Here is a 72,089-nt window from a genome sequence, read left to right on the forward strand (position 1 = left end):
GTGCTCCCAGAGGCTTAACATTCATCAGATGAAGGGTTCCAAGATTGAGAAGTGTACAAGAGAACTACAGACCTGACAACCTGGACCCAAGCTTCAGAGATCAAATCTAGTGTTGCATCCGTAAGCAAGTCGAGAGACCTGCCTCTGGCGTCTTACACTGAGGAGATCTTCTGTCTGTCAGATGTAAAGACAGATATACCAGATACTTTGCACTCCATGAACACATCAGAAAAAGTCTGATATTTATCTTAACTTCTGCTGCTCTGCAGAGGGAAGACCAAAAGGGCAGCACACTCCCCGGGTGTGTGACCCGTGTCACAGTGCCTGCAGCCATTGTTTTCCACATTAGCCCACAGACCAGTTGTGTGTTGTTCTAACATCAACCCAAATCAGCTCTCCAGGAAAACAGCTTCTTTTTCACATCCGCTGCTGCCTGTAGATCTCCTCTGATATGTGCCATGGGCATCACATTTTGCAGCACAACATGACAAGGCCAATACAAAGAGCACTCTCTACTTGCGGAGGCTACATGCTTCGACAGTAAGTCGTTTTATAAAGGGTCTTTTCAAGCCAAGGTTTAAAGGGGTTAGGATAACACACATTTGATTCTGGCGATGCGTTAGATGATTTTCTTCATGTGCCACTGAAAGTTCAAATGTTGGTCAAATCAAACCTCCAGTTTTTTGTGGCTTGATTAAATTTGGATGCTAAAAGACAAACGCTAAAAAATGCTAAACACAAGACGCTATTTTCTGCAGATATGCTCTCTGTCTGGTTTTTCAGTCTGCACTTGGAAGAAATGATCAGACCTTGCGTCTTTTACAGATTTGAGGCAGTCTTACAAAGTGGGGAGTTTACTGGGGTCACTCGAATTGAAAGAATTATAGCTCTGCATCGTCAAGAACAGTGATAAGAAATGCCCTTAAATTGCTTGAATTTGTACAGTTCATATGAGCAGGGATGATGAGAAGAAGCAGAGTGGGAAAAAGATGAGGACTGATGAAGTTAAAAAGTGACCTCGTTGGCTGCTGATGCCGGAAGAGTCCTGTCATGGTCTGATTCCTGCTGTGGACCTGCACTGACGATGCCACACCGGTCCGGCCTCTGGCACAGATACTGATGAGACGTTTTTGCTTTAGGGTCTTTACCTGGTTTGGCAGAAACAACTAAACAAGAAGAGATGCTCTTTGGCCGGACTGACTTGCGTTACCAACTAATTGAAGTCATCGAGACACTTGACAAGCCTCACTCATTAATCACTAACAAAGAAAAGCAGCAAATCCACACATTTCAGAAGCCTGAAAGAGCAGTGGGAAAGTGGTGTGATAAATAAATCAGTTACTTAAGCCTTTTGTCTGCTCTATATTTCCCTCAGTATCTGATCATTACATTCAACAAAACCATGAACATGAACCGCTTAAAAGTTGACCTTTTTGAAAACGAACTTCTTTTATTCCACCCTGAAGTGCTTCAACCTGCCGACGGCTCAATAATCTCTGGAGTGACGAGTATTTCCAGTATCAGCGAGGCTCTCATCCCTGCTCTTCCTCAGTGCAGCCACAGTGTGTGTGTGAGAGTGAGCTCAGTAATCTATTATACATCATGAGGAAATGTTAATGTGACGACAGGGAGAACCATAAATGAAGGGAAGAATGGCGACTTACATCTGCTTTCTCTTTTCTTGCAAACAAAGTTGGCAATACGCAGTATTTTTTTCATGTAAGCAGTACATTGTTTGCCTTTATGTAATGTGAAAGGCTGCTGCTACTGCTCAGGTATAGGTGTGATGATAACATGGTGCAAAAGAAGGAATTGTTGACATCTCGAAAAGTGCTAAAAATTAAATCCAGATGATTCAGGTTACAAACAAAACGTTTGAGAGAGCAAACAGAGGCTCTCTCTGATGTGACTCACTGGTTTAATATATGTTGATTAGGGCTGTCAAAAAAAGTTAAGTTCTTAAGATTAATTAAAAATTAACGCAGATTAATCGCACTCTGTTTTAACCCCTGACCTCATATGTCACCGGTCATTGAACCGCATACGGCAGCACTACTCAACGTTACCTGGCTGGACATTCGATCAATAAATAAGTGGACAATCTGCCCTCACTCTCCGCCCCTCCCATAACTGTCCCGAGCAGGTTTTACACACGCATGTTCTGCAGAGAAACACACACACAGTACCTCTGGTAGGTCCCTGCTGTAACTGACTGAGCAGCGACCTTTGAAAATGAACCTGTGGCTGTTTTAAAGCTTGTAAAAGGTGCCGATGTCATTTGGTAATGAACGATCGTTTTGAAATGCTATGTCATTAATAACGAGAGAATTGCGAGAGAAAATACTTAACTTTAGTGACTTACAACAGACTGCTGATGAAGACAGTCAACATAGCAGGCAGAGAGACTGCAAGCAGCTGTGTGCAGAGGTGCAGGTGTGCTGGGGGGACTGAAGGGAAGCGAGGTGATCAGATTAAAGTCATTTGGGAATAAAGACTTAATAAGGTGAAGAAGAGAGCACAAGTTAAGCTATAACCATCTAGAAAAAGGGTATATGTATGTTGTATGTTCCTGCATTGACTCAATCTCAACACGCGCACGCTCACACACACCCGTATATTGTCAGTTGTGAATGTTTGTGAGTTTGTGTGTACAGCATTCAGACCTGTGCACTTACATAATCAGTTCAAAGCCCTCCACTTTCTCTCCCTCTATTTGTGCCAAGCAAGGAAACAGGCGTCTCGCACTGCCAAGTCTGCCTGCAGGAGGAACCTGTGGGAGAGAGAAGTTATTTGGCTTGGAAACGATGCTAAAATGAAGGAGTATTGATGCGTGGCGCTGCCAGGTATTGCTGGGAGGAAAGGGCACCTCAGGTTCTCTGATTTACCAGCTGTTTTCGGATATTTATTTACTCACAGCACATATCTGAGGAGGCAGCTTGCTGAGTGGGGGAAGTGGAGGCAGTATTTATATATAGACATGCTTTTAATCAAATGCAGACATTCACTGCCAATGCTGAAGGCAGTGTGATGGTCATCTACTGTGGGATAGTTATAGTCAGTGGGTACATGTGTGTGCGTAGAGATACTGAAATCTCCTGTAATGCACATTATCTGAGACGGTTTGAGAAAAGAAAAGAAGGGGCATCAGCAGGGGGTGTTATTTGAAGGTGTCCAGGTCATAGTCAAAGAACTACCTGATCAGTATTGAGACTCACACTTGTCTGGCTCACTCGGCCCTCGGCTCAGTCGCTGTGTGCTAACTGCTGAGCAGCCGCTCTCAGTGGTTCAGTAGCTGTGTGCCGCAACAGCACTAATAATATTCATTATATGATGTTGGCACACACTGAACTGAACTGTCTTTCCCTCTTCTCAGCTGCATTTCTTCCTTTTGCTCTCTTCTGTGCTACAATCAATCAGAAACCTTCAGACTCTCCCTCCTTTCCTTATCGACTCACCTGTTCCTCAGCCCTGCAGTGACCTGGAATCCAGATCCTTTGCTCCCTGTTATTCAACAATATTACTGACTGCTCTCTTGCTTTTGTCACTTACCTGGGCCTGTTTCCTGGAAGCACTTGCTTCATGAAGGTTTAAGCTTTAAACACTATTGTTGTTACTAAATCGATGATCAGAATGAGAATCAAGTTTATTGCCAGGTTTACACATACAAGGAATCTGACTTGATGTTTTTGTGCAGAACATTTAATACAGAAGTAGAAGTAATTAGTAAAAAAGCTTTGAAACAATACATTTTTCATGTCAGGGAACTTTAAGTTGTAATCTCAAAGATCTACGATTTGTTCTCTTTGGCGGCACCTATGGTGATAAACGGTAATTGCGGGAGCACACTTCCCAGATATCCAGACAGTGCTGCATGTGTGACGTCCACGGTTGGCTCCGGTTGTAACTCTTGATTTTCCTCTCTGACGGTTGCTTTCCTTTTTAGACTGTTTGCTTCATCTGAGCGTCGAGTTTGTTTCTTTTTCTTTGTATTTTCACTTATTGTTGAAGTTGTATCTGTAGTCATCCATCTTTTCTTTGTTTGTTCAGCCATAGTAGATTACTGTTTACTCGCAACACTTGCAGAGACCGGAAAAGCAGCCGCTTAGCTCCGCCTACCCTCTCTGGCAGACCAACCCCTGCTGGGTGATGGAAAACGCGTCACTAACTGGGCGCTGCTTGTGAGTTTTTCCTGCGGAGGTCGCCACAGACACCCAGTCTGTAATAATACTATATACTGCAAATGCACAGGCTTTCATCGGTGGGCCACAGGCTCAATCACCATCATGTTACCTCACATAGTGACTTAACAGATTTATCTGAATGAAAATATTATTATTACTTTAAATAGAATTGTATAAAAAATAGAGAATGAGGAAAAAAATACAAAAAAGTATACAGTACATACAAAATATGTACACCAGGTGTAATTAAAGAGCTGTACAGGTGTGCAGGTTTGTGCAAGATGATGCAAGTTTAACAGTATAAAAATAAAAACAGTGCAATGTAAGCAGATAGCATACAGTCCAGTGTGCGTAAATGTAACACATGGTGATTTAGAGACTGAACATTACTGTAATGTTATTATACCAGGGCACTGTTAGGCTGGCAGCAGAGGGGAAGAAATTGTGGCGGGAGGTTTTGGTCCTGATGGACTGCAGCCTCTTGCCGCTCTCTGTGGAGCGGATGATACGCTGCAGCCTGCCCTTGTCCTGCAGTGGCAGCAGCGTACCAGACGGTGATGCAGCAGAAATAATGCGCACCACACCGAGGCAGCCATCTGCGGCGCCATCTTGGAAATTACCTGATCTGTTCATGCACCATCTTTTCTGTTGTCCTGCTTTCATCAGTTTACACAGTTTAATATCAGCGATGGCCCATAGACTTGGCTACTTGCAAGGTGATGGAAGAGTTGTAATGGAACTCGCTAAAGGTCTAACTAAAATGATACTACATTTTTAAAATCTAAGATAATTCTTTTCCTGAGCTGATAATTATTTAAAATCAATTAAAGTGTTCACAGAGGTGTTGGCAACACAGCTTATTAAATTTGAGGTGACAAACTTGTACTCCTTAAATGCTAACCTGTGTGTCATTCATGAGTGTTAAATAAGAAGAAGATATACTTTATTATTCCCTGAGGGGAAATCTTTTCACTCTGTTATTACACACACATAGGCCTGAAATACACACATGCACAAACAGGAACCAGTGGACATGCATTAATGGAGAGATGTCAGAGTGAGGGGGCTGCACATGGACATGCACCCCGAGCAGTGGGGGATTCGGTGCCTTGCTCAAGAATACCTCGACTACACCTCCCTACAGACTGAACTACTGTCTCCCCCAATGATAAAATATGACTGCAGTTAAAATGCAGAGCATCATGATTTCGACACTTGTACTGCAGCCTACCATATCTTGAAATATGTGAGCTTTTCTAAAGTTCTACAATAAATCAATAAAAGCACAAAGTAAACATTGTAATCATGAGAAACTATTAAGCTGTTCAAAAGTGTCATTACAGGATTTATGTGTTGCCCCTAATCTAACCGCGAGTCTCTTAATTACTACACGATCCTTTAATATATTGAGGGTTCAGGTCAACACACAAGCAAGTGAAAAACAAATACATTGATGCAGGGAAGAGAGGCAGGATGCTGTGAGAGCCTCGGGCGAGAGTTTTATGGCAGCTTGTCATCTTCAAATGACTTCCAATGTTTTTCTTCCACCACAGCTGCTTTCAAGGACCCGCCAAGACGGACCTTCACAAATGTTCTTTTGTCTCAGGCGATTTCCTGTGATGCTGCATTGTTTGAAGTGACTACAAACAAACAAAAGTGGGACTCTTGACTGGCAGCTGGTTTATTCTTCCAGACCTTTTGAGGAACATTTCCACAGACAGGCAATTTGTAACAGTACGACACGTGCGACTTTTACATCATAACCGTTGCATAAGGCAAAGTTTTCAAGGTTCAAGTCAATCCGAAACTGTCTTTCAAATGAGACGCAGTTTGAAGAAGTTGCACTTGTTCCTGAGGACTCTCATCTTTTCTTTCTACACGTATTCATCCCCAACTTTCAGTGCAGGAAGTTTCAGGTCAGTTTAAATAAAGCATGTAGACTGCAGGTTTGGACCAGTGCAAAAGTCTGCAGTTGTATTTTTTTTACGAGAAACTTAAAAAAACAAAACATTGCTGAACTTTTTTTTACTTCTCAACTTGCTGCAGTGAGGTGGAGGTGCACTCCAGGGTTCATCTATACAACACAACCAAGTGAAACTTGAAAGGCCAGTTAAACTCTCTTAGTGTTGTATTAAGTTTGGAAAGGGCAGTATTATATTAGTCATTGTCCTCTCAGCCCCACTTTAAGCCTGTGTAAGTCACAGCAGAGCATGAACAAAAATGCTCATAAAACAGGGAGAAGAGACGAAAAGGCAGAATATTACTGTTGTCTTGGATGTTCTGAGCTGCAGGATACAAACTCAAGCTGTTTTTGTATTCATGCCAGGTTCAGGTTAGTTTGTTACATTGATATGAGAATAATAAGTTGTTCATTTAAACTCACCCTGAGGTGTTTCTGGAGTGTTTTTACAACTAGTGCACTACTAGTACTTCAGCTGCTGTGTTTTGTGAGCGGGTTCCTTTGTACCTCTGAATGCTGGGTAACTTTAGACACACATGTACATGCACAAGACAAGACAGATGCTATTGCCAACCAACAGCCTTGCCAACTTGACCCCAGTTCAGTTTAATTAGAATATGTTCAAAGCTGCTCGAGTGTGCCCAGTTTCTATTTATGTGTCCATTACGCTGCCTTCCACATTCAACTCTTAACAATGTTTTATTTTATGGATTTTGTTAATGGGGTGCAGTGGTTAGCGCTGTTGCCTCACAGCTAGATGGTTCCTGGTTCGAGTCCCGGTTCGGACTTTGCATGTTCTCCCCGTGCATGTGTGGGTTCCCTTCCTCCCACAGGCCAAAGACATGCTCCTTATAGGTTTATTAGTGGCTCTAAATTGCCAGTAGGTGTGAGAGTGAGTATGAAATGTTATCTGTCTCTATGGCACTTTTTACACTGCGGTTCTGCCTCAGCGGCGTAACGAAGCGCCGCCGTCATGCAGCCTTTGCCATTTACATTGGACCAAGCAATGCCGACGTAAAGCCGCCCCAGTGTGTGTTTTTACATAGCGTTCCGGTGTCGCAGAAGCAAAACGTGCACGAGGTGTAAAGAAACAGCGCTTGCTTGGGGTAAATGGTAGCTCAGTCTGTAGGGACTTGGCTTGGGAACCGGAGGGTTTCTGGTTCAAGTCCCGGAGCAGGTTCCTATTATTGACTGGCTATCAGTCCAGGGTCTACCCTCCCTCCTGCCCAAAGACCGCTGGGGTAGGCTCCAGCCCCCCTGTGACTGAACAGGATAAGCAATATAAATAATGAATGTATGGATTTTGTAAATCTGAAGACAGCTTGCTCCTCAGTCTGAAATAACCAAATTAATCTGCTATAAAACATTTCATAAAACTTTTCTTTTGTTTAAAAAGCAGTTCTTAAACTTGGAAACTATCAGGAGAAAGAGCTGCATTTTAAGACACAGAGAGCTTCCCATCGTCTGGGTCTGTTTTCCAAGAATGTACTGTACCCACACATGAATAAATGATAGCTCTTTCCTCAGTGTTATACTTTGGTAGAATGTATGTGCATTTATTAACACACATACAGCACTGTAAACACACACATATATGCTGTAATTATGCTACAACAGTTCCACACTTAAAGCAGCAGCATGTTTTGATGATACACAGACGATATGGCTGTGTGAGAAATTGCTGTGTGTAAGTAGAAAACAGAATTGGCACAGCGTTTGTGAGCCTTTTGAGCGTCTGCTGAAGATGTTCTTTTCATTTTAAGTGAGATGTTTGTGTCTGTGTGAGAGAGAAAGAAAGAAAGCAGAGGGAACAAACAGATGAAAGAGAAGAAAACTAAATATGCATGTTTATGAGTTTGCCTTGTTGTGACTTTATTTTTCTGTCTGTGATTTCTAGATTTGAAAGTGAAATGTCTGGGAAGATCAAACTTTGGAGAATGCGTTATGGTTTGCGTGTTGGTGTGACCCCTGATTGCTCAGCAGGAGAAAGACATTTATATGGAAATGAATTGTTTACGGTATTCAGCCTGGAATTTATGTCATTGTGGCTCCACTGGCAAAACATGTTTTACTTCCACTTGATGTCACAGCTGTCGTCCATTCATGTATTAATTTTTTCAATGCCAATTTTCTGCCTATTTTGTAAATAGAAAGCTACATTTTTTTAGATTGAATTCTCCAGGTGCACCCCAAAAGTAGACCTCTGTAATTAAACCAACAGCCACGAGAGAATCTGTTGTTAGCTTATGTTAACTTTTGGTTTTCAGAAAAGGCGACTGTTTTGGGTCGGTTGTGCGAGCAGCTTATTGTGACATACACCGATCAGCCTTAACATTATGACCACCTGCCAAATATTGTGTAGGTCCCATTTTGCCACCATAACAGCCCTGACCCATCGAGGCATGGACTCCACTAGACCTCTGAAGGTGTGCTGAGGTATCTGACACCAAGACGTGAGCAGCAGATCCTTTAAGTCCTGTAAGTCTCGAGGTGGGGCCTCCATGGATCGGACTTGTTTGTCCAGCACATCCCACAGATGCTCGACTGGATCGAGATCTGGGGAATTTGGAGGCCAAGTCAACACCTTGAACTCATCGTGTTCCTCAAACCATTCCTGAACCATGTCTGCAGTGTGGCAGGGAGCATGATCCTGCTGAAAGAGGCCACTGCCATCAGGGAATACTGTTTCCATGAAGGGGTGTACTTGGTCTGCAACAATGTTAAGGTAGGTGGTGTGTGTCAAAGTAACATCCACATGAATAGCAGGACCCAAGGTTTCCCAGCAGAACATTGCCCAAAGCATCACACTGCCTCCACCGGCTCGTCTTCTTCCCATAATGCATCCTGGTGCCATGTCTTCCCCAGGTAAGCGACGCACATGAATCCAGTCATCTACCTTCTTGATCGCTCTGTGGTCCAGTTCTGATGCTCACGTAACCATTGTAGGCATTTCGGTGGTGGACAGGGGTCGTCATGGGCACCCTGACTGGTATATTGACGGTATATCATGACGTAGCTGCCATTTTGACCAAAGAGTGAAATTCAGTATACGGGAAACAGAACAGAAGCTACACTCAGTGCAGCTTTATTAATCATTATCATCATGTTCCCTCGCTCAGTGTTACCACATCCTTAGACAACGACCTTCTCTGATCACATGACTGAATGGGACATGACATGGACTTTTAACTACTTAGCTGTCAGAGAAAAATCCATGAAATGTCTTGATCTATTAAAGTGGTTGAGAGTGACATGAAAAGGATCAATGCACAACGGGTGTCTTCAGAATGGACCAGGACCACATTCCTAAAGTAGCCTTGAAATGGACTCAACCTGGACAGAGGAAACAAGGGAGGCAAAACATGCTACAGAAAATGATCGGATGGAAGCTGATAGTCGCGACCTTCTGTTCCACAGGAAAGGAAGAGGATTATTTAAGTCAATAAATTTGGACATTTGGGTTCTCACGTGAAGCTTGTGTAATGTCTGGAGAAGTCAAAGGCCTTCTGACACGGCACAATAATTATAATTAATACAATTATGTTCTGCATTAGTTTCACACATCAGCTCACAAAACAATGAAATGGAAATGACAAAGATGTTCTATGGTGGCGTGGTGGCCAAGTGGTAATGCGTTGCTCTCGTAAACCAAAGATCATGGGTTCAATCCCCATCCATGCCTTTATGAGAACCTGCCAACATCCACTCCTCCTGCAGCAATAGGAGAGAAATTAGAGATTAACATTATACAGGTCACAGGACCTTAACCTACAGACAGGTGTGAGAACAACCATAGAAGCAGAAAAGACAGGCATTTCCTTAAAGCTGTAGCAGGTAACATTATTAAAACTAACTTTTTGTCATATTTGTTCAAACTGTGACTTTAAACATGCAGTAGTACATGAGAGAGATAAATTATGTTCCTTTGGCTCCTCCTACTGCTCCTAATGGCATTTGCATAAAATCTACTGTGACGGACCACAGCAACCAATCAGAGCCACGCAGTCTCTCAGGCTGCTGTCAATCACACACTGATGCATGCCTACACGGTCAAACTCAATCTCTTCAGTGTGCGCAGCGTCAGCTGGTTTGTGTCCACAAAGGCTTAAAAACAACCACCAGGAATGAAAAAACTGCCCATCCCTCCATGACCAACTACAGCTTACACTACAAAGACCGTTAAAGCGAAGAAGAGAAATGAGGAAAAGGAGGCTAAAAAGAAAGAGTTGGACCGAGACAGAAACAAAACCAGAATAAACATCAGAGCGGCATTTCTGAGGTGGAGAGAGCTACGGGACCTGAGAGGATTAAAAAGCGATGCTAAGTTTCTGCTGTATTTGTTTCACATTGCTAAGATGTCTGTGTGATGCTGTGTTACATTGATGTTGCAGTCGGGCTAACGTTAGCTTGTTCTCAGTGTGGCTGCTGTTCAGCGTTGTTTCATGGCGGAGTGGCTGAAAATATCTTTGTGAAGTGTCCACGCAGTGTGACCGTTTCAGACTTCCTCCTGATAGTTCTGTGTGCCTGTGCTCTCACAGCTAAATGTTCACAACTTCAGTGTGTTACTGCTTAGTTGGCGCTGTTGTTTTTTTCTCTGTTAGCAAACTAAATGCTGCTGGTTTGGCCACTGGTTTGTATCTGCTATGATAGTGTTGGTGGTGTAATACAACAGCTGCGGTTGTTGTCATTTCATGTTTTTACACGTGTGTCCGCCATATTATCTGGCTCCTTCAGTTGCTGTGGTTACTAGCCTGCGCGCATGATAGCCTCCTCTGTGAGGAGGGCTTTGGAGGCAGGACTGAGCGCGGCGGAGAGAGAGACGGGGAGGGACCTGGAGGTGGTGATCTTTCACATTTTCTCTGCTCTCTTCTCAATCTTACCTAATGCAGCTTTAAGTGTCCTTAACCCTAACCCAGCCTACTGGGACGTGGGCGAGCTCCTGAGTTTGACCTTGTAGTTAAGATGCCTGAACCTAATCAAACTTTGAGCATTACAGAACATAAACCACTGCTTCATGAGCTGGCCTGTTATCCCTGCTGTTAGTAAGTCGATTGTTAGACTACACATAACCTGAGGAGAACAGTCATATGATGGTTTGGGAGTCGTTGACAGTAAGCCTTTCCTGTTGTTCAGGTGTGAGGACGCGTTGGTTGTTTTGATCTGACTTTTTCATTCCACAGATGACAGTTGAAGATGACTTCAAACTTGCCCTGATATGCAGTTCTGGTTATAAATGGAGCATCCTGGTGTCCTGAGGAAACTTTGAAATATATTAATATGCCCCTGGTTCATCTGTCTGTCTGTGCAAAATAAACACTTTTCAAGAGACAAAATATTTGTCATTATCCCCACACAGCCCAGACCACACTTGACGCACTGAAATTACCACAAATAGTGTTTTTTTGTAAATCTTGTCCCCTCTGCTTCAGACTCCTGCACTCTTTCCTTCATCCTTCTTTCTTTGCTGTCTTCTTCCCTCCATGTCACTCTTCAGCAAACACTGCAGCTTCATCTTTCACTCCTTTCTTTTATCTCAAAAAGAAAAATCTACAGTTCCACGTAGCATCAAACGTCATATGGCCCTCATCTTCATATCTGCCCCCTCTAAGGGTCCATTCCCCGCCAGGAGCCCTGAAAGCTGCAGGCACGCTGCTCATGTCTCCACCACATAATGTGGTTAAATCATTTTAACACTAGAACAGTATACCTAAAACTGCCAATGGGTAAAATAAGTTGTGTAATGAAATGTTAGATATGGTGTCTTTATGCAGCTTACAAAATGACAACATGACAATGAAATATATAACAATAAACTTTATTTGCAAAGCACTTTGTGAACAAGGTGCGTCACAGAGCAACATGCAATGTATCAATCTAGACGTGCTAAATGAATAGCATGAAAAAGACAATGTTCTATATCTGGGTAAATTTGGCCCGCTGGAGGTCATAGGTATAAATGGCCATTTTTAAAATCTGGCTTTACGTTGACATTTTTTAACAATAGGGGGCGCTACCAAACACACTTTTAGGAAAAGTCAAAGACTGGGGTCTTGAATATTTTCTGGTAAAAAGTTACGTACAATCAAAAGACAGCTGTGGGTACATTCTAGTGTTAAAAAGTTTCCTTGTACACGATTCTTTGTATTTTAATTATTTGTGTGCATTAACGTGTGGTGCCGGTTTTTGGTGAGTATCCATAGTTGAAACGCGATGTGTAAGAGGAGGCTGGGAGCACCTCAGCACAGCGCTCAAGCCGCCCTGCATGCAGCCTGTGTTCTCCCTCCTTATGGCGGTTATTACTTCTCTTTTTTCCCTCCCCAGTAAGGTGACTTTATGTGCGCTGCTTAATTCCTTCCCACACCTCCTCCTCCTCCCATCTCTCTCTGCTTCGACAACCTTCGTAAACAAACTAATGCATACAATTTGCATTTTTTTTACTGCTACGGCAATATTGTAATGCTGGCAGTAAAGTCAGTGAATAGAATTTAAAGACAGAGATTAAATGAACGAGCGGACTGCAGAGAGAAAAACACGGCTCCTCTGTTCAAACTGAAGTGTTTTTTCTTTGTTATTGAAAAGGCACGTAGGAGACGGAGAGAGAGAGAGAGAAATTGGAAAATTGACTGGAAAAACTTGCGTCATCTTGTACCTATGCCCTGCTTTTGTTTATAGTACTTAACATCAGTGTGGTGAGAGGCTGCGGATGTTGAGCACTCCCATCTGAATTCACAGCGGGGAGATAAACAAGGGAGGAAGCACAGAAGACAGGAAGAACACAACAAAAGGAAAGGAAGCAAGACAGAGTAGTATGAGAGGGATTAGATGCAGGAAATGTCCCAACTTTCCCTGAAGGATTTTAATCAAAGCTTTGCTCAGTTCAATGATTGTTTCGCTTCACTTTAAAATTCAGACACTTTGGAGTCAGAAAGTGTTTATCATTTCCTGCCATTAGCATAGCTTTTAATGCATCATCTTTGTTGTAAATATCTTTGATCCTATCTTGATTTTTATTGGCAAAGCAGGACAATGACAGGTAATATGACAAGGAGCTATTTGTGTGCACGTTGCAATCAACAGTGTCTGCACACTTGGACTTTAGCTGCTAAATCATTATCACACCGGAAAAGGTTTCAACTTTTTGGTCTCTACCAATGATGAAGACAGTATACTCCCACAGCGAGTAATTAATCTTAGCTAAATGTGAACATCAAACATGTATACATTATATTACGATGACAGACGAAATCTATGTGTGGCTGCTGTGTGATTCCTTTCAAGAAGAGATGGGCAATTTATGTGAGTGTGCAGACGAGGCTGACGGAGATTTTTCTCTTGAAAGAAAAGTAGAATTAAGATATAGTTCATGAAAAGATCTATTCTCTCAGTTACACATACACACACACACACACACACACTCACACACTCACAGGTGGCAGTGAGCTGACCTGAACATCTGGAGTAATTTGTGGTTCAGTGTTTTGCCCGAGGACACTGACATGTGGACGGCCCCGAGGTTGGAGCTTGTTCCTCTTGGGCTTAAACCTTTACTATTTAATTTGTCCTGTTTGTATGAACAAAAAACAACTAGCCATGGGATAAATGTTGCCCCTGCTGTTTTTTTCTGTTGTACTTCACTTTACCATCGGCTATCGTCTGAGGACCATATATACCTCTGGGAATGATGAATTTCAGGTGTAGACTAAGGGCCCGATCAGACAGGACGTGTTTTGCAGGCTGTAAAACGTGAGGTGCAGAGCACTGCCTTTTCTGTTGAAGCCTACGGTTAAAAAAAGGTGCAGCTCGCTTTTCTACTGTTGTTAAGGCAACCACCGAATCATAGCTGTCATTAACCTAACCGTTATATTGTCTACTGACAGAAGGCCCGCCTCTCCTTTCATCCGATGGGACAATCAGGAAAAAAATGGCCATGATGTCGGGCGCTTTTCTGCTCTGAGTTGAAGTTTTTTCAACTCGAGGTGCTCAGAGCCAGTAACAGTAAGTTACACAGAGGCTGCACTCTGGCTTACTTCAGCGGGATGAAGCCCAAACAGAAATTTTCTTGTGACTGACTTTAATTAACGTCTCTTCAGTTTGCTGAAATAACAACATCATGATGCAGATTAGGAACAAGTCAACATGAAGCTTTGTCAGGCATGTCCTCAAGAGGAGAAGAAAACTACTTTAACATGACAAGTTTGTTGAACGGAGGATCCATCAGTTATGATGCATTCGAGGAAGTCCGGAAATCTAAACGGTGAATGGTTTTCACGACACAGCGTCAAGCAGATTTGTCGCTCAAGTTGAAATTTTTGATCTTGAACAGATTGTTAGCAGAACTTACATGCAGATATCTGTTTATAGAGATTAATAGTCGATTAGTGTATTACGTTCAGTCTGCTTTGGCACGCCACACAGACTGTTTTTCCTGCATACACTGCAGCCTGTTGATACATGATTGGTCAATATTACTTGGACAACAAAGGTACTACAAACTTTTTTAATGAATTCCTGGCTTCTTTATGGCACTGGCATACTTATACAGTATCTAGTGTAGTTTAAAGTGCAATGAAATGACTCTTGAGTTTTGGCTATTCATCCAGTATTTCTCAGTACAAATGTGTTTTTGGTCCAAACACTGATGGTAGTTTGTGTTGACGAGGCATGAGTAGAATATATAAAAATAAGCTGTGAAGAGGTGCACGAAAATATGACGGAATAAATGAGCAACAAATGTCCGAGTGGCCGACATGCATTATCAATAAGGCAGAGCTCCATGTTTATGGAAGCTTGGTTCTTTCTGGACAGCAGCACTGTGTCACTCTCAGTTGTTTACCCATGAGTTTGTACAGGAAGACCTGCTACTGTTCTGACAGTAAACACAACTTGTCATTTCTCTTTAAGTGCTTTAGAGTGGGAATACTTACTGAAAGGACCAAACCATCTTGATGTCCATCTCTGAGCTGTTTTGTGCCGCAGACCAATTGATGAGGAGAAATTATGCACTGCAACTCATCATGTCATATAAAAAATGACAATGTGTTGGCAGCTACAGAAATCTGTCCACTCCATCAGCCCAGAGAAAGGCTGAGCACCCATCTTCTGTCAGTATAAAATGTGCATCCAGTGTTCATATTAAAACTTCAGGGTTTTTATTCATTTTTGTGAAGGGTTTTTAATGCATTTGACTTTTGACTTCCAATTACTGTTTTTTTAGGCCTCTAGGGGGCAGCAAAACAAGCTGAGAACACAACACTGACAAGAACTTCTCCGCAATCTCAAATTATAAAGTTAACAGGAATTAATCAACCAACGCCTGGGATTCTGCAACCCAAAACCAACTCCTCCCTTTTCACACTGGCAATATTAAGTATTTAGGTATTAACATCTCTCCCAAGCTATCGGACCTTTTTAACCTCAATTACACCCCACTAATAAAAAACAATACAAGAAGACCTCAAACGATGGACAAACCTACCACTCTCTCAAAGGAAGAATCGCAACAGTTACAATGAAAATCTTACCCCAAGTTAATTACCTGTTTTCTATGCTTCCAACCACCCCAACAGACAAACATGACTCGCTCACCAACCACTTCTAATGGAAAAATTTTAAAACAAAAATCGCACTTGCAACATTACAAAAAGAAAAAACTCATGGCAGTCTAGAGGCAACTGAAGAGAGACTCAGGTGCTGGTGGAGACCGAAAACAGAGAGTGAATATTAGAATATTGGAGGGAGGGTGTCGATTTGTAACAGCTGGATCTAAAATGAATAAAAAATACTGATAGAATAGTGAGAAAGAAAATAATAAAAAAGAACAAACCCACACACCACACAGACACACACACACACACACACACTGTTCTTTTATTCTCTACAATTTCCATGTCACTTGAATTACAATGACAGCAAATGGACTATTCCACAGACTAACAATAGTGATCGACCCAGGTGTGTGTATCTGTGTGTATTTTGCTGCAGATGTGTGTATTGACTCTTTTTATGACATTTGGAGCGTCAGCATGTGTTTTCTCTCTGAATGTACGCAGCCACGCTTCACTTGCTCTATGCGTGTGTGTCCTGTCAGTCACGATCATACTCCTGCAGAGTGATGTTGAAAAAGCTGTAACACCTGGAGGGAGAAGCAGAGCGGTGCTTTAGAGAGTCACGTATATCTCAAGGATGTATAGAAATATTTCTCATAACTTGGATAGAGATAAATACAGACGCAGTTTAAACACTTCTAATTTAAGAGCTGTTAGGAGAATGATTACCATTGTATTACTGCATACAGGCTAAGTTTAAATAGAGTCAGTATAGGGTTAAATATAATACACAATCACACAGCACTCAGAACTCATGGGGAGTCCGGGCTTCTTATCAGTCAAATGACTTGGGGGGAAAATAACAGATATGTTTATGTATGTGCAAGGCATGGTGGCCAAGTGGTAAGGCATTGGTCTCGTAAACCAAAGATCATGGGTTCAATTCCCATCCATGCCTTCATGCTGTCGTCCCTGCTGTGTATAAATTGTGCATGAGCCCTGAAGCTGAGTCAATCTCATTAAAAGACTTCCCCTGGTAACTGTTAACAAACTGACCTGCAACTTGAGAAACAGGTGTGGACTGACTTATATTGTGCTTTTCTAGTCTTCCGGCCACTCAAAGCTGCTTTTACGCTACATGTCAAATTCACCCATTCACACACTCATTCACACACTGATGGCTAAGCCTTAAGTGCCAAACTCCAATCAGATCTATGTACATTCATATGCCACAGGGAGCAATTCTGGGTTCAGTGTGTTGCCCAAGGACACTTTGATATGTGACCGTAGCAGTCAGGGATCCAACCACCAACCTTCCGATTGACAGACGACCAACTCTACTACTGAGTCACAGCTGTCCCCAACAACATGTTAATATTGTTTACTAAAAAGCTAAATTGTCGTATAACAGCCGATAATGTGATCCAGCGCTTAATTACAGCCCATTGCATTCTGCCTCTTGCTCTCCACATGGACGGTTCTCCTTCATACAACCAAAGCCCCTACAAGCACGAGTGTATGATAATACTCAGACTAAAAAACAGTAACCAGAGTGCTTCAGATAACAGAAATAATTTCCCCACCTTCAGATTCTGAATTCATGTGCAGACTGACAATATAATGTAACGTTATCAATGGCTCAAGTCTTTCAGAGTACTGATGTAGCTAATGGGACTTTTGAATCAAGTGACTGAATGGTGTCCCAACATCAACATCAAGTTTAATGATTAACTAAACACCAAATGTTCTTTTAACTGTAATCACTTTAATGCCTCTACGTGTAGGAGCACACTCCTGTCAGCACAGAGACAAGAGACAGAGACGGAGCAAAATGAACTTCAGAGTGGACCTCAGCGCCAAAGTGACGACACTGACCTCAAAGCTGCATCTGAGGCATGGTGGCCAAGTGGTAAGGCGTTGGTCTCGTAAACCAAAGGTCATGGGTTCGATCCCTATCCATGCCTTCAGTACGTTTATCTGTGAATCTGTGGTGAAGCAGGTTATATATATAGATATACCTATACCCTATAGAGATATATGGTGTGAGGGTAAACAAGGGCTCTCTGAGATGCTCCAATGAAATAAGAGTGACGAGGATGCTCTAACTGGAAGTAGTTCCGCAACTGCCACTTATCAAAGCTCTTATCGCTGCTCGGAGGAGCGAGGAGAGAGGAGTAGCGATAAGTGAGGATACACGAGAGCAGCCTCCACGGAAGTCTTTTACTGGCCGACACGCCCCCTTATTACAGTTACAATTATCAGTTAGTGATTGGACGCTGCAGCAGATCGGACTTATGTGAAACTTCACAACATCACCAGAGTTTCATATCGCAGAGAGGAAGAAGCGGACCTTAAAACAGACTTTAACCGACTATAAACAACGTCGGTATAATGAGTTGGTATTTGACAACCTGAGACCGTTTAGAACGAAATATTGACCATAACTTGTCGTAAAATATATAAAATGCAGTGAATAACTGCAGATTTGATTTGTTTTCTGAGTCAACATCTGAGTAAAAATCATCTAAAAATCAAAAGCAGCAAAAACAGATTCATTTCTATTAAATGTAATCTAAAAAAATACCTCTTGTCATGATCAGTTATTCCCCTGCTAACTTTTATTACGGATGAATGAATGAATTCAGAGGGAGCAGGAGAGTCTCTCTGTCAGCAGGTAACACTACGTGTGAGAGTGATCATCAGTGAGGTCGGGTTTGATCAGCGTGACGTGATTTCTATTTATCCTGAAACTTTTAGCCTAATCAATAATGTTCATAGTTCATGAACAGACAGTATTTGGGCTTATTAAATAATTAATTCAGATCAGATGATCAGTGATCAAAAATGTAAATAATGAACAAACAATATAAAGACATAGTGCTGTAGGAAATGTCCGTCTGGCTCTGCAGCAGGAACACAGACTGCAGCCTGTTCTTCATGTGCAGGTGTTTGTTACACAGGTAACAGGTTACAGAGAGGAAACACTGTTACTGTGTGTTTTATTAGAATTAATACAGTGCACATGTCTGCAGACACAAACAGCTGTTAAAATAGACTGACAGCTGATCCAGCGGTGATCAGCTGATGTGATCATCACAAACGGACATCGCAGCACGTGACGCTTCATCAGAAAGGATGTCTCTTAAAAAACATTCCCTTGTTTCCTCTCTCCTCTCTTGGTTTCCTCGCGTCTCTCCATGCATCTCTGGTGGGAGGGACTAAGACGCAAGTGAAGGGAACATGGATGCAATTAAGAGACTTGGGAAGCAGCCATAGTGGTAAAGAGAGTGCACCTGTATAAAAAGATGGCCGACATGACAGCTCCCTGTAAGTGAAGCCAAACCCTCTCTATCGCCCCCCCATCATAAAGCCCGCCTCCTCCATGTTAACAGATGGGACATGAGTCAAACTATAAAATCAAAATACATTTTTCTCAAACATGGTTTCTGTCATTATAGTTAGTTCTTATCACGCTGATTTATGTCCAAGTGTTCATTTTTCTGACAAGTTTACTTTAAATTACTTATTTGATGGTGTAAAAAGGGGGTGTGGCCTCATGATTGACAGCTCTGTTGACACATGGGGCTCCTGCAGCGTTCTGTTCCCGAGTAGCAGAGTAGAGGAGGAATGACGAGAGGAGCCGTAACTAACACTAACACTACAGTCATTGAACTTTCCAGAAGTGTGAATATCTGCTTCAGACCGACACAAGAAGCTGTTCTGCTGGTAAACACGCCGACATGCTGGATCTTTGCCGGTCACTACGTCACTACGGCGGCTCCACCTGCCGATATCTCCTGATCATGTACTTTCAATGTACTTTTTATTTAATTGAAGTGACAGTATATAAAACCCACATCTGTCAGATGTTTCTTTCATCAAATGATGGAGATAAATTCCTCAGGAAAAACGACAAAGGAAGGAGTGTGGGATCGAGAGAGAGAAGGGAAAGTAAAGGCTATTGTGGAGAAAGGAGGCCAAAGTGGCATGGAGCATCTCTACGTGGATTAAAACCCCGGGGTCCATCAAAACATGGGCAGAATCAGCAAAATGTGATGTGTGTGTGTGTGTGTCTGGCTAAAGGGGACATGTGTCCAATAAGCCTCTTTTCCACTCTTCACATTGATACAAATTCCTGTGCCATTTTTCACACAAACACACAAACACACACACACACACACACACACACACACACACACACACACACACACACACACACACACAGTCCGCAGTGTGCTGCTGTGCCCGGGGAAATCTCTTTTTTCTGAGGTATTAGAGGAATCCAGTGTGTCTCAGCAGAAACAAGGTGATGCCCGGACATGTTCAGTTATTAGATAATTAACCCCTGTTGAGACCCCGACAATGAGGGAGGCAGGAGGTCACTGCAGCCCGATAACAGTTACATAATCCACAGAGGTTAAGGGGACATAGTGTGTGTTTGTGTGTGTGTGTTTAACAGAGAGAGACAGATGGGCGGTAAGTATAAGAGAAAGTGCTGTGTTTAAAGTGTGGAAAGGTGCGTGTGTGTCTGCTGGTGTGTGTGTGTTAACAAGGGTCACTCAGTGTAACATGGACTCAGCCAGAGTGTGTGTGCTTCTTCTTATCTTTTACAATTAACCTCTGCTGAGACCCTAAAGTAATGCTGGCAGAGCAGCTGCTGAAGCCAAGTAAATAAAAAAATAACTTCTTACAGAAGCTTTTTCGTGTTTGCAGGTCTTTGAGTGTCCTTGTGTGTACGACAATACTTAGCTACAGGCTACAGGATGAATTGACATGTTATTTATTAAAATTAATTTTCAGCTTAATAGATAATAATATAATAACTTTTTTTATGGAGTTATTTATAGATTTAAAGTCAAAGAAGACAAAGAAATACTGCAAAAAAAACTGTAGAATACATTTAGTTTTGATCTCAAAACAGTTGAAAAATGCACTTTAAAGGTATAGTCTCAAAGATTTTCATGCACAAATGTCTGTCAAGTCACTATCTATCACTGAATCTGTGGCCATAATGGTGACTGAGCCTATGGCCCACTGATGAAAGCCTTTGCATTTGCAGTATTACAGACTGGGTGTCTGTGATGACATTCGAGAAAGAAATCCCAAGCAGCGCCCAGTTAGTGACGCGTTTCCCATCAGCCAGCAGTGGTTGGTCTGCCAGAGAGGGTAGGCGGAGCTAAGCGACTGCTTTTCTGGTCTCTGCACGTGTTGCGAGTAAACAGTAATCCACTATGGCTGAACAAACAAAGAAAAGATCAATGACTACAGATACAACTTCAACAATAAGTGAAAATCCAAAGAAAGAGAAACAAATTGGACGCTCAGATGAAGCAAACTAAAAAAGTCTAAAAAGGTAAGCGACCGTCAGCGAGGAAAATCAAGATTTACAACCATTTTGTTACTCTGTGCCACATTCTTGGTACTTCCTTAAAACATTTTAAAATGACCTCATTAAAGGAGAACCTGGGCCCTATTTGTACAAATTTGTGTGCCGAAATGACTCACAGGAACAACAACTTTTGGAATCGGTCCAGTAGATAGCCTCCGCCTCCGCCGTGAAAAAGATGTTACTCTTTAAAAAAAAAGGACGGATCTTTGTACGGATCATTTCTGTAATGTTGTCTGACACCTGGAGTAACAATCTGAGCCTGTCAGTGGCTAGGCAAGCTCTTTTAGTGGCCGTACTTTGATTGGAAAAGTTGCCCCTGGATTATGTTGCGGCCGTATCGTGGCTATGACGGAGGCCATATACTGGACTTATTCCAAAAGCTTTTGTTCCTATGAGTCATTTAGACACCCAAATTTGTAAAAATATGGCCCAGGTTTAAAGAATACCAAACTTCTCCTTTAATACTGCTAAGAAATGTAAAATTTAATATTTTAATATTGCTTTTATAATTTTAGTTTTTCTAATTGTATCTAAATGTGAGTGTGAAAGGCTGTCTGTCTCTTTTGTGCACTTTCATTGATTGGTTACCTTGATTGGTGACAGCTGACCCCCTCGACCCTGGACAGGATGGCCCAATCCTAATCTCCACCATAAAGCCTAAGTACTGAACCCTCATGGATGTTAATGATGTCAGGCACACACGTTGCCTGGAAACAGGATGTGCCATTAAATAATTAGGAAAAAAGCCGACCTCCAGCATGTAATTGTGTGTCTTACATTCCAGTTAATCCTTAATCCTTTTTGTTATTGTTAATCCTTTTCAAATATTTAACTGAAAAACACAAACTTCTCACTGTGTTTACATGTAGTTATTTTGTCCAAACTTTATTGAATACTGATTCAACATTTCGCCAATAAGCGGTGTAGATAATGGATGGATGGATAGTTTTAGCTGTTATTGTTTCTGTATTGCTGATTTCAGCTATGTCTGCTGCATTGTTGTCTGAACCTCTGCACCATTGTAAATGAGGATTCTGTGCAATGACTGTATCTATAGATGGACGGCGCATCTGCTCTCATTGTATGAAAGTGATGCCAAAACAGCCCCCATGATAGGCGCTGCCATCTTGCGATGATGACGTCATTTGGAGCCAGAGACTGCACAGTAGAGATCAGCGGATGAAGCAGCTGTAGCCACTTCCGCTAACCAAAACACACACTTAACTTACCGAAGAAACAACAAAGATCCCGCACGCCGGCGTGTTTAACAGCAGAACAGCTTCTTGTGTTGGTCTGAGGTTAACGTTCACAGGTATGGAAACTTCAATGACTGTAGTGATTGTTTTAGTTACGTCTCCTCTCGCGGATCGTCCTCCACTCTGCTAATCCCAAACAGATCGGCTGCAGGAGCCGAATTTGTCAACAGAGCTGTCAATCATCATTTTTACAGCATCAAATAACTAATTAAAAATAAACTTGTCATAAAAATGAACACTTGGACATAAATCAGCATGATAAGAACTAACTATAATGACAGAAACCATGCTTGAGAAAAATTTATTTGACGTGTATTTTGATTTTATAGTTTGACTCATGTCCCATCTGTTAACATGGAGGAGGCGGGCTTTATGACCTATACTGCAGCCAGTCAGCAGGGGGCGCTAGAGAGGGTTTGGCTTCACCATCTTTTTATACAGTCTGTGGTTCTGTATGATTATAAAGATTTAAATAAAAAAGTAATGAACAGGAGGAGGAACCCTTTTACGGAAATATCAAAGCATACCATGAAACTTGATCATTGTAAGGCGTGGTGGCCAAGTGGTAAGGCGTTGGTCTCGTAAACCAAAGATCATGGGTTCGATCCCCATCCATGCCTCAATAGTATGTAACTTATTGGAAAACATGGTACTCCCTTGAATGAGCTGTCTAATGAGCCTTGTTTCATGAAGCCTGCAATGTTTCTACGGCAACCCATAATAGACAAACCACCTAGTGTGTTTCATTGGTATGTGTAAAGGTCAACCAGCTGGAGTCGCTTTAATCCAAAGCAATGACTTTACAAGAGTTTTTCTTCCACTGTAGTTTGTCTCAGTTTTTCTGTGCTGCACGCTGGAAGCTTCTGTGGTACTGTAAAAAGTCCAGCTCAGTTCAACGAGCTGCTGCTGTGTCACATCAGATGTGTGTGTACAGTAGGATAAGCACACAGAGGGGCCGACCTGATGACCTGCTGTCAGGAATGTAAACAGCTTTCTGAGCAATTTTAATCTGCTTACTTCAGATAACCTGACGTGTGCTCCAACACACCCAGAGGACCTCACTCAGGCTGACACATGAAGCTGTTCATTTCAGAGGCTGACATTCAGTGACCCCCATTCACATTTCCACATGAGCACCATCACACACACTGGAACTATTCAACACACCTCTGCGCTCTCTAAGTTTGTACTTTATGTTATTCTTGTTTAATGGATACAAGGAAGGGCTGCACGGCGGTGCAGTGGTTAGCGTTGTCGCCTCACAGCTAGAAGGGTTCCTGGTTTGAATCCCAGTTTGGCCAGCAGGGGCCTTTCTGTGTGGAGCTTGCATGTTCTCCCCGTGCATGTGTGGGTTCCCTTCCTCCCTAAGACATGCTCGTTAGGTTCCTTGGTGACTCTAAAATTGCCAGTAGGTTTTATGTATAATAACAATCAAACAATTAAGTGAACTGTTCACGTAATTGCTTTACATAAGAAGTGCACTTTTATTAACCTAAACTATTATCTTTTATCTAAATGTCACCCTGGAAGATATCTCCTTAGCCCTTATTCAAAGTTATGTCCTATCCAGTCTCTACGTTGTGTAATTTTAATTTGTTGTTTGTTGATAGGAGTTGAAGTTCAGAAGTGTAGGAGTCGTTCTTTTCTTGCGGTAGCAGTGCAGTGTTTCTCCCTCTACATTTCAGCTCATCTCCTTCCAGAAAGCAAACAGAGTTGTGTTAAATAAAATATAATAACTGTCTACAGCATAAACTGTGGTTATTTCACAGGTAAGTAAATAAAACTTCCCCAAATTAAATAAAAATGCATTAAATAAATATGTGTAACATAAATATGGTGGTAAACTAACTTTCTGCACTTATGTTAACAGTGGTTTCTATGTGGACAAGCTAGCTGACAAATCTGCACAATGTTGTTGATAAACTCGAACAAATTAACTCATTCTTAAACAAAACTGTAGTCGTACAATATTACACTTCTTACCATTCTTATTTCACTAATAAAATGAACGAATGGCAAATCTAAAACATCATTTTAGATGCATTCCTGAGAGAGGGCGATTTTAGCTTCCTACCTTCCAGAATGGAAACGGAGTTGTGACCTAAAATGGCCATAACGAACCAAAAAGGGTAAACAGGACAGTGGTATTGAAACAGAAACAGCGAAAAACATAGGAGCGCCCTCTGGTGGCCTCTCTATTAGGAACACCTCCTTACATAAAATGGTTTTGCTTCCTTACCCTCAGCAAAGTGCTACCGTATCGCAGCCTTCAACAATTGTTACACTTGTTGGTCTGGTTCGAACTCAGGTAAGGTATGAGGACGTGTTGCCTGCCATCGGTAGGAGCTCTAATTTAGGAAACACTCCTGTGGGTTGTATAAAAGGGTAGAGACCTTTGTGTAAGTATCTGTTGGACGACTTGTTGTAAATGAAAGGATTTTGTCGAAATGGGGCCACAGTAGGAGGCTTTGAAACCCCCTGGATACACATAACCAAACGTTAACTATGGATGAAGCAGATTAAAATCTTCAAGTGCCTAAAAGATCTCTCGTATCTCCTCCTCAGCAAAAACCATCAGATTCCTTCCTGAATGCTGTCCGTGACTGCCAGCGCCATAAGTCACCACAATTTATAAGAAGCACTCGTAACAGAACAGGACTTTTTAATTGACTGGCATATTTTCACAATCACTTGGAAATGAAGATGTTGGGAGTCCCAGTAATGATATAAAATGTATATTAAATCCTGGAGGTGCAGCACAGTGTCACAGGAATGGCTTTAATTGTGGTTTATGTGTCCCGAGTCACACGGCTAGATTGCAGAGAGTGTGGGCCAAGGGAGCGGTGAAATTATAATGAGTGATGCGAGCAGGGAATAGTATAAAAACACATCATGTAAGGCATCATTTTTAATAAGACGGCCATTTTGTGCCGTTTGGTTTATGAAATTTCTTCTAACTGCAGTTTTTTCTCTTTTCGTTCTTTCCCTTTAACGGCTCAGGCTCATTTTTACAAGCTGATGTTGCTTTGATCACAGCCTGAGAGGAGAGATGTTTACTGACAGGTAACTAAGCGATGATTTCTCAGTGCTGGATGTGAAGTAGACGATCAGGCTGTCATTAAGCTTAATTAGCATAACCCTATCTTCCACTCCCTGCTCCCTGTTTCAATTCAATTGCAGTTTTTCTTTAAACTCCTAACTTCCATGAGCAGAACAAGTCACCATTACACCAGAAAATGGAGCCCCTGAGAAACACAGGTAGACCCTGCACCTGAAGAACAACAGGAAGCTGTGACCCTTGAAGAACCCCCGGCTGCTGATCAATCCATGAAACCACAGCCTGACCTAAAGCCTGAGGAACCACAAGTAGCTGTGATCCCAGAAGAACCACAGGCAGCTGTAAAGGTTGCTGTGGCAACAGAAGAACAGGTAGCTGTTGCACCCGGGAAACCAAAGCTGGACTTACCACCTGAGAAACCACAGGTAACTGTGGCAAGACAAAAAGGTGCAGATAGGCAGTACCTGTCATACAAGACACTCTGTCCTCCACGAGAAGAAGTCTGCGGCAAACCACAAAATGCAGACTGCTAAACCTGAGCAGTCTGTGGAACCAGCAACTTCCAACAAGGAAACCCCTGAGGAAAGACAGGTAGACCCTGCACCTAAAGGACAACAGGAAGCTGAGGAACCTCAAGCAGCTGTTGAATCTGTGAAACCACAGCCTGACCTAACACCAGCAGCTGTGGCCACAGAAGAACAGGTAGCTGTGGCACCAGAGAAGTCAAATTCTGTGATAACATCTGAGGAACCACAAGCAGCTGTGGCCCCTGAAGAACCACAAGCAGCTGTGGAACCAGAGGAACAACAGTGTAAAATGAGGCTGCCTTTCATCCTTATCCTCCAGAGAGAGCCATCAACACAGCAGGCTCTAAAGAATCCAGAGGAGGCTTTCTATCAGCAGACAGGACTGAAGATGTTAGAAGTTGCTGAGCTCAACCTTATGAGAGACAAACATGAGTTGACCAGGAGGATTTGTTCATGTAGAGGACTGCCAGCAAGAATATATTTCAAAAGCTGAAGTTATCCTTTAAATCTATCTTCCAGTTTTTTAGCCGTGGCTGTTTTACATCAGCAGATGGCAGCACGTGGCGTCCCAAAGTTTAACAGGACTCAAATAAAAGTTGAGTATGCCAACGTGAACTATGAACCAATGTGCAGAGCTTTGTGCTCACACCTCATTACCTTTTGTGTGATTTTGGAGCTGCTTCTTTCTGCCCAGAAACAAACAAACAGATGTGATAGAAGGCTCTAAAAAAGGAATTCATTCCCAGGGTCAAAAAGCTGAAGCAAGTTTACAGTGTACTTTTATATTTCTATATTTATTATATATCTTCTGTCCGTAAACTTTCCCGTCTCAGCCAAGCAAACTATTTTAAATTGTGGCTGTTTAGTTTAATTTTCTTAAACCCTTCTCACTCAGGTGTTGATGATACAGAAATAACAACTTGTTCCACCTTCTGATCCCTACATTCATTTCCTTTCCTACAAAACAAGAGAAGAAGCTGGCCACAAAAAAAGAAGCAGTACAGAATAACATGGTAACACACACTTCAATATGCACCATGTGGTGCGTTGGTGAACGAGCCGTTCCAGGGTTCAATAAATGAAAATGATACAGATGGCAAAACAAGAAAAAGCCACCTCCCCATCACACCTCTGCGCACGGTGCAGTTTTCAAAAGCTGAGCACACAGTTAACAATGATCCCCTCATGAATATCACAACAGCTACCACAGTGAATGCTGCTTTTATTTTGCTCTGCGAAGAAGCCTTTCTGCCCAGAGAAACACAATGAGGAGAGACGTGTGAGATCCTTGTTACAAAAACATACAAAGATAACCTGTGCTGTATGAAGTGTGATCATTATACAGACACCACAACATTTCATCTGTGTTGTATTGTATGTCCTTATCTTAACAGAATGTTTATTTCTTTGTACCTGTTACAAAGAGCGCAGGTTGTTAATGCAGTGGTTCTGTACTAATATGTGTTGACTAATATAAGACGAGGAGAGGACATCAGGATGATCCCGAGCAAAACCAAGTCATAGTTTTTAATGTTTGAGGACCATCTTTTAACTCCCTAATCATGGTAACAAAATCTGATTCATCTGCACAATGAATCTGTAGATTGATGGTTCTGTTACAAATTAATGTATCAAATATTCACATGTTGATTGTTGGGGATCACAGAAATAAAACCAACAGAAATGTCATCGGTTTCAGTCTCACCTATCCTACACATTATGTCATGCAGCCCAATTGAACAATCCCAAAAGACGAAGTCATAATGTTGAAACTCTCGTACTATATGTTGTACCTTTATACAGTACAACACTTTAAACACAGGTCTAGAAGAATATGAATGGGAAGTACCCCAAGTTTTAGTTTTGATCACTCATATGGAAGAGATTGTTAGTGAATGTGGAAGCTCTGGTATTGTCACTAGAGGTCTTCATGTGTCCATAGGATCTGAGGCCTAAAGGACCTGGGAAATATGTTTTGAAATCATGTTTACAGCAATATACATACACCAATCTGCTCTCCTTTTGTCACCAAAATCAGCCCTGACCCGTCCAGGCATGGACTCCACCAGACCTCTGAAGGTGTGTTGAGGTATCTGGCACCAAGACGTCAGCAGCATATCCTTTAAGTCCTGTAGGTTGCGAGGTGGGGCCTCCATGGATCGGGCTTGTTTGTCCAGCACATCCCACAGATGCTCGATTGGATCGAGATGTGGGGAATTTGGAGGCCAAGTCAACACCTTGAACTCGTTGTGTTCCTCAAACCATTCCTGAAGCATGTCTGCAGAGTGGCAGGGAGCATGATGCTGCTGAAAGAGGCCACTGCCATTAGGGAAGACTGTTTCCATGAAGGGGTGTACTTGGTCTGCAACAATGTTTGCAACAATGCTCTGTGGTCCAGTTCTGATGCTCATGGTTGACAGGGGTTAGCATGGGCACCCAAACACAGCCCCATACACAACACGCTGCGATGCTCTGTGTGTTCTGACACCTCCCTATCAGAACCAGCAGTAACTGTTTCAGCAGTTTGAGCTGCAGTAGCTCTTCTGTTGGGTCAGACCACACGGACCAGCCTTCCCTCGCCACGCACATCAATGAGCCTTGGTCGCCCATGACCCTGTTGCTGGTTATGGTAGTTTCCTTCTTTGGACCACTTATGGTAGGTGCTGACCACTGCAGACTGGGAACACAGCTTCGCCTTCAGGAACAAGTTGGGATTCAGTGTCTTGCCCAAGAACACTTACACGTTTGAACTGCATGAGCCGGAAACTAAGGCAAGCTACAAACAAGAAGACGACCAGCTCTACCTCTAAGCTACAGCTGCCTTAATTAAATCATAACGCATTCACCTTAACTTATAACTTTACACTTCACAGCTCTTTCTATCTTTTCCTCTTTGCCCTGGCACGCACTGTGTGATGTCATTATAATGCAATACACCTTTTTTATTTCAAAAGTCAATACTGTTTGTTTTCAGCATGGCTGGATGCTGTATCCCTCCTACAGTCAGTCAGATCAGTTAGCCTTGCTGTGTTCAGTTTGTCATTATCACACATAGTTTGTTGTAGAGAGAAGCACTTCTTCAGCACAGTGCCATATTTGAAGTTCATTTTTGCGTGTCACACTTAAATGTTTATTTGTCCTTAGATGGTTAGCAATGACTCAGATCATTTATGCTGCACAAAGAGTGCAACGTTTATAATGGTTGTGCTCTGTTTGTCAGAAAGAGGCAGTTTTATGAGTCAGACTTGACATGTCTGAGGGTTCGTTTCCACAGCAGAGAGAGTTTGCTCTTTTCCACATCAGCCTGATAAACGAGGCCGGCTTGTATTCATCAAACACTCTGTGTGTAATGAAGGTTTTGTTTAAAAGGACATCTTTATAAGGATGTTCAGTTCTTTCAGGTTAAAACTATAAAGACACATGACCCCACAAACTTATAAATGCATTTGCTAACTGTACGTTCTTCACTGAGACAGACCGACTGCACAGAAATAATGAGACACGTTTGTGAACACAGAGGGCGGCTGCAGCAGAGAGGGTGCAAACAGAGAACAAAGCCGACAGGCAGCTCAATACAATGACAGTGTGTGTTTGTGGCTGTATGAATTAACTGTAGGTTTACATGCAATATGCAGTCATTTCCCTGTGTGTTTGTAAAACAGGAATCATCCGCACGTCCTCATTTATGCAAAAGCACTGCAAACTTTAAGATACATGCACATAATGTATGTTTCCATATCTGAACTTTCTATTTTCAAATATTAATTACATCATAAATATATTATTATGTGGAATATGGTAATTATAAATACATGACATATGTGTTTGATCATATCATCATATCTGGCATGGTTGACAGGACCAACATGAGATGACCAGAATCTTCTGGTCTTTCATCTTTGATGCAGAATAGGTCATACTGAGGCCGTCTGGTTCTTAAACATGTACTTAGAGAGAAACCCTGATGATTTTCAGACACTTTCATATCATTACAAAGTGGGTAGTGTATGCAAATGAACAATGTTTAACCTTTTAAAAGTCCAGGAGTTGAAGCAGCTTAGATCAGTTAATCAAATTACAGATTGTACGTACGCAATTAATATAAACTTCCCTGCAAGAACAGTCAGATCGAGAGAGAGAGGCCGATCCTCCCTGCTCCAAGAGAAAACATTGTGTGCAATAATATTTAAACCATTCTAATAGTAATGCTGGAATCAGACATTCAGGGAAATACAGTGCAGACTTTTGGCATGTGGAGGAGGAGGTTGCCACAGCCAAGAAGTCAAGCTCTGCCAGTCGGCGAGGGTAGCGTCGTACGGCTGCCCTGGGCAGGAGACAAGTAGCCACTGCTGCAATAAATGTGCACCAGTGGAAGCAGGAGTGAACTTTAAACCAAAGCTTTGGGCTGCATGTGGACAAGAGGGAGCGAGAGACGTTCTCCAGGATCTCTTTAACAAGTGGGAAACATCTGAGCATTTAGCATAACAATCTATCCAATAGGTGTGGCCTCGAAGGCAATAGGCCCAGTGCATTCTGGTTGTTGTAGGTTTTATACCTTTTGAGCAAAAAGCTAAGGTCATTTTTCTCTGCTGACGTAGCATCAATTATACAAATATTAACATTGTTCAGTTTCCAGCGGTCAAATACCCCTCAAACTCTATGGAATGTCAGCTCCCACAATGCAACACTCCTCCAGGAGAGAGAAGACAGGCTGTCAGTCAGTCTACTTCTTTCACCTATTTTTTATTACAAGGATGAAAATCCACAAAATATTATATATTATGTTGAAAAAAATCAAACAAACCTTTCTAACAATCTTGTTAAAGATTTTTAGAATGACAGAGTTTGCATGAGAGTGTGTCACGGAGCCACACATGGATGAAGCTTTAAAGTTTGACTATTATATAGTATGACTACACAACAGTAAGAAAGGGTTTTCTGTGAACAGTAGTTTTAACATCAGTGGATGATGAAGACTTAGACTCATCCAGACTCTGATCGCCTCTCAGTGCGCGGCTTTGTCACAGTCCTCCAGACTGTCGGCACAGCTTAGCCATCAATTAGACCTTCTTCACACATCGGGCCTCAAGATGCCATCTCAAGCATTAGTCAGACACTTGTGTTACAATCAGAGACCTCTTGATAGAGATTTGTGTTTGTGTGTGTGTGTGTGTGTGTGTGTGTGTGTGTGTGTGTGTGTGTGTGTGCGTGTGTGTGTGTGAGTGTGTGTGCGTGCGTGTGTGTGTGTGTGTGTGTGTGTGAAGATATAAACAGAAAGGGAAAGAGAGGAGACTGTAAAAACAAACTTTCCAGGCAGGCTTGGGTTTTGTCGCTGCATCAGAATGTCTTCGTACTGTCCCTCAGACTGACAGAAACATCCTCACAGTCTGTTGAACATCATTTATGATGATTTGACAGAGTTTGACGCTCTGATTGGATCATTTGTTGTCTGGCGATACTACCTCGAGGTACCATGATCAACCAAACAGCAACAGAGATGTTCCACCCATCAAGGTCTACTTATTGTTTCAACTGTGCCAAAAGTATGAAAGCAAACTAATCAGTATCTACCATTTCCCTTTTTTGACTTGAATGTGTCTCAGCCATAAACAACAAACAAAGGAGCTATTATTCAGATTTTACAAGTAAGAAATAAGTTTTGCTTCTGCTTTATGAACAAAATCCCTTCTGGTTGGTTTGGTGACGGGTTCTTGCTTCAAAATGTGAAGCTCTTGACGCAAGTGTTGGACTTTCTGTTAAAGGTGCTGATAATAAATATGTCAGATAGACTATTAAAATAAAGCTGTCAAGTTAGCCATTATGAATAGGGTACATCTGGTTAGACTTCGGTTAGCTGAGACGGCTAGTTTTTATGAGTGGTAAAATGTGGTAAACACTGTGATACAGTCACAGTTTTGTTATAATATGTATTTAGGCAGGGAAAGCCCTCTTAGGTTTAGGAAAGGTAAGGGAGTTTAAATCAGAACAAAGATATATAACATATATGCTCTTGAAACAAGCTGTATGAAAACAATATTGACCATGGTTTTCACACAGGAATCAAACCCTGATTTTTTAGATGCGTGTCCTGTGTTTGTTTTACCCATCGACTGCCGTCCATCGCCACCTGTAGCAGACTTTTTTGCTCTTTATACGATATCATCTGACTGAAACACAACATGTTTACAAGTTATTAATACGTAGGTTCAGGAAGAGGACCGTCCCTCCCATCCCCTGTGTCTTGTTAGAGCTCACACCTGTGCCTCCCTAAAGCAATTAGCTATTTTCAAAACCCTCCCCACCAAATCCCACTCCTCTCCTCTCTCTTATCTCGGGATGCTGAAGCAGAAAGCACATCAAGACGTGCCCCCACCCTGAGTCTCAACCACCAGCTTCCTGATGGCTCCAGCTACCCCATGGGACCCCCTCTCATCCCACCTTACCTCGACCCCCTAGCATACTCCAAACTACTTTGTTATACCATACAATGGTGTGGTCTTGTTAGTGAACAAAACAATAAGAGGAGAGTGTCCAGAAATGATGCTATAGGGAGAGACAGAGTTTGGCCTCTGACCAAGCTGCTAAATATGACAGTTTGTCTCTGGTTAAAAATGATTCTGTTTTTCCTCCCAAATGCTAGTGGGTCAAATACACAAGCAATGACAATGTGGACAGAACGGCTTCAAACTCTGGAGGCCAGCATGTTCATAATGACTGTGGATAAAGTGTACTTACCACAATGTATTTGTTGAAGTACTTTAATTCATAAAGGTGACATTGTGTGATGATCTAAGAAAAGGGATCAGTTTATATAACTCATTAGAAATTAATTGCAGAGACAACAGGAGGAGGGGAGGAGGGGAATGAAAGTTCAGAGCTCTGGAGACGGGGATTGAGCTCCACTTGTGTTTCGTGATAAACAGAAATGCTGAGATTTTACACGACTCATCGCTTCCTAAATCCTAACAAAGCCGTCTGTCACCAGCTCAGTCCAAACCAAGGGCAAGCTTTGTGAGCGTTCTCTCCAGACGCAACAGTCAGAACTCACAGCGCCGAACTTCTGCAGACATTATAAAGATTAACATCCACTCCGTGTGCTATATGATGCAGAAGCATTCCTAAAAAATTCATAACGGTAGTTGAAGACGGCCGTGCCAAATCATTATTTTGTTTAAAGAGGAAATAAAATCAAATCCATAAAACTGGCATTCATTATTCAGCTGCCGTGCAAAGTGAGAGACGTTATCATTGTAGTGTGGATAAGCTTTCATTGTTCCTTCATGCGTTTTAAGCTTGGAATAACGATCATAAATACTGTGACGGATATAAACACTAATGCACAATAACAGGCAGTAAAATCACACCACATTAGACATGGACTTTAATTTAAGCCAATTTAGACCTCATCTTAAACGGTGAAGGGAATCAAATGGAAAATGTGATTTCATAATTAGGACTTCAATCATGTTTCTCCATTCAGGAGATAAATACACTTGATTTTAGAAGTGATATGAAGGGAGAGTGCCTTACGTTTGACAATGGTTGTTATTAACACTCAGGCAGGCTTTACATTGAAATTAGATTAGATACTTAAATATGTCCCAAGGAGGTTCTTATTTCACCCAGAGCAAGTGCAGAAACTTTTGATTGACCCTTTGACAGCAGGGGACGGAGTGAAGTGTGACTCTGGAGTCAGAAATGCCTCTAACTGAAACCAAAGCAGGAGGAACTGTAGGCATGTCATTGATCTGAGGAAAGAAGGCACAAGCCAGAATTTGGTGTCATTCTCTCTGTATTCAGACTACTGGGGGAAGAAATTGCATTCCTCCGGTGCTATGGTATACACAGAAAGAGGAGCTACAGCACAAATCAACAACAATGTTTTCATAAGCGACCAGTTTGTGATGGCGGTTTAGCTCACAGGTCAAATCGTGCGTCCCATAAAGAGGCTACATTGTTGACTAGTTTCAAGCGAACCAAAATATATCAACAAAAACCATGTGGGAGCTGTCACTCCATTCATTGGTCAGAAATCTCATTTGGTTGGCGGGTGAATAAAGGAGGTTTTTTTTGTATTCTTTATGGGATAGCTATCCAGAATGGACCATCGGCAGAATTGGCAATTGTTCATAATCACGGCCACCGTTTGGGCCATGTACAAGCCAAAATATGACAGCAGGATGGCACATTCGAACGCACTTCAAGGCAATGTCTGAAGAGCAATGTGTTGCGTCACATATGCCAAGAAGACGTGCTGCATTCAGTCGGCTGAAGAGGAGAAGGGAGCACACATTGAGCACGTACAACGTCATTCTAACATTCAAACTGTTAAACTGAAGACGACTCAGGGAAGCTTAATTTGTTAGGCCCGGGCACGGCGCCAGGATGTTTTCCAATACGTGCAGGTGCTAAGATTAACTATTCTCATGACATTGAATTACTTTATAAGCAAGTTAATTTTTTTAAAACAGCTCTGGTACACAGCACACTCGATATAAATGTAGTTTTTATTTGAATTTGTCCTCAGGTTATTCAGCAAATTAGGTAAAAGCTTAAAACACCTGCGAAAGGCAAGGACAAAAGTTTCACATGTCAACGTGGGAGACTTCAGCACCAGGCAGCCCCGGACAGCGCCCAGCAACAACAATGCAATACATCCAAAATGACAAGTGCAGTCCTCATGCAGAAACAGACAACTGTGCATTGGTAATGTTTCGGACAAAATGGCTATCACAACGTCAGGAATACAATTAATAATGAGAAGAAGTGCAGCCGCAACAAGAAGTGCAAACAGCCTGTTAACTGTGTGCACACAACAAAACAAAAAACAATCTTAGTGATCACATTTATGTTGTAAACACAAATACAGGCCTCCTGCTTTGCATTAAATGTAACGTATATCACAGTGTCAGAAATAAAATATATGAAAGTAACAGCCTATCCAAAGTGCAGCCAGTGTGTGCCTAGTATATATCTACAGTGCAGCTGGCTACGGGAGCTTGTTTAATCCAAAAAAGCGCTATGCTTCCAGCAGTTGGGTTGGAACAAGGTCGGATCGCATTCTTACCACAAACAAACCTCAGCAGAGTTCGTTTGTAACCGGACCGATGCGTCTCTTCAGGTCTTGGCCCGGTTGTTTTGGTCAGCACCCTAGTGCGATTGCGTTGTTCCAACCTCCCCGAATGAACCGCACCAAGGGGGTAAACACTCCAGGGTTCGATTCAACCGAACTAAACAAGGCAGGCATGAACATGCCCTAAGTCTAAGTAAAAATAAGTGTCATCAACAGCTCTTCTCTTTGCCTGTTTCCCAGCTGAGTATCATGGACAAGGCGCTGGCAATTATAGTTTAAGTTATAGTTAAAGTTTGCAGCATTTTTTGCTCAAATTTGAGAGGCTCATCTTGTGACGTCACTGTGGCCCCGCCCACTTGTGGTTTGGCAGCAATGTGCCACCAAAACAGCCGAAATGCTCCGTGGCATTGATTACTGGTTTCTAGACTCTGCTGGAGGGATCAACACAATTCTTCCAAACAATATTCCCTCATATGTTGTTTTTGGTGGTGGAGAGCGTCTGTCCAAAATCTCCCAGAGATGTTTAATTGGGTAGAGAGAGAGAGACCACTTGCATCAGGACAGATATGTTTCATGGTTAGCAAAAAGACGATCACTCCGAGCAAGTTTAAATTGATTTGCATCAAAGCTTCCCTCTGAGGGGACGAGTGGAGCAGATTCATGCCAGCAGAATGCCCCCCGACATCATCACAGAGCCACCAGATATCTTCGCTGTGGTACTCCAGCATTCAGATGTCTTCTTTGTTCTTTCCGCCATGAGAAGAGAGACGAGAGGAGAAAGAGGAAAGGGGGAATGGAGGGTGTTTCACAGAAAAAGAAGGCCAGGACGATGTTTAAAGATGGATGACATGTAGAGGAGTGTTTGACGTGTGGACCAGATCCTTCACCTTTGCTAAAATATCTCCAAACCCTGTCACACCTGTATTGTAAATTACAGCATCACATTCAGCTCTCCTACAATGTTTTTTTTCCTGTTAAACACTACAGACACAGTCAGTGGGTCAATGTGGATATTCAGTTATTGTGGAGCTTTTCATGTACATGTTGCATTTTTACATCACTGGGCTTTGATGGTAGTCAAAGTAGCATGTGGCCTTAGATTTATCACATTTAGATTTATCACAAAAATGTACTGAATGTAATAATGGATATGGCTATAAATATTGATCACAGATTAATAGACAGAAAGGCCACAGTGTGTCAGGTTAGGGAACTGTGTTTCTGGGACATGAATAAGCAGCACGGGGGCTCCACAGGGAGCTGTCCTGGCTCCATTCCTGTTCACATTGTATACCGCACACTTCAAATACAACTCTGAGACCCGCCACATCCAGAAATACTCAATCTACACTGCTATTGTGGCATGTATCAGGAATGGACAGGGATCAGAATATAGGGATCTGATAAAAGCCTTCATTGACTAGAGTCACAAAAGCTGCCTCCTACTGAACACCTCAAAGAAAAAGGAGATGATTTCCGCAGGTCCAAGCCCCCTCTTCAGCCAGTGACCACTTATGGGAACTGCAGCGAACAATACGTCACCCTATTTAAAGAAAGTTATAATTCCACTATAACTGTGCTTGATTCTTCTCCACCATGTGTCAGTGTTTGTTCACTAAACTACTTTAATCTGTCACCTCGCTTCTCTTCAGTTATTTCTCCCCACACACCTTCACCTGCTGTACCTGCACACAGCAGCTCTCTCTGTATCTCTCTCCATATCCGTCTGCTTTGTTTACATCCATCATTAACTGCACGTTTTACAAAGTCGCAAAAAGCACAACTCGTGTTTTGTTTCTTTCACCTGCGACCTCGTTTTCATAGCAATAACACCGACACTACACAGCTGCACTTATCTTTAAAAACAGAATAATATTTTCAGTATTTAACATAAAGCATCGCACCCCAATCAATGCATTTACAGGCGGGACGTATGTGTGAATAGGCACCTCTGGGTAATGTCGGCGTCAGACGCCAGTTCATTGTTTAGGTAAAGTCAAGCAGCAGCTCCAGCTTCATCTGCAGTGGGTAACGTTAACAGAAGTCAGACACTGTTCATTGCTGAACGAGGGAATATGACACAGGAACAAACTGCAGAATGTCTCAGAGCTGTCGCCATGGTGACTGTAAAAGATTTACTTCACTACAGCGGAGTCCAGTCGGTTTTGGTACGCTAATAACTGATAGCTCGCCTAAGTGAGAATAAGTTTGAGTTGCCATGACAGCTTCTGACTGTTACTGTTGCCACATTTTCCTACTTTAGCAGTATTGGTATTGATACCAGTATCGATAAAATCCTAACGATACCCATCCCTAGAGCAGGCGGACGCACACACAGTGACGAGTGTGGAGACACAGTGAGAGTCTCTGAGCCCCTTTAATCCACAGGTAAGTTGACAGAAACACCAAACAGCCAGGAGGAGAGGAAGGCTGAGGCAGAACGCTCGGTGACGGACAGAAAGCTGAGGTGATTTCTGGGATAAAGACGAGGCAGGCAGGTCAGAAGCAGGCAGGGCTGGCAGCAGGGAATCAGTCCCAAAATGAGAGCTGGAGAGTCTTGCTTCAAGATCGCAAAGAACAATCGGGCAAAGAGTGAGTGACGAGGAAAGGCTTATGTACTGGTTTGACTGGAGATGGAAAGCAGCTGAGCGCACAGGTACCATTAAATCTGGAATTTAGTTGGACACTGGAGTAAATTTACTTGAGTACTGTACTTAAGTACATTTTTGAGTATCTGCACTTTACTTGAGTATTATTTTTTGGGCAAACTTTTACTCCACTTCATTTGAAGGACACACATATCGTACTTTTGACTCCACTACATTTCTATGAATGCTCTCGTTACTCGCTACTTTTGCTCTGAAGTCGGCTGATGAAGTTTCTTTTCTTTTTTACAATCTGAAAGACAATAAACTGTGTTTGTGTAGTTCTGCGTGTGGTTTGTCTAAGTGGTGTTGCCGTACCTGTATGTTGCGCATCTCCATGTTTGCACGTAGAGCAAACGCAGAGCAAACGTCACTCAGATCAGGCGGTTCATTTAGTGCTGGTAATGATGGCTACGGCTGACATTTTCTGTGCTCATCAGGTATTTTTGGTTCTTCCTGTTATTTTTCCTATTTGGAGCTGCACATGTGGAAATCTGTAGAATGTGAGTTTAAAAAATGTGAATAATGTTTTCTAAATAAACCTACATGCTGCGGTCTGTTAGGACCAAAACCTCACGCCACAAGAACAGTTTCTTCCCCACCGCTGACAGCCTCATCAACAAGGCCCCAAATATCACCAAAACATCACAGCAAATCCCTTGTATGTGTAAACCTGATTGTGATTCTGATAACGTAGCAGAATTTACACTCGTGTATTCCTGACTGCACTCGTCCTTTGTAAAAATATGTTGTAATATTTTAAAAAAAAGTATTTTTAAAAAGTACTCCAGTACTTTACCTCAAGTAATAATTTGACTGAGCAACTTTCACTTGTGTTGGAGTAATATTTGACGGGGAGTATCTATACTTTGACTCACAATATAAGACGCAGTCTGTCTTGGGGGTATCCCTGAGGTAAAAAGGTTTTCTAAAGCTATTTATTCATAAAAAAAAGTTGCAACACCACTACAAATGATTTTCCTTTAAAACATACCATCTGTTTTCACCATGTCCAGTTTGCAATCCTGCTAGCTCCCGGTGCTGTAGCTAGCGGTAGCTGGCAGCCGTCAGTAATGTTGATTGTTGTGAGGGTGGAAGGTGCAGTGACGATCATGACGGTGCATGTCTGTGACGAAGCGTTAGCAACAATCAGCATATTGTAAACAGGAGACGTTGTAGTGGCTTGGACCCGGGAACAGTTTAATGTGGAGTTGTGACGTCCCGACTTAACAACATGATAGCGCCATCTTCTGGTTAAAATACCGTAACACAAAAACATACCTCTGTCTGCATTTCATACTGGTATATTGGTCGTACCAGTATACAGGACGCAGCCCACTTTTCAGATGAAACATTTTTTACGGTAAGCATGGTTAGCTGATGAGGAGGGAGTGGCCGGCAGGCAGAGTGGAGCAGAGGTGGAGTGAGTGGAAAAATACTAGGCGCCGATTTATGCACGCTTTCAGCACCATAGGAAATGAACAGCGACGACACACATCATTACCGTATTATTACAGCCTTATGCCCTGTGAATATACAAGGAGCCTCATTCACCTCATTAGACTTTAAAAAACATCAACACAAACTGTGCTGCAGCCGGTGCTCACGGACTGAAGTGATGACGTGATATACAACTTAGTTTGATCATGAAGCCTCATGATCCTCTACAGCTGAAACACAGTATATGAGATGCACAGCAGACTGGAGTCCCTGCGTGATTAGATCCACGTCATTAAAGGTCTGTGTCCTCCCTGTGCTGCTTTATTATAAACTATGACGAACTGATCGCAGGTAACAGCTCCTGCTCGTGTCATTCACAGCATGGAGACGTACTATATAGTAACTGTAACCCAACGATTGAAGCATTCATGCAAACCTAAGCCGTCTTCAATGCATTACACGCCTGCGCGTCTCTCTCTGTTTCAAGTTTGCAGAGCATGCGTGACTTTCAGTAGGCTAGGTGAAACCTCCCAGCAATGTCAGAACGAACATGTGGGGAATGGAGTTTCCCTTTTGGCTCTTAATCCTCTCAGTTTTTTTCCTGAAATCTGTGATTCCGTCCACAAACTCCTCTCAGAATCGGTGGTTAACCTTTTGGTCTCTTTTCTCTGAACTGCAGCTAAAGGTCATTGGACTATCTAGACTTCACATATCTGCACTTCCAGCCCTTTACCCCCCCTGACCGTTTTGCTAATCTTTATTTTGACTCAGCACTCTTTCATCTTATTGGCAGCGTCCTCCCGAAGCTTATTCACTTCCCATCAGTGAGTTTGTCTGGTGGAGACAAGGGGGAGCTGAATGAATCAGTCAGCAGACCTCAGAGAATGTGTTTCTGAGTGAGTGTCTGAGCCCAGCACTGAGACACTGCTGCTACACCATATTGGCCATGTTGTTTGAACTCAATTACAGGCTCAACACGATGCCAGGCTTTGTTAACTTACATCTTGTGGAGGTGTAGGAAGCACACATGCTTTCTCTGTGTTCAATCTGCATGAAGTTAGAGTCTTGCAGAAGACCCTGGGTGATCTACAGTACTTATGCATTCTGAAAGAGAGCTGTTCACTAATTACCTGAAAAATTGTCTCACATATTGAGCTGCTGTCTCCCTCAACCATTTTTAGCAGCTTGACCTCCGTAATTGGCTGAGCAATGACTGAGCAGACATGGCGTGCCTATTACATCACTTGCCTTTTAAGAAGTTAAAATGGTTAACCAGTGAATGACTGAGCTGTCAGTCAGTAATCATAATTGTGCAGACAGCTTCCTGCTTGACTTGGTCCTGAATGTGGTCTGGTGTCGGTTTCTGGAACATCTTATGACACAAGTGTACTGAAACCAAGTTATGTCCAAATGATGTGACAAATAATGTTATTATGTGAAATAAGTATGCAAACTTTACCAAACTGCTAATTTCATGTTAAGTTACTTAAAACACCAAAAGTTTGCAAACTCTGCAAAAGTTGAATTTGAACTTTACAAGGTGTACATATATATTGGAGAAGATGCATGACCTATAATTACAGGGATTGCGTTTAATTTAATAATAAAAAAATATTCCTTCATACTAGTTTGTAATCATATCTTCATTACAGAACTCCACCTGCAGCCCTGAAAGAAACGAGCCAAAAATTCTGCTTAGGTCTTGAGAAGACAATCTTCGGTTACCACTGACATACATGAAAGAGCATTGAAAACTTCTGCAGTCTTCGGTTCAGGTTTCAGTTGGTTGGTTGGTTCGTCGGTCTGACATGGGCGTGCTGTCCCATTACTATGTACACCTCCTTTAAATGTCTTGCACTCAAGCCCTTACCAGGTCCTGATGAAGTTTCAATAGTCATTCAGTGTGTGTTCGCTGACTTTGTTGAGATTTAGCCCTTGAGTCACGCAACCAGCATGGAAAGAAGACACTGGTATTGGCAGAAATAACAATAGTTTCACAAGTTTCAACTCCTCAGCTAACCAGAGCAAGGCGTGGTGGCCAAGTGGTAAGGCGTTGGTCTCGCAAACCAAGAAGATAGGAGAAGATAAGAATACGAAAAAATGCAACTTTGAAATAAAATTTGGTCTTTGATTCGGACCAAACTGACGGACTTTAGGTGTGAATGCACCCTTGAAGGTTGTAAGGGACTCTGTGGACCAAATGGAGTTCAGTAGCTCGTTCCACCACCTGGGGACCTAGTTCACTTATAAAGCTTTTCATTTTATTTCTGCGTAATTATTCTCAGATATATAATCAGACAGTTGGTCTCCAAACTAAGTGCACCTACTCAGCAAACCAGCACAAGGCGTGGTGGCCAAGTGGTAAGGCGTTGGTCTCGTAAACCAAAGATCATGGGTTCAATCCCCATCCATGCCTTTAAGTGAATCAGTAGTGCTCCCATAACATCCAGAGGTTGGTGGTGCAAGAGTGGAAGAAAGGTATGTGAAGGCGGGACATATCATTAGAGGGATTTGATTTGATAGTTGAGAAGTGGGCGTAGACAGAAGCTCTCTACAGCGCAATAGCTAGCTAACTGACCAAGCGTTCTTGGTGCTCTGCGGCTAAATGTTGCTGATTCACTCACAGGTGGATGTCATGATATTATAGGTTGGTACTAGCTTATGTAAGCACACGTGATATTTTGTTTTACAGGAAGAAGAAATTATCAGATTTTGGTAAGAAGAAGATAAGAATACGAAAAAATGCAACTTTGAAACAAAATCTGGTCTTTGATTCGGACCAAATTGACGGACTTTAGGTGTGAATGCACCCTTGAAGGTTGTAAGGGACTCTGTGGACCGAATGGAGTTCGGTAGCTCGTTCCACCACCTGGGGACCTAGTTCACTCATAAAGCTTTTTATTTTATTTCTGCATAATTATTCTCAGATATATAATCAGACAGTTGGACTCCAAACTAACTCCACCTTCTCAGCAAACCAGCACAAGGCGTGGTGGCCAAGTGGTAAGGCGTTGGTCTCGTAAACCAAAGATCATGGGTTCGATCCCCATCCATGCCTTTAACTGAATCAGCAGTGCTCCCACAACATCCAGAGGTTGGTGGTGCAAGAGTAGCAGAAAGGTAACCACCACTGGCAGTAAGACACATGTGGTTGTGACAGTAGGCCACTATATACCAATACAGCTAATTTGCAATGCCCGTCCTAAGATGGGACTTAAAAATCCAGTCCAGTTTGGGCTCTGTAGGTAAGGCATTCCACATATTGATTCCCTGAACACACAAAGCGTTTTGTCGAAGTGATAATTCATGAAAGGGCATCTTACAATCTCCGTTAAATGCTCCACATGTCACAGAGTCTCATACTCTCAGTGGAACCACAAGGTCACTGAGCACCTGAGGAGCCTGATGATGTAAGCACTTATGGACAAGTTTAAGATTAGCTGCTTACCACCACAGTCAGGAAGACACATCTTGCTGGAACTGTACTAGGTGTGAATGCACCTTTGAAGGTTGTAAGGGACTCTGTGGACCGAATGGAGTTCAGTAGCTCGTTCCACCACCTGGGGACCTAGTTCACTCATAAAGCTTTTTATTTTATTTCTGCATAATTATTCTCAGATATATAATCAGACAGTTGGTCTCCAAACTGGCCAAGTGGTAAGGCGTTGGTCTCATAAACCAAAGATCATGGTTTTGACCCCCATCCATGCCTTTAAGTGAATCATTAAGGCTCCCCCAGAGGTTGGTGGTGCAAGAGTAGAAGAAAGGTACGTGCAGGCGGGACATATCATTAGAGGGATTTGATTTGATAGTTGAGAAGTGGGCGTAGACAGAAGTTCTCTACAGCGCAATAGCTAGCTAACTGACCAAGCGTTCTTGGTGCTCTGCGGCTAAATGTTGCTGATTCACTCACAGGTGGATGTCATGATATTATTGGTTGGTACTAGCTTATGTAAGCACACGTGATATTTTGTTTTACAGGAAGAAGAAATTATCAGATTTTGGTAAGAAGAAGATAAGAATACGAAAAAATGCAACTTTGAAACAAAATCTGGTCTTTGATTCGGACCAAACTGACGGACTTTAGGTGTGAATGCACCCTTGAAGGTTGTAAGGGACTCTGTGGACCGAATGGAGTTAGGTAGCTCATTCCACCACCTGGGGACCTAGTTCACTCATAAAGCTTTTTATTTTATTTCGTAATTATTCTCGGATATATATATTTATATAGATATATATATATAATCAGACAGTTGGTCTCCAAACTAACTCCACCTTCTCAGCAAATCAGCACAAGGCATGGTGGCCAAGGGGTAAGGCGTTGGTCTCGTAAACCAAAGATCATGGGTTCGATCCCCATCCATGCCTTGAAGTGAATCAGCAGTACTCCCACAACATCCAGAGGTTGGTGGTGCAAGAGTAGCAGAAAGGTAACCACCACTGGCAGTAAGACATATGTGGTTGTGATAGTAGGCTACTACGTATATACCAATTCCAGCCCTTTTCACACTGCCATTTAAAGGCGCTATCATTACGCCTCAGTAACGTTCCGTCTTCTATGTAGAACTGATGCCACACAGTACAGCACTTTTCCCCAGCTGTGAGGAAAGAGATGGATATCCTTTTTGGGTAGTATTTGCATGCACCTTTTCCTGGAGGAGATGTGGACACTCCCTCTGGCTTTGCTGACTTGGCAGCTTGGAAAGTAGCCTAAGCCTCCTCGCCCTGTTGCCACTCTCCCAACACATGCCCTCTCCCTTAGTCATGTCTCTGCCACCTGCAGCTGTCTGGCAACACTCCACTTAAAGAGTGTGAGATCCCTGATGCCAGCTGCTGCTACTAAGGGGTCCCTGGAGTGTTCTACTGCATGGCTTCTATTGTACCACAAATTCTTCTGACAAAAAAGAGTGCATTGATTATTTTTGACATTGATTATTGGGCGACGCCTATTAAGTCCTTGAGGGTTCAACACTTTAGACACATTGAGATTTGGCACTTCAGTTATGGTCCTCGCAGAAAACCACACTTGTATGGCAAAAATAGCAAAAAGGACACCTAGCCCCACAAGATTCAGATTGTCTGCTGCTTAAAGAAAAGTGTGTCTGCCAAGTGGTTAGGTTTTGGAGACAAAAATTTTTTTGTTTACGCAGGTCCATGTCTGAGGGAAAAACCCACAGTATGCTGCGTTGTGTTGTTGGGTATACACTGGGTACCTGAAAGAGAAGTCTTCAAGTGAAAACAAAAAAAAAGGTAAACAAACTTTAGCTTCTGTTTTCAGATTGGCAAACTGGTTACACCGAACGCATACATTAAAAAAGAAACACTACATCATGTATTAAGATGGAACATACAAAACATATGAAGTCAGAATAATGCAAACATGGACGTGATCACACACCCAGTTTATTAATAAACCATTTCTTTTACTTTTTGCTTGACAAATACAACAAAATAGAAAGTTTTTATTATCAGGCAGTTGGTCTCTTCAGTACCTAGGCTGTTAAGAAAGTCATGCCACTATCATTGAAAAACAATGCTGGTATTGGCAGAAATTGCAACAAGACTAGGTCAAAACCTAGTGCGTGACGGCTGCGGAACGTGTTCATTTTCATTTGAAATGCACGAAAACAGATGTTCAGACAGATCTTACGCAACTCATGCGCCAAAAATGTAGAGAATTAGAGGCTCGCCTACTTTTACCGGGAGCGGTTGTCGGCCAAAATACACGGTGAAAATTAATTGTGATGAGTCCTATTGATCTCTGACAGCAATATTAACATCTCTTCCTGTAGTAAAAGTCACAGACATGGAGAATAAAGTAGGTCAACACTTCCAGTATGCTTTTTCAAAGTAAGAGCCTGATCTGGAATTCTGACTCCCCTCGTTTGTACACAATGCTTTTATTTTGAAGTGTTTCTCGGGCCGTTGTTGTTTTTATTTTACTTTATTTTGTTCTAAAAGTACAGTCACTCAGTCAGTCAGTCAGTCAATCAGTCAGTCAGTCACATACAGACCCATGTGTAAGGCTGACTCCGGCGGTCAGCCAAAAAAGACACAAAAGCCCACACGTTTTACCTCCATTACTTGCCATGCAAGGCATGGTGGCCAAGTGGCAAGGCGTTGGTTTCGTTAACCAATCCCCATTCAAGCCTTTACATGAATCACTGTGGATCATAAAACAAGAATACATTATCAGAGCACCACTGATAAATGCACAGACCTGAAATGTCAGTTTACACTCAGACTTCAAACATACTGTAAGGAATTTTCAACAGGTTATAAAACAGACATTACACACTCTGACGACATTTTTATAAACTTCATGGCAAAGGTTGGAGGTGATGATTCGTTTGACTGTTCAAAGACATCAGGACGAGGTTTTTCTCAGCAAACCCTACAGGAACAGGAAAGGATCAGCAAGACATAAGACATACTGCTTTGTCCACTGCGATCGCCAAAATCAACACAAACCAAAAGTTCCTCACAGTAGCTTAAAGGAGTATTCACCCTAAATCTGCTCAGGGCTCTGTACTGAACACTCAGAAGGCTGAAATTAAAACAAAAAAAAAAGAAAGCTATTTCTGTGGTTGGCAGAAAAGCAAACAAGACACAAAGCCATATAACATTCACCGTGCCAGACACCTGCCACCAGCCATGTTGGTCAAGTGGTCTTGTACACCAAAGATCATGGGTTCTTTCCCCCTTCATGCCTAACTGTCAGTCAGTATGAGGATATGCTATGTAGGTAACAAGAAAAGACAAAATAGGACCAGTCCTCATCCAATCCCCCGCTAACAGCTCTGTAAAATAAGGAGGTTCCTCAAGTGATTATGTGTCACTTGGTTCTTTGGGGAGAAAGCAGGGTGATTGTTTCGTCTTTTAATGTAGACGCCAGAGAGAACAGCTGTCTCTGCAGTGCTAATGGGATCCCAAATAAAGTTAAGCGAAAGCAGTTTCCCTCTGTTTCCTGCTGCTGAACAGCCCCAGTGCAGAAGAAGAGAGATCAGCTGCCTTGATGTTAATTGTGGAGAGAGAGAAGAGCATGGTGCTTGAATGAACTCATCTCAGATCTTTAGTGCAGGGCTTTAAGGTGGCTGATATGTCAGTTACAAACTTCTTCCTTTTCTGTCTACTCAGTGAAAACAGTCATCCAGGCTGATGCTTCATTCATGTTACAGGGAGAGGAGGTACATTAAAGACGTTCTACTTATAAAACTCCGCTTTCAACTCTCAGACGTGTTTTAGATCGCCTGTGTGCACAGCAAAGAGAAGGAAGTTGGCCTTTATTACATGAGCCATTAAACACAAACATCTGCCAGCTCTACAAAGTTAACCTTCTGTATACATTTGGATATTGTTGGTTAGTTGCAGATGTTGCCATTAATGGTAGTGTCTATGAAGCCTGACACTGTCTTGCTACAAAGATCTCTGCCTTCTGTTGTGTGGATGAAGGATGAGACGTCTTGGGTTTATTTTCACACCAGCACTGTTAACAATACAATCATTTCAGTACATAGAGCTGGGCTACATGCACTCCTTTAGAGGAAAGAGGAGAAACCACCTGCATGCTCTAGCAGCCTAGCTCGATATCGGTAAATTAGCATATTAAAACAAAGAGCTGCACTCATTAAAAACACTTTAAATGATTAACCCAAACACATTTCACGATAAGAAAAGGTCTGTGAGCCTAACACAGTGAGGTTAGGACCATCATTTAGCATTTACAGGAGCAGTAAACACTCACCTCTCCTCAGCGGGGTCTCTGGAGAGGAGAGTAAATGATGGGACTTTTAAATTATAAATCTATTGATTTAACACACCTGTATCTATGTGTACTTGTCCTTGCAAACCTTAATGCCTTAAATTTGAACCCTTAAACTTATAATCTCGAAAATCTCCAGACAGTGCTGCATGTGTGACGTCCACAGCTGGCTCCGATTGTAACTCCTGATTTTCTTTGATGACGGTCACTTTTCTTTTTAGGGGGGTTTCACATTAGGGACCTGGGCCCAGATCCGAGTACACTTGACCCCAAAGTCCAGTTTATTTGCTCAGTGTGAACACTGTGTACCGTACTCGAGCACGGTTCGTTGGTCCACTTGAAAAGGTGGTCTCGAGTACATTTCATCCGCATCAGGCATGAAAGCAAACCGTACCAAACCACAGAAGTGACTGCTTTTTATAATGTCTCCTCCGAAACCCATGTATGCACGCTGCACCACCGATCTCACCCTCTGAACTGCACAGCCAGGGCTGATACCGTAGGAATGTAGGTGAGAGGGTCGTTCTTGAGATTTTCCCCAGAATATGAATAATATTAGGCATAGTGTGACGGTCAGCTCCATTGAACGGGCTTGGGATCATGAGATTCACATGTGATTTTCTACACTGGAACGACAACATAAACAATGTTACGTAGTTGATGATACTCCTCTTCTCCTTGTTGTTGAGGTGCATTACCTCCACCCTCTGCTCCGGAGTTCTACCGCAAGGGTACTTGGGTACGGAACGACATTATTAATGTGAAAGCTGACCGGCAGGGGAGAGTAGAGGGGGGGCAACCGTACGAAGCAATTGTACCTAATGTGAAAACACCCTTTGACTGTTTGCCCACCCAGTCTGTAATACTGCAAATGCAAAGGTTTTCATCAGTGGGCCATAGGCTCAATCACCATTGTGTTAACTCATTCGGTGATAGATAGAGACTTAACAGACATTTATTTACATGAAAATCTTCAAGATTATTACTTTAAAGCCACAGAAAACACAAATGCATAATGGCCGTCTTACTGTGTAATTAACAATGTTATGTAATAAAAATTATTTTATTTTGTCAAAGTTTTTGAAACATTTATACAAGAGATGGTTATGCTCGTACATTCATTACAAAGATTACGCAATTTATACCCCAAACCAAGCGCAAGAATAGTCACACTGCAGCTATTTACGGGGCAGCATGATTGTGGGTGATGATTGACAGGCGGAGGCTTTCAAGCGTAGGCTGAGCAAGTTTAGGTTTATAATAAGATAGCTGAACCCACGCCACAGAGCTACAAAAATGCACTGCTTTCAGAGCTGTGAGAACAAACTGGAGCATCTTAGATCATGTGCATGTGCATGCTAACTGCTAGCTGTGACATGGACAGCAAAGCATATTTCACAATTCATTGATTAATTGAAATGAATAATATCTGATTCTGACTCGAACAACTCAAACACATATGGATGCACTGTACTGTTGCTGCGTGACGAGCAAGAGATGTTATTCATTATATGCACCTAGCGCTCTGCCTCTCTCAGACGGTGTTAAATCGTCATCATACGCCACCAATAATAAAATCTGTAGTTTGAGTGCATGTTGTGTTTCATCTCATGTGTTGGGTGGGTTTGGTGTTTGGTTTAAAAATAGCCCCTATATGTTTCAAATGCCAGGGCCGATCCCAGTCGGTCACCGGTCACCACCTGACTGTGAACGTCCTGCTCTGAGTGATGGCACACACTGCATGGCTCCTCTGTGTGCTGCTGATAGCATCTGTATAGCTTTCTCTGCTGTAGTATTGATGATCAAAGAAAAGGAGCTTTTCAGAACATGAGCTTGTTTGGCCTCGTGGCCTAATGAAACATACTTGAAATTATCTTCAGCTCTAAATGTCCTCAGCTGTAGCATTGTCTCATTTATCATTTTAGCTAGCACCTTGTACGGGTGTTTTAAAAACCTGTTCAAGTCCATGTGCTTCCCTCGTGAGCGGTCTCCTTTACACGCCTCTCTCCTTTGTTCTCTTTTCCCATCCATCACTGCAGTAAAGTCGGGAAAATAGAAGCTGTATTTTTATATATATGCCCAGATTTATGGGGTCAAACCCTATTTGCAATTCTTTGTTTTTATACCTTCTATTCCTTTTTGGGGCTCGATCTTCTTCTGTTCACCATCAGCATATTAAATAGATTGAATTACCCTGTATTATATGAGAGGCCAAATTCCCCTTGTAGTTTTTATATCCCCTCGCTTATTGGGATCATTTTGCATTACACTTATACCCTGTGTCATAACTCTCCCCATGGGCTTTAAGAAACATGTTTTGTTGAGCTAAAAAATGAAACAAAAGGCTGAGCAAAGCAAAGTCACTGTCATTGAACTTAACGTCTCGGACGTGTTTGTGCTGTTGGAGCCTTGTGGACAGTTCTTCATGCAAATATCGGACAAATGTTCTCTTGTGCCGTGCATGTACTAACAGAAATCTGTGCAACAATTTTTCTTCGGCCTGTGAATTTCTAGTATTTTTTTTTGTAATTTCTCTATTTACAGATTTTACATAGAAATGTAGAATCTGTAGGCAGGGACGTGGATTTACGGAAGGATAAGTGTTCTGTTTGAACTACGCCTGTAGTCCGAGTAATATTGACCAATCACGTATCAGCAGGCTGCGGCGTATGCAGGAAAAACAGTCTGTGAGGAGAGCGAAAGCAGGAGAAACGTAATGACATCCCGACTCCCATCAGCGTGATCTGAGGACGATTAGCTTCTTATTAATCTCTATAAACAGACATCTGCATGCTAACAGCTAACAATCTGTTCTAGATCTAAAATTTAACTTGAGATAAATTCCCTTGACGCTGTGTCACGAAAGCCGTTCAGCGTTCAGATTTCCCAACCCCCTCGAATGCATCAGATTGATCCGACCTCCGTTCAACAAACGAGCATTGTAAAAGTTTTCTTCTCCTCTCAAGGACAGACCTGACAAAGCTTGAGTTTTTACTTACAAATCTGCATCATGATGTTGAAATCTCAGCCAAGGTAAGACCCCTTAATAACAAGTGAATCACAAGAAAACGGTTCCTCTTTCTGTAACAATGCAGCACGCGGAAAAGGAAGTCTTGACAGGAAGTCGATTATTGTTTACCGCCCGGCACGTTCACCGGTGTCCCCAGAGGCCACATCGTCTCAGACTGTAGCTGATGGGATCTGAGTTTGCACCATACCTAACTTGTTAGCTCGTTCAGTGTTTGTCATACGTTCATGTCCATGCATTGGATTTAGAATTGTTGTAGGTGTTTCCCTTCAGAGGAGACAATGGAGCACAGAGATGAAAAGACCACTTTCTTTTAAGTTACCTGGTTTGTTTTGTTCACCTGCCGCTCACTTTCCGACCTGTGTGTGACTCTGTGCTTGCTGCTCCAGCTCTCTAAGCATTTATAGTCTAATAAAGAAACAACTCCTGTAAGCTACTTAACCCCAAACTATCTCATTTTGTGTCATTAACCAGCTAATGAATTAACTTCGGTAACTTCTCTGACTTCCTCATTCCTCCCAACAATCAGCTCCTCTGGCACCTTAAAGACAGAAAGACACTTAACAGAGGTTGCCACTCTTGTGAGGTGCAGGTACAGAAGAGGGTCAGCCCCTCATGTATCTGATACCAGCACCTTTATTAGAGCAGTCAGTGATATTTTTGTCTCAGTGAACAGAATGAGCATTATTAATGAGCGGGGCTTTAATGCAGCCGCAGCTTGGATTTCAGACTTTCTTTGAATGCTCTAAAATCAGGTCAGGTCTCATATTAACAAGTAAAGCCGGGTCCAGCTGTTATTTACAGATAATTGCAGTTAACAGATTGGTCCACGAGAAATAGCTTTCTAATTCGATGTTTAGAAAAACATGTAACATTATTTACAGAGGCTGCGTCAGGAGATTTAAATAGTTAATGAAGTGGCTGCTGCTGTCACATCCTTGCAAATTACCCACAGCTTCTGAAATCAGAGAGTGCAGATCAAACACGTCGTCTTCCTGCTGCTGTGTGACGGCAGGCGTTTGATCAACTGCAGTAAAAAGATACCACATTCTACAAGTTGTTGTAGGAAAGTCACTCATTAAACACAGCGTCAGCGCTGAAGTTTCTTTTGGTCCAGGATCAATATGGAAATGACTTGTCACCAGGATCATTTCATCATTTCATATTTGCCCTTCAATAGATCCTGAAATGTTCTGAAATGGTCCAAACATCTCTGTTGTGACCTGGACGCCTGCATGTTTTAATTCAAAAGGAATTATACAGAGGAAACTTGCTTACAGAAATTAGTCTTCAAACTAGGTCTTCAAACAAACTTGACTCAGACTACAGGAGTATTAAAAATGTAGCCCAGTTTTTAAATCAGGTTGCATCACACACATAAGGAGACACTTTATAGATTCTCTTCTCTCTCATCACAAAAATGCACACTCTAAAAGGTTTGGAATAAGGATGGCACATTACACTGTACACAGAGGTGGAAAGTAACTTATTACATTTACTCGTCGTTTTTTAAGTACTTGTACTTTTTTAAGTAGTTTTTAAAATCTGTAATTTTACTTTTACTTCAGTACGTTTCGTTTGAAGTTTTGTACTTCACTACATTTGAAATCACATCCATTACTGAGAAAACAAAAGGGAAAAAGTCCCGCCCCGTAAACAGCTGCAGTGAGCAATGGGCAGGAGAACAAACCGGAGCTAAATCACAAGGAAGATGGAGACGCAGTCAGACAGAGGTGGTGCAGAGCCAGCTGAAGGAGAAACGTTGAATTGTGATGCTCAGATTTTCTTCTTTGGGTCATGTAGGGAAAGTCACGACACCTGTGACCTTGACCCGTTCTGATGAATAGATTTGCAGTGTGACTGTTGTTGGTGTTTGTCGGTGAAGAACAGAAGGATGGTCTACAGAAGCCACGATGTATGCCGCCTTCAATGGTTGTATTGTTTGTTTTATGGGATGGTCTGAACTAAAATGACACATCATACCTCCCTGAGGGTTTTAAATGTCGTGTGTCCACATGTTTTATTTTGTTATTGCACTTTAATTTGTACAGATTTTCCTTTAAGTAAAAACAGGTAGTTTGAGATTTAGATCCCCTTGTCCTTTTTACACTACACAGCAGAGACCCCCCCTCCCATTAAAAAAAAGTAACTAAGTATCTTTTACTTTGAGTACATTTTAAACAAGCTACTTTTCACTTTTACTTCTACTACTACGTTTTTGGACTGGTCATTTTACTTGTACTTAAGTAACTTTCATCAAAGTAACAGTACTTTTACTTATAGAGTATTTTAGCACTCTTCCCACCTCTCACTGTACATAATATCTGTAAAATATCTCACAGGGACACAGATGTTAAGAGAGTGACTAAGATTCGGACGGTCTGTTTTAACGCCTATTAGCATTATGCTAGCCAACTTTAGCCTCAGTGCTCGCTGCTCCCTTTCCTTTTAAACTTCTCTCTCCTTGCCATATTGTGGTCCTGCGTGTAAAGTACTGAAACAATCATCTAGATTTAAATATAAAACATGGTTTAAATTCTCAGGCCTGCATTAGCATACCAGCAGTTTGAGGGATTAAAGTCTGGATCTGTTAACCCTCACATTACCAGAGGCTGAACATCGTTAGGTCCACAACACATTTCTCCCAGAGTGTTGGCAGAGGTGACCCGTGTTTAAGTCGCTCCAGAACTCCTGTCGGCTTTTATCTTTTAGGCCAACTCAGGCAAAAAACTGGCTACTTCTACAGAGACACAATTATTTTCCCAATGTTTTGTAGGAGGCAGTGTTTATGTATTGGACTCTGGTGACATAATCTATAGACACGCACCCTCCACAACCCTCAGATGTCTTGACTCTGTCCATCAGGCTGCAACTCTGCATTAAGATTCATTACCGGTGATGCATATGATACTCATCATTGTGTCCTGTATGCTAAGAGAGGATGCTCCTCTCCAGGACTTATAAAGCTCTTATAGGAAAATGAGCATCTTACCGAACTGATCTTATTCAATTCTCAGAGGGGTTTTATCAGACTTGCTTGTCAAACTGGTTACTGTTAATGTTCCTGGAGTTAGGACAGAACTGGGAAAGACTGCTTTTTGTTATTCTGTGACTGACTGCTGGAACAGGATTCTTGAATTAGATGCACTTTTACCTTTTAGACATTTTAGAGTCTTGATTTGAAACCTCCCAACTTCTATTTCTTTTATTTAAGAGTAGCTTATTTAATTATTCATTTTTCACATTTGAATCACTGAACTTGCCTAACTATTTTAGTACATTTTAGCTTTAACACACATATTTTATTGACCTTTTATTTGTCTTAACTTTCATGTCAGAATATGCCCTGCTCTGTGATTTTAATGGCCTTTTGTCAACGTGTCTGGTTCTTCAAATGCTTTGTTGTTGGTCTCTGATATCATTGTGAATGAGGGGCAACCCTCAATGATCTCTTGAGTATAAATACACGTTGATTGATTGATTGATTGATTGATTGATTGATTGATTGTCTGACCCCGGTCAAATCCAAACAGCTGAGAAATCAAAGGAGATTTCAAACTGGAGACGTCAAGCTTTATTTATTGAGGTTAGCAATAAAAGAAAAATTAGATTGATTAGATTGATGTGATCTATTTCTTTAAGTGCAGGCCGCTGGAGATACAACAGGGTCCATGCAGTTTGGATGCTGGCCTGGAAACTCACCTTGTTATCTCTTTGGACATCCTGCAGGTTGTTGTGGTGATGATGGGTAAGTGCTGGATGTACAATCGTTGTACAAACACAAATCTGCATTCAAAGACTATTTGGCTCAATGTACGAAGGCAGAAAGATGATGATGACGTAAAAGACAATGCGATTATGTCCACAGAGGAATACGTGCAGAACGAGAAAACTCATCTGTTATGAAACTCTCACTAAAGCTTCGTTCTGAAGGTAATCTTTGAGGTGTAACTCTAACCTCTTGTTGTGACACAGGTGTGTTCCTGCCAGGCCAAAACTGGAGCTCTGTTCACGTGGAAACCATCCGTCACATAAAGTTATGAAGGATTGCAGTTACTTAAAAATGCAAAAATGTTTAATATAGCTCAGAGGCTGCTTTATAAACGTACAGAGCTGAACCTATACAGGGAGAAGGTAAAGAGAGCAGGAACCCCGGGAGTGAGACAAGACCTCTCCGCTTTGTGTGGAGGTGTTGCTCACTCTGAAGGGGTTCATAATCCCATACATAATCCCACTTATTACAAAGCTATTCCCTTTAGATATCAGTAATTTGACACAAAATAACAAATAGTCCTTAACACTCACAGTTAGAGCTGCGTGCATTGCAATGGTTAACCTTGTAGCCTGGTGATGTAGATCATGGTGAACAGGACTACGTGGATCACTGCAGCACCTGATTGAGGTTTTCTGTCTCGTCACCATCTGAGTGAGTAGTCCTCCGGATTGTGTGATTAGCGCTGAATCCCTAGCAACAGTCTGTTCTTTAAAAAAACCGTCCATTGTCGAGAAATAGCAGACCTCAAAATCTCATAATTAACCAATCAAAACAAAGTATTTGACACAGCCGTGTTGTAATGTTAGCCAATCTGCAGGTACAGGTCTTTGGAATAATGAATACAACTTTTTAGAGCAAAGATGGCAGATTTGTAAAGAGGTTTATATAATGATCCTAATGACTGCAAAGGTAGTTCATGCATGTATTGGGACAGACACCCAGGTGGATCTCTGTGGTATGTTCATGAGCAGCAATGAGGACATTTGTTGAGCCGCATTTTGAGACTTCGCCTGGTTTGGCCGTTATCTAAAAATGTTATGTGGGGCAGTTTTTAATTTGACGTTTTTTCCTGTGGTCTTCTTTTTATACCAACCAACGAGCAAAACATGCTCATTCAAACAGAAAGTTAACACCTGGAGACCAAGCACATGCCGCTAGCTAACAGCTGTTGGGGCTGAGGTAAGCAGAATAAACGACTCTTGTTATTGCCGACTGCAGCTCAATTATTTCTGTTAGGTATCAACCCAGGTAGCGCATAATGAGACAGGAAGTGAGCTGAGAAGGACGGCTTTCAGCATCAGGTTAGTTTTTCTGACACAGTTTGAGAGGCTGTGAGTGACAGCCAGCTTCTGAGGGGACAGCTGAGTGAAGTGAGCTCAAGCGTGGCAACATTAGTCATTCTGTTTCAAGTTCAATTTAAGGTAGAATTGTTCCAATATTACATTCAATCATTAAAATAACAAAGTACCCACCTGCCTAATATTTTGTACGTCCCCTTTCTCCACCAAAACAGCCCTGACTCGTCGAGGCATGGACTCCACTAGGCCTCTGAAGGTGTGCTGAGGTATCTGGCACCAAGACGTTAGCAGCAGATCCTTTAAGTTGCGAGGTGGATCGGACTTGTTTGTCCAGCACATCGCACAGATGCTCCATTGGAGTGAGATCTGGAGAATTTGGAGGCCAAGTTAACGCCTTGAACTCGTCTTTTTCTTCAAATCCTTCCTGAACCATGTTTGCAGTGTGGCAGGGCGCACCAATGAGCCCCCCACCATGACCATGATGCCGGTTCACTGGTTTTCCTTCCTTGGACAACTTTTGGTAGCTCTTGACCTCTGCAGACCGGGAACACCCCACAAGAGCTGCAGTTGTGGAGATGCTCTGACCCGTCGTCTAGCCATCACAATGTGGCCCTTGTCAAAGTCGTTCACGTCCTCACGCTTGCCCATTTTTCCTGCTTCCAACACATTAACCTCGAGGCTAAATGTTCACTTGCTGCCTCACATATCCCACCAACTGACAGGCTACTGTAACAAGATAATCAATGTTATTCACTTCACCTGTCAGTAATCATACTGTTTTGGCTGATGCATGTTTGTAAAGTGTCATTTGATAACTTTTCATTTGCCGCTGCATAAAAAATATGGATTCATTGATGGATTAATGTACTTATATGTTACACTCACCTACATGGACCCTTCTGTGAGGGGTGGGAACCATTTGCCTTGTTAAAACTACTCAGGTAACTTGTGAGTGACTTGTTGGAGCTTTAAATGATGGATATTTTTCTTCCTATTGTAGATTTTAGAAGATCACTCCCTGTAACATTCATCACATTTCCTTGTTTGTTTATTATCTGTGAAGAGGCAGGTGGTCAGTTTGTCCCAGCTCTCCTGGCACTCTGTTATCCTGCTGCAGTCACGCCTCATGACTTTCTTCGAAGCAGGGTAATTGTTGTTTTGGTGCCTTAACACAACCAAAAGGTTTCACAGCACTGATTGTAATTGTTGTACTTCTAAAACACATAAAATTCAAAATGTTTCTCAGCATGTTAAAATCTGAGAGCCTAATTAGATGTTGCTTCCTTATTATTATCTCTGACTAAGCTCGCAGATCCCGTTGTACAAAACCTAAGCTCAAAGGGAACCAACAACGTCACAGTTTGAGGCGTGAGGCCACTGACCGAGCCGCTGTCTTTTATGAGTTGGGAGTGGACCATGTCGGTAAGGAACATGTAGTTATAGAATTTAGATGATATTATGGTGAGAATAATCCAAAAATAAATCACTCAAATTTGGAGTCAGAGATGCATTCAGAAGTCTTTGTTTCCTGCTACTTTCCTGAAAGCTATCTTCTGATGTATCACTTTGACTAAGTCGTAATTTAGAAGAACACTGCTGAATGCAGCTTTTTGGGCACCATCATCACTTACTGTGTGCCTGTTTCCTTTAAAACGCCCTGCAAATGCAAGCACATAATCATTTTGCATCCGTGACTTGGACTTGGCCTGGAAAGTTACAAGCAGCGTGTGGAGGAAGCATCATTTTTAGTTTTAGTAGTTTAGTTTTAGTAACTGATATGATTTTGTAGGTTTGGTTGTTCACTGTCTGATTGTTCCCTCAAGTGTTTGTCTGCATGTGAGTGTGTGTCTGTAGCTAGAGACCTATATGTAAAGTGTTAGCAATGATGATGATGATGGTAAGGTTTCTCCTCGGGCAACAGCTGTTCACACACGTGCAGAAACACAAACTTGCATGCTGACACACACCATTTCCAATCAAGGAGTTGTAAATACCAGTTTCAGATCCAGGTTAGTTAAGGATGTGAAGTACTGACATGGTTTACCTGTGAACTACTGTTCGACTAAGTGGAGCACAGGTAAAAAAGATGGACATCAGTGCAGTTGAATCCCAGATATTGTCTTCACTTATCCGTGCGTTCTTCTTCCTTGTCAAAACCAAGTTAACCCCTTTATTTACAATTATCGTAAAAATATATATATATTTGTGTTTTTGCTTTCAAGCTGATGCTAAATGAAGTGGAGATTGTTCATTTGTCTATGGCACATAGAATAGAATACATTTAGGTATGATGCAAATTAGTGACAACAGGCATTACAACAGGAACCAGTGCTTGCAAAAGGCTCCTAGGTACGTATTGAATATGCACAATCCGGCATTGGGGGAATGCATACACTATCTCGGCTGCAGTCTGAATGCAAGCAAGTATGATGCGAATTCGCAACAACAGGCGTTAAGGGGTTAAATCTAACAAAGTTCTTGCCTAGCCCGCAGATTTAGGTTTGTTATGGTAATAGCCACAAATGCTAAGCTGTTTCAAGCAGTGATGGGGCTATAAGGTCTACTTATTCTTAAGTGAGTAAGCTCACTTATTCTTACTCCGCACCCCCTTGTTGTTCCATTACTTGTCCCCAGCTTCAAACTCAGTCATCACATGAGGACATGTCTCAGACTTCACACAGCTCCCTCTGGAGACACTAAAGACCTTCTTCACATGCCCCCCAAACCTGTGAACACATTTTGACAACCAGTGAGACATCTGATCGCTGCAGGCTGGAGATGGTAATGAACCCTGTGTGTCACTAGAAGCCTGTCAGTCCAGCGAGGGGTAATTCAGCACCTAGCTTACCATGCTCCAGCCCAGTCAGCTGAATCAGTCAGAACCTGAGGAGAGTGGAGCGCTCATCTGCTCCTTCATGACCTGCCACATCCCCCAGTCCAAATCCTTAGCTTACTCCTTCAGGGCTGTAGTGCAGTAGTGTAGTGCAAGTAGCTACAAACTGATGGATTTAAAAAATGGAAATTTGGAGTTTGTTAGAAAGGACTAAAAATGTGTTAGTTTGTACTTTGTACTTTATAAATTGTATATGCTACATACCTTTCTATTGCTTTACCACCAGGCTGGCACACACTCATAATATAATTAGCAGCACACCAATGTCAGTGCTAATCTTCCTGGGGTCCACGCATGCATATACATACAACAGACACACAACGATCACACCTTTGAAATGATGTAATAAAGTTAAACGAAATGACACAAAATAAATTACATTAGAAAACAATAAAAAAAACACATGTAAATAACTATTCAGGAATACTGTCGAGTCATTCAGTCGTTTTTTTCCTGAAATATTCTTACGTGTTTTTCAAAAGTGCACTTGCTACTGACAGATGTAGTTATGTGTTCTGGTAGTGCATTCCACATAGATATTGATCTATAACTGATGGTTAGTTTAAGTAGGTTGGTTATTGATTTTCGGTAGTGCCAGAAGCCCATTGCTTGAGCCTCTTGTGCTCTAACCATGTCTGATAGACACGCTAACTAAGCCGTCTGCAAAGTAGGCGGGTCTATCCGAACAAATGACCGTTCTAAGGGTGGGTTCACACCAGCCTTGTTTAGTCCGACTGAACCGAACCCTGGAGCGTTTGTCCCCTCGGTGCGGTTCGTTTAGGTGGTGTGAACGCCGGAATGAAACTCTGACCATGGTCTGTCAACGGACTTAAAGTAGGACCAAATACAGGAAACAAACCATGAAACTGTGCATTGTAGTTTACGGCTGCTGACATTTGCAGAGACACACAGCGAGATGAGAAGAGGACAGACGTTGGGGAGCAATGAGGAAATAGAAATATGGGCTGACCAAACAATTTCATAAATGCTTGTGTAAACACACGAGAACACGGAGGGGTTCAAGCTGTGAAAAACTAAAGGAGAATTGAACTGTTCAACAATGTTGGTTAAAAGTAAAAAACTCAACAACAACACATTAAAGTCCATGATCGTGTTGAGTGTGATTGATCAGTGTGCTCTCTTGCTTTGTTTACTTCAGAGTTTTCCCACGTGGAAATCCTGACCATCAGAGAGCAGTTTCCTCGTGCATCAAAACTTTGGTTCGCTGGTAAAAGCTGCCATGTGAACACAAACCAAACTTTGGAACAATTGGGTCTTTGTTTCGGACCAAACTGACAGACTTTGGGTGTGAATGCGCCCTAAGAAACATCAGGAGATTTAAAGAAGAAGATAACATTTGAAATTATTATCGGACAAATGTGATGGCTCAGTGGTAGAGTCGGTCGTCTCTCAATCAGAAAGTTGGGGGTTCGATCCCTTACTGCTGCAGTCACATATGGGCAAGACACTGAACCCCAAATTGCTCCCGATGAATGGGCATAGACCTGATTAATCGGAGATTGGCACTTTGGCCTCTGCCATCAGTGTGTGAATGGGTGAATGTGACATGTAGTGTAAAAGCAGCTTTGAGTGGTCGGAAGACTAGAAAAGCGTTACATAAGTACAGTCCATTTACTATTTGTTTTGTTAGAGAGGACGTCCTTCTCTTGTGTGAGTCTTGGCCAATAACAGATCAGTATGGAAAAACAAATAAGTGCCCCACAGTGGAGGGCAGATCCCCTCTTTAGACCCTCACCACCACCTCACACAGACGGCGTTTTCCGTCCTTTTTGTCCTGCATGTGTTGCTGTAGAAGCATTTTAATTACAATTTCAATCATTTTTTCCAAAGAAGAGAGCGGACTTATTTTATAAATGACACTGACATTGAGACATGTTTTACTTCAACCAGTTAGCTAAAAGTGTGTGTATATCCTGATCTCTCTTTAGCCTCTCAGCGTGGAGGAGGAGCACTCATCTCTTGTAAACAGTCAGAGAGGCAGACAGATGTTACAACAAAGAAACGAAACTAAATATCTTGGAATCAAAGAAAGAAAACAGCACAAAATGCTGAAAAAATTCAAGAAGATAATTGAAATAAAGACAAAAAGAAGAATGTAAAAAATCTAAAGTTGCCTTCAAAGTCTGAATTTTTAAGCCCATTGACTTGTGACGCTGATGCTTCCTGTTTATTCCCTGGGCTCGCTCCTTTGATGAGTGTCTCTGAGGAGAGCGCCTGAGATCTGTGCGTGCGTGTTCATGTACAGTATGAATGTGTGTGTATGCAGGTGAGCGGCTCTTTGAACGTGTGTGTAGCTGTATAGAGAGAGGAGGTAAATTGGCTTGTAGCTCATGTTCACAGACGGTACCTGTCACTGTGAAGCCTGCTCGTTAGCGAGCGAGTGAAGCACATGCTGGAAATGATCCATGAATTAACATTAGCGCTCTGAGCAGCCGCAACAACCGACAACTTTTGTTTGTTTCTGTTCAGCCTCTTCCTTTTCTTCTATTCTCTCGTCCCTCACGCCTTAATTTGTTGCTCCTCACTGCATTTCCCTCCTGCATTCCTGCTCTGTTCCCTCCTGGTCTGCTTCCTGTGTAATAGCTATTAATTTCTGGGCTAAAGCAATAGACGTACAGTATTGTTGCATGATTGCGGAGTTCAAAAGTTCAGCATGCCCTGAATATCGATGGGTTTCCTGGGTTCTTCCAGGCAGCCTCTGCGTCCTGCTGCTGTGTTTTGGCGTCTTGCAGAGTGAGAAGTCGACTGTGTTCTTTTCTCGGCCATGCTAATGATGCAACCAGCTGTGAACTGAGAAAAAGAGCCTGTTCTCGCATTCTTCCTGTCCTGGACTGGTGGCCAGTTGCGTTAAATTATGCCAAATATTTTTATTCGAAAATAAGCTCCATGGTTTGTCATAAACCAAGAAAGCAATATCCACTGTGGCTATTTTAGTGATGATATTTAGATAAATATTAGACAGAGCCAAACATGCATGTGGGCGAATCATCTCTTTAAAATCATCGAAATCATCATTTTAAACGTTAATAACTCAAACTAATAAAAAGAAACGATCCTCCAGTGCCTACATTGCTATTTTTGAATCTCTTCAGGTCTCTAGGGAAGCTATTAAAATTGATCTGACCTGTATGTCTTCCTGCTTTATTCCTACATTGTTGTGTATTTAATTGTTGGGTCTTTATGTTTGTAAAGCACTTTGTAAAGCTGGCTTTGAAAACTGAATATAAACTCTGTGTACAAATAAATAATTGTGTAACAAATAAATAATTGAGGCTGCACAGTGGTGCCCCTTCGGCTGTAGGGGGCCTTCCTGTGTGGAGTTTGCATGCTCTTCCCGTGCATGTGTTGCACACTTGGACACAAACGGGGACTTCCAGGCGTGCATGGGTTTTTAAATAACTACACTCCACTCTTTGGAAATACATAAACACAAGCACATCGGCTTAGCGTGGCTGCATACTGCCGGACATCATGGTCTGCTGAATGACACGTGTGCACCCGTGCATCCTAAAGACCCCTGAGCTGCCCAGAAGTGCCTGTGTGAGCCACACTCATTTTAACCACAAAAAAGCCTACTAAAATATTGCTGATGCTTGTGCACATGAATTTAAATCACATAATATACAATAACAAAAATAGAACATGAGGACGGGGGGTGCCCAGTGTCCATTTCTCAGAAGTGTCCATGCTTCACATTACTGTGGGTCCCACACATGCGTAGGCTCCCTCTGGATCCTCCAGGTTCCCCAAACTGTGGGACTCAGACTTGACTCTAGGTGTGAATGTGAGCGTGAATGGTGGTCTGTCTCTGTGTGTCAGACCTGTGACCCTCTGACGATCACTCAACAACAGCTGGGGTCTGTGCCACCTAAAGTATGAAAGTTAAGTTTATTTAATTTTAATAATAATATTTAACTTGAGTTGATTTAATTCCAGATCAATTTAAAAGGATCATGCAAACAATAATCATGCGACCAAACTGTACCCAAGTTTTAAACCACATGTAACATAATGACATCATCAGTGAACATACAGCGGGGGCTACTTTCACCAGCTCTCTTTAATGTTTATATGAATGAACTATCCGAGCAACTCAGAGGCTGCAAAACTGGCTGTATGATTGGTAACTCCTTGATAAACCCTTGTATGTGTGCAGATGATCTGGCTATCCTTACTCCTAGCAGTGTTTCAACAGCTGCTAAATATTTGCTCAGAGTGTGGGGTCACATATGATGTGCAATTCAATGCTAAAAAGACTGTTGTTATGATATGTAGAACAAAAGGTGATAGGGACCTCAACTTTCCAGGTTTTCATCTATCAGGGTAAGTGTGTAGTGTTTGCGACAAAACTAAATATCTGGGGCACTTCATCACGGATCAGATGTCTGATGATGATGACACATACAGGCAGTGGCGTATATTATATGCCCAAGCTAACATGTTGGCTAGGAAATTCCACCTGTGCTCAGACCATATCAAGATAAGCCTCTTCAGAGCGCATTGCACTCCTCTCTATACTGCTTCCTTGTGGGTCAAGTTTGAAAATGCTAGCATGCATAAAACTCAGGTAGCGTGTAATGACTGTATGAGAATACTACTTAAAAAACCTAGGTGGTGCAGTGCTAGTGAAATGTTTTGTAATGCAAGAGTCCCCAGGATGCTCTATTGAGAAAACTAATGTATACATTAATGTCGCCTGAATGACTCCAAGAACGTCGTTATCATGCTGCTATCGAATCCTACTTTCTGGGTTACCAGAAGGGATACCAGTCACCTCTGTGGAAACATTGGTATAATTGTCTTTTATAAAAATTGGGAATGTCTTCCCCCCTTTTTTAGTTCTGTATGTATTATACCTTGGTTTTTATTAATTATAGACCTTGAGTCGACAATAAAGATGAACTGATACACGATGACATGAATGGCCGACCTCACAGGATAAAGCACTTCTCCTGCAGCCGCTCAGCAGCTACCCGCACGTTGCCACTCTAGTTAAACCAGCTCAAAATCAAATGTAATGATGTCATCTGCAAAAATCCAACACAGATTCTTTGTATCTTTTTATGATCATCTCAGATTGAATGCACCACCCAGCAAGCATGCAGTGACCCAAGTCAAGCACAACAACAATGTTGCCAGACCCACAGGAGCAAAGGGAACACACAGAAGAGCCTTTTCAACCTCTGGAGGAAGAAATGAGAGCGGATCGATCAGACACAGCTGTGAATGGAGGGTGTGAATTCACATAGGATGGACAGAGGCTGCTGATATCACATTACACTACAAGACCTGCCACCACTTATCGGCCCCGTTTCAAGGTCTGACTGACAACCCAAAAAGTTCTGCAGCTTCGGTGCAATTTGTTCTTGTTTCGCATCTGATTTGTGAGAAAAGTATCAGCACCTCCACTCTCTGCTGCACAGAGCAGCGACTTCAGTCAATTTTATCCATACAGACGATGAGCTGGACGGGGGGCAACGCTTCAATTAGTGAAGCCCAGAATCTACAGATGTGATAACAGCTTCACCATCTATAACATAGCTTCCTCCCGGCAGCTAGTCAGCAAGAGCAGTTCCAGATGAAACTCTAACCTCGTCCCCGTCCTGTGTAACGGCTTCAGACCAGAATATTATGTCCATACGTGGCAGGATTGAGCCTCGGACAGACCCAAACCTATTTAACCCCTGATGCTGAAATGTTATGTACAGACCAATTAATTTTTTGGTCGTGCAAAGGTTAAACTGTTCTCTGATCAGTGGAAATTCTGAGGCTGATACAAATGCTGTGCAGCATTTACTGCTTACTCTCTACAGACAGTAATAATTTCCCTCTAACTGCATATGATGGTTGGCACTAGTATTGTGGCACTAGTATTTGTGAATTGGACAGTTTTTGCAGCGATACTCATTAGCATAGAAAGGGGTCGATTTTGCCCAGAATGTATTACCCAGCACTGTTTGCTGTGCAGCACATTCATGGACGCATTTAACAGTTTGCAAGCGTTTGAGAATTAGACTATTTGTTTTTGACTCATTTGTAGGTTAGCAGACGCAAAAGCTGCAAATTTGGGCCAGACTGGGAATTGCCCTGTTGCCCTGGCCAATGACATGATGCTGGGAAATTGCTGATTCCAGGAGCAGGTTAGGATGAATATATTTTGTCTATCTGTTTGAAAAGGTCAGATGTAGCTGTGGTGGGGTAGAAGTATAACCTTGGAAAAAAACTTCAGCACATTATTTGAACAGATGTACGAAGTTACATTCCACTGATGCTTTTAGCAAAGATTTTCTTTCCTTTTACTTCCTGTCTCATCACATTCCCTTTTACTGGTTCCCATTGCTCTAATGGCAAGCTTTTTAAGTTGACCCTTAGACGCCCCCTGTTTAGAGTTTCTTGTTTGCTCTCTTTTTGTTTTATAACTGACAGGTGACATTTTAATCCATGCATAAAAGATGTTTCTGGTCCCAGCTCCAAACACTGATATGCATTGTAAAAGGTCAGAAATGTTCAACATTCTTCTTCCAAAAGTCAGAATATTTTCAAACCTGTTTCACTGACAGTGAAGATCCAGACAGATGTCTGAGATTTCAAACCTGATTTACTCTTTTGAGGGTGTAAAGCTGTCTCTCCCCAGTGTGCGTTTTTACAACTTTACCAGAGAACTTACATTTTATTATATATACACTACATATTATCTTCTATCTAAGTTTATTTATATAGCACATTTCATACGACAAGCGCAGACTCAATGTGCTCAGGATTAAAAACATTAACATTAAAAACTAAACAAAAAGTAAAAATCATACATGATAAGCATATAAAATAGGAATACGAAATTGGTTGCCATCCAAAGTTTGATATCAGCAACTCATTGGATGAGGTCTTTCACTGGGCTAAGGTTGTCTACAGATGTGTAACTGAGTGCCATCTGTATAGGAGTGATATAAAATATTGAATATCTGAATGAAGGACCCAAGTGGGAGCATATACAAATAAAACAGCAGTGGGCCATGAACTGACCCTAGGGGGACTTAAAATGGAATGTTTACTTCAAGCCTTAACAGTGTTCAAGGTGTTGTATTGTACGGTCCACAGTGTCGAAGGCTGCACTGAGGTCAAGAAGTACCAGAATAGAAACTTTATGGTCGTCTGAATTCATTTTGGGATCATTAATAACTTTGACCAGGGCAGCTTCTGTGCTTTGGTTAGCTCTATAACCAGACTGATAGACATCAAACTGATTGTTATGTGATAAATATGTATGAATTTCTGGTATACAACCTGTATTTCACAGGAATAGAAAGTTTGAGATGGTCCTGTCATTGTTACAAACAAATGGATTAAGATTGCTCTTTTTAAACAAGGGTGTTATAATAGCATGCTTGAGACCTACAGACCTACATTAATATTAGCTATAGTCTATTCAGGGTACGTTTGTACATGATGTACGGGATGTAAACATACTTCGCCTTTGTGTCCCTAAAGACAAACAGGATTTTACAACATAGAGAGCCCTGTATAGTGATACATTAACATATAGACTGCATGTAAGAAGCGGTTGTAGCTAACGCTCATTGGTTTAAACACTGCTGTTTTGTCATTCTGTCATCATGTTGCTTTTTTGGAGAACTGACCATATTTGGACTAAAGAGTGGAGCTGGTTATACTTTAAAAAAGTAATACCATCTATGACCATGGCTAGTATATTAACTAGATTATAAGATATTTAATGACAGTGTTTCCTACAGATTGAGATTCTATTTGTGGTGCGTTGCGAACTGAAGTTGTCTATTACACTAAAAACACTAAGAGGTTTTGAGTGTAGCAAACCCGCCGCTCGCTCGCACACATCTCAGATGGGAACGCGAGCAGTGAGTGACCAAAAAAAATTGGGTAACTTAAAATAGCCGCTCTGCCGCAATTACATCAATTAATGACAAACATTTATCGGATATTTGCATATTTGATATCTGCAAGGCACTACCAGAAACACAGCAGAGATTCACTTTTGGTGACACCTAGCAGACAGATACCAGTACCGACATGTCACTCAAAGCGGAAACAGTCCTTATCTAAATTATCTATAGAGTCCAAAACTGTTTGTTGTACCAGACTGTTAACACGTTTATTTCTGCTGTAAAGTTCAACATTTTAATATAGAGCCTAAGGGGGAATGACTCACCTTTGGAGCCGGCCTCAAGAGGCCACTTGAGGAACTGCAGTTTTTTTGGCACTATTCCACTAATCTTCCAGCTGCTGAAGTTTCCACTTCAGAGTTACTTGTCAAAAGCTATCCCCGGATATTGTCAGCTTACTGTGTGCTTTGGTCAATAAGAGTGCTTCAGGCTGGAGCGCTTCAGGCCACAAAGACAAAAGAGCCTCATTGTGTACCTCTCTGGCCACTTTAATGAAACTTCACACTGAGGAGTGAGAATTACATTTCAGCCTATTTAACTGTATGCAAAGTTCCAATGCAGATGACTGCACTTAATGATGGGTGCCTTCTGTACTTCATTATCGACTGAACAGTATGAATAGTAAGTCTTACTGGGCAGACATTTTCCTGCATTATGCTTCAATAATTCAGAAAGGGAAAAAGAGAGCCTCATTAAAAGAATGACACTTACTTAAAAAGAGATGACACGGGTTTGTGGCACAGCTGGTCAAAGGAGATGTCTGCTGTACTTTAAGGTTAATTTAAAGCCAACAGAACTTTTACTAACAGGACGTTTCCATTGAAGGCAGTAAATCAACATGCTTTTTAACTTTAGGTAATAAATGAAAAGTTTCAGATGAACATTTGAAGAAGAAGATGCCCCTTTAAACCCCAGTTATTCACGTCCGTGCTTTAAAAGACAGTGACTATCAGATCAACCACATAGAAAAAACAAACCCATCAAAAAAACAACGGCAGCCTCCGGTTCATACCAGCTGACAAACAAAACATAGAAAATGTCTTTGGCAAACGAAAGGATGTTTAAAGGTGCAGGCTTTGTTCTCAGGTTGGGTATGCTTTGGGTTAGGCATTTATTTGCCAGTGTTAGGGGAGCAACTTTGAAAGCATGGCTTTGCAAGAAACCAATTACACTGGAAGAAGTTGAACCACAGCAAAGCTACTCAAGGCAGAAATCTAGTTTGGTTTACGAAAGCTGCTTAGAAAAAATATTTCACTCTACTTAAAATAAAATAATGTAAAAAATAACAAAAAAGTCACATGCTGAAATATTCTACTGTTAACAGTGCTCACATGGTTACAGGTCACAAACCAAGACACTGAAATATCGTATTGGTCTGAATATAGGATGTTTTTTCCCCCCGTCAAAATACACCTGAAAAAGTGGGATTGTCTGATATCCGGGGACTAGACTCTTAAATGCTAATATACGTTGACAACAGGAGACGGTGCCACTTATCTGTAAAGCGAGTGTCCCCCTCATGACTGAGGCCAGCCGTCACTCACAGCTACAGAACCAGGGGGATGAAAGATGGAGAGACACGGTGATCGTTCAGAGCAAAGTGGCTCAAGTTGAAGTTGGGAAATCTGAACGCTGAACAGCTTTCGTGACACAGCGTCAAGCGTTTCAAGTTGAATTTCAGATCTAGAACAGATTGATAGCTGTTGGCATGCAGATGTCTGTTTATAGAGATTAATAAGAAGCTAAATTATCCTCAGATAGCTGATGGGAGCCGGGATGGCATTCCGCCTGCTTTTGCTCTCCACAAGGACTGTTTTTCCTGCAGACGCCGCAGCCTGCTGATATGTGATTGGTCAATATTACTCGGACTACAAGCGTAGTTCAAATGGAAACCAGAACACTTGCCTTCCTGGAAATCCACGTCCATGCCTACAGATTCAAAATTTCTATGGCACATGGCACTCTGTGGCCCGTCTATCCCTCAGCAAGCTTAGGCGGGCCCTCCGCAACTTGGTTAGGCTCCCGGGAGTCCCCCAGGATCGGACCTGCTCTTCCAATTCTGGGAAAACGCAGCAACGGGCCGCCATCAAACAGTGTTACCTAACAGACCGTTACAGAGAAAATCGTATCGTGGTCCTTAAAGTGGCCACTTCCAAGAGACCAACAGGAGAGTGTGTGAAGAAGAAGAGATACTTTATTAATCCCTGAGGGGAAATTCAATGTTTCCACTCTTGTTCTGGCTCAGGGGCACCTCAACAGTGCTCAGGAAATGACATGACACTGAGTGTGTTACTGAAAATCAGAATGAAGGTCTGCCCGTTACCAGAGCTGTCATCCAGCTGTTTCAGGACTGGTCTATAAATAGACCTCAGTTCCATGGTTCATGATTTACTGAAATGTTGAAAGGCATTTTATTTAATTTAAATATGATTTTAATTTAATGTAAAAGGTCAAATTAATTTAGGTGTCAAAGTCTTTTTGTTTAAATTAGTCTTTGTGAGGCGTCTTTTGCTTGGACTAATACGGTAGTTTAAATTTGGGTTATTTACTACTTACCATCACGTTTAACAGTGATGATTAAGGTTTAGGTTCATGGCAAGGTAATGTGTCAATGAGGCTCGTCACAAAGATAAGCAGCATTAGTACAGCAAGAGCAGAGAAGATAGGTGAACACATTTATGCAGCTAAATAACAATGTTTGCTTTACCATTAAAGGTAGCTGAGTGCACCTCACATCTGTGTCCCCCTTGTTGTTTGCTGTGAGTACTGATTACCCATTATATATAACTTGATGTCTCACCCCCTCCATTATTGCTCATGCTGAAGAGTTTACCATGAATGGAAGTAACCTCCTTTCCTTTCACTCAGTGTTTGTGAAGTGTGCTGTTTCCTTTCAGGGCAACACTGACAACTGCTTCCATCTCCTGCCTCCTCCTGTCAATCATCACTCCTCTGCTTTAACTTTGTCAAATGTCAGTGAGCAGAGAGCAGGCCATGGGCTATTACTGGCATTCACCACTGACATGAGGAACACACACACACACACAGAGAAATATAGAGCAACAACACACACACACACACACACACACACACACACACTTCACAACCTTTGAAACCTTGTGGACAAATGTTGTGACATATTTGCAGGCAGGAGGAAGGGTTGTGTTTTGATTGATGCTGACAGTGTAATCCAGTTTCACACAGTTCTAAGAAAACATTCACACGCACACACACACACACACACACACACACGCAAACACAGGCACACACAAAGACAGAGCAGGCTGGCAAAGAAGAAGCAGGTTGCATATTGAGTGGGCCTCATTTTGTAAAGTGTGCGATTAATGTAGTGTGTGTGTGTGTGTGTGCGTGTGTGTGTGTGCGCGTGTATGTCAGAGTGTGTGTAAGTGTGTATGACATGTTCATCTATTGTATCAAGTATATCAAAAAGCTTCTCTGTGTCCTTGAGGGCAACTTTCATTTTCACTAAAGCCTGACAGAGACACACAAATCAGGCAGGATTAGATATATGCATTTCTCTAATTGATGGAACTCCTCCAACTACATATCCAATGTCCCAAAATATCACATTAATGAATTAATATTTCCCAGAAATTAATCGTCTTCACAAGAGTGGTGTGTGGAAATGAACAGACATGACAGTTGATATGGAAAATTACATTATTCCAAGGAGACTTGCAAACGTGGTTGTTCATTGGTACTTTTTTTTAAGCTCAATGAACAAACAATAATTGAAATATATTATAGCTTTGCATGGGTACAGTTACCCACAGTGACTGCGAAAATGAAGCAGTATCGTAATATCTGTCTACAAATACGACCTCTCTCTCGCTGTTGAATCCCACCTTGTAGTTTACAGTGGGGAAAACACTCTTATTTGGAGTGCTGCTTGAATAGCTCAGACTGGCAGGTAATCAACCTTGCACTGCCTCATTGCACAGTGACCTCTGTCTCACATTTCAGTTACACTACATGATTTATAGAACAATCCCAATGCTAATAATTATTATAAATGACACCCTCCCACGGTCAATCCTCATCCTCGCTCAGAAATCTGATTTGTCTTGTGCGTGCTCTCCGGTGCTGTTAAATCGCTCACAAGCAGTCAAGTTAGCAGGTAGCACCTTTAGCTTCTTGCTATCAGCCTGCCAGCAAACATTGAAAGAAAGAAAGAAAGGGGGGAGAAAAAAGAAAGATAGAAAGAATTCCTGTTTATGTCGTGCACCTGCCTTCTGCATGCTAAAAACTGTCAGTGAGCTATCATGTGGAAAATAAAGCTTACTACACCATTCTGCTTGTTATCACCTGTGTTTGGGTCCTTTCCTTCCACCTTCACTCCCAACCCTGACACGACTCATCCATAAACCCATGGTTGAAGCACTACCCAAAAACATTTCACCTAATTTCAAGTCTGCATATACCGAATGTACTCTGCCAATGCTAGCTAGCACAGAAAGGTCAGAATGATTGGAGATGTCTGCAGGCCTGAAAGCAGTGCATACCTGCTCATTAAAGTCTCAGTGATTGGATGGACTTGATCGTCACCATTTAAGACTGTGTCACATCATATAAAATCTCAGAAAGGTGTGCAGCACGCACATCATCCATTACAATTCAGGGGCTGCACGGTGCAGTGGTTAGCGCTGTCACCTCACAGCTAGAAGCTTTCTAATTCGCATCCCTGTCCTACAGATGTAGTGGGCTTTTCTGCGTGGAGTTTGCATGTTCTCCCCGTTTGCATGTACTCCGGCTTCCTCCCACAGTCCAAACACATGCTCGTTAATCGATGACTCCCGTAGGTGTGAGTGTGAGTATCTCTGGCTGTGTTTGAAATGCCATACCATACTAGCAGTATGTACTGATTTGGCCAAAATGTAGTATAGTATGCAAACAAAAGGGCTGTACCTGGATGTCGTACTGATTCGGAGAAAATCTTCAGTATGCATCAGACCAGTCTGCCTCGCCTACTGTATCCCACAATGCAAAGCACTGAAACGTCACAGCGACAGTTGAAATGGCAGACAGCAGCAGAAGAGCAGAAGGAGGCGCTATAGCTACAGAAGCAGCTTTTTGCTTTTGTCCGGCTTTTGTTTACTTCTGCTTTCCAAAACCGGAAACTGGTGCCGGGCGCTGCGTACAGCAAAATAAATTTGAACGGCTCCGTACTACATACTACAGAAGAATGCAGTATGCAGTATGTAGCATAGAGTACCAGTCCAGGGTTTACTAACCTCTCGCCCAATGACAGCTGGGATAGGCTCCAGCCCCCCCTGCGACCCTGAACAGGATAAGCAGTATATTTATAATGGATGGATGGATGGATTAGGATTCAGCCTCTACAGCTCTCTTCCCAGCTCTCAGCCGACGCAGTCTAATGAAGCAATTCCAAAACGTTTTGCATCTATTCGTCATATTAACCCCAAATTATGTAAGAATAGGGCCCAGCTTTATAAATGACAGAAAAGCCCTTTGGAATTTTTTATTTAACTGCTCAACTATTAAACACATTTCCTTGAGGTTGAGATTTAATGACCTTCGACCCCCGCAGTGTGTAACATCACATAAGACCGGCTCACAAAATGCTTCTCCAGTCATTTTCAAGCTGAACTGAGAAGCTGGCAGTTTCCAGTTCCCATGTTGCTCTGAAGTGTATCCCTTGATCCCCTAATTCACACAGTGTCATCTTTTTATCGCAGCCAAATAAACCAGGTAAATATCTTGATTGAGTCAGAGCTTTAACTTCATTTAGCTCTCTCAGACATTTCCTCCATGTCCTCATATCCTCCCTGCTAACTGCGGCCCTCTGTGGCTGCTCTTGTATTATTCAGTGTGCCAGTCATCCTTATCCCTCCCACTCTTCACAGAGTGACATGTCTTTTAACAGGGGGCCTTATTAGTCAGCTCAGGGATGGATTCCCCTCCTTCACTCTTATAGACTTTTCTTTCACAGTGGAATGCATCTGCAAATCTGCCTCTTTCTTTGTGTTTCAGCCCCTCTAACTCACCCCTGTCCGTTTCTCTCTGCCTGTTTCCCCTCGTTTCTCTCTCTTTGACCCTCTGTGCTGTTGCTCTTTTATCCACAGTCTATTTCCCTCTTCCTCATGTCATTCTCGTGCTTGGATTTTAACATTTTGCTCGTTCCTGCTCTTCTTGGCCCGTCTTTGCCCTCAGCGATGTTGCTGTCCAACTGTCAAACAAATTTTCAAGCAAACTTTTAAAACGCAACCTAAAACAAAGAACAAATTACCATGTGTCTGCGCTAGGACAACTAAGTAAGCATCTTCAATGAAGAGCTGTGTCA

General features: G+C 42.1%; 7 non-coding genes across 7 annotated transcripts; all 7 read left to right on the forward strand.

The window, feature by feature from the left end:
• The first annotated feature begins 9,751 nt into the window (after positions 1–9,751).
• Positions 9,752–9,823, forward strand: trnat-cgu (transfer RNA threonine (anticodon CGU)). Its single transcript has one exon. It is a non-coding gene; the product is annotated as a tRNA-Thr (tRNA).
• A 6,749-nt stretch (positions 9,824–16,572) lies between these two features.
• On the forward strand, positions 16,573–16,644 carry trnat-cgu (transfer RNA threonine (anticodon CGU)). Its single transcript has one exon. It is a non-coding gene; the product is annotated as a tRNA-Thr (tRNA).
• Positions 16,645–17,578: 934 nt separating this feature from the next.
• trnat-cgu (transfer RNA threonine (anticodon CGU)) lies at positions 17,579–17,650 on the forward strand. The gene has a single exon. It is a non-coding gene; the product is annotated as a tRNA-Thr (tRNA).
• A 5,229-nt stretch (positions 17,651–22,879) lies between these two features.
• Positions 22,880–22,951, forward strand: trnat-cgu (transfer RNA threonine (anticodon CGU)). Its single transcript has one exon. It is a non-coding gene; the product is annotated as a tRNA-Thr (tRNA).
• Positions 22,952–41,418: 18,467 nt separating this feature from the next.
• Positions 41,419–41,490, forward strand: trnat-cgu (transfer RNA threonine (anticodon CGU)). Its single transcript has one exon. It is a non-coding gene; the product is annotated as a tRNA-Thr (tRNA).
• A 570-nt stretch (positions 41,491–42,060) lies between these two features.
• trnat-cgu (transfer RNA threonine (anticodon CGU)) lies at positions 42,061–42,132 on the forward strand. Its single transcript has one exon. It is a non-coding gene; the product is annotated as a tRNA-Thr (tRNA).
• Positions 42,133–43,370: 1,238 nt separating this feature from the next.
• trnat-cgu (transfer RNA threonine (anticodon CGU)) lies at positions 43,371–43,442 on the forward strand. Its single transcript has one exon. It is a non-coding gene; the product is annotated as a tRNA-Thr (tRNA).
• The last annotated feature ends 28,647 nt before the right edge of the window (positions 43,443–72,089 follow it).

The sequence above is a fragment of the Semicossyphus pulcher genome, unplaced genomic scaffold (assembly GCF_022749685.1).
Source record: "Semicossyphus pulcher isolate SPU_LCO1_2020_fin unplaced genomic scaffold, fSemPul1.0.p SCAF_2, whole genome shotgun sequence".
Taxonomy (NCBI): domain Eukaryota; kingdom Metazoa; phylum Chordata; class Actinopteri; order Labriformes; family Labridae; genus Semicossyphus; species Semicossyphus pulcher.